This window comes from Ursus americanus, chromosome 11 (genome assembly GCF_024610735.1).
Source record: "Ursus americanus isolate L20-20 chromosome 11, mUrsAme1.1.p, whole genome shotgun sequence".
Classification (NCBI taxonomy): domain Eukaryota; kingdom Metazoa; phylum Chordata; class Mammalia; order Carnivora; family Ursidae; genus Ursus; species Ursus americanus.
In genome coordinates, this window is record NC_142137.1 from 20985296 (window position 1) to 21057384 (window position 72089).

Genomic DNA, 72089 nt, shown 5'->3' on the forward strand with positions numbered 1-72089 from the left:
TCTCTCGCTCTCTTTAAAGAAAAAAAAATACTGGGCAATTTTAGTGATCACGAAACTTCAAAACTTGTTAAAAGATTCTGATGATTTAATAGAAAACACAATAACAGGGACACCTGGGTGGCTTAGTTGTTGGGGTGCCTGGGTGGCTCAGTCATTAAGCGTCTTGCTTTGGCTCAGGACGTGGTCCTGGCGTTCTGGGATCAAGCCCCACATCAGGCTCCTCTGCTGGGAGCCTGCTTCTTCTTCTCCCACTCCTCCTGCTTGTGTTCCCTCTCTCACTGGCTGTCTCTCTCTCTGTCGAACGAATTAATAAAATTTAAAAACAAAAAAAATAAAACACAATAACAAAATAACATTTTTATGAAGTTTTAAAATTTTAATCTTGAACAGTTAGTTTCACTAATACTTTTACATTACACACACATATATACATAAATGTATCCATATTTATTTTGATATATTATGCATACATTTGTGGTGAAATTAATACATCCTCTACATTCAAGTATTCTGTTAGATACTAAGCCTACAATTTTATTCAAAAATGAACCTTAGAAGATGAATATTGAGACCCAGATGTACATGAATTTTTCTTAGGTGTTTTTTGAATTATAGTTCTCTATTTTCCCTACCTTCCTGAGCGTCAAATCATTTGCTTTTAAAGATGATGTAAGCGAAATGATTCTGTAAATATCAGAATTTTAACCTCTGCAACAGATTCTTATTACCAAATATCTCCTCATGGTATAGCAACGTGTTCATTCATTCATTCAACAAACACTTATTGAGAGCCAACCAAATGTCAAGCATTCTTCTAGATGTTTGTTATGTATAAGTAAACAAGAGAGACAAAGATGTCTGCCTTCATGGAGCTGCCATTCCAGGTACAGAACACCAAAAATATGTAATAGATACGACAAATAAGCAACATATAAGTATGTTAGAAGATTAAAAGAGTTATGCAGGGGAAATGGAGAGCAATATCAGTGGAGGTGGGGATAAGAGTAGTTGCAATTTTAAGTAGATGATCAAGTGAGCTCTTATTGATAGAGCATTTAAGCAAAAACCTGAAGGAGGTGGGGAATTAGCTACACAGATAATTAAGGAAAGAACACTGCAGGCAGAAAGACTTGATATTACAAGTAAACTGGATTGCTCTCTGTGTTATATGGATAATATGTTATAGGACAATAAGAGTGGAAACAGTGGTATAAAGCAGTGGCAGTATGCAGCTAGGAGTGGAACAGGAGAGCTGAGAAAGACCTCCATGCCTGACCTAGGTTTAGTTAAGTAGGACCTGATAATTTTTGTGTGCAATGCAAGAAAAATACATAAAATATAGGTAAGTAGAATAAAAGCCTGTGGACACATGTAGTCTGAGCCCTACTAAAATAATGTTGTTGTTGTTGTTGTTGTTGTTGTTGTTGTTGTTTATCATATTCTGCCCTTTAATGAACTCAGTCTATTAGAGGAACAAAAATCCTGGTCCCAGTTTAAAATACAGACTAGCCTGAGAGAAGAGGCATGCCTTTCACTGAAGTAATAATTACTTGTCTCTAATCTATATAGTTCTCTTTCACACAATCACTAATATTTCATTTAAAAAAACTGCAAGACATAGAAGAGGCAAGAAAATCTGACACAGTGTCAAGAGATTAAAATTTTCAAAAGATTCAGACTGAGAGAGTTCACGTATGTTAGAATAATCAGACAGGGACTTTTTTGAAGTATGAAAAATTCATCAAAGGATATAGTGGAAAAGGCAAGAAAAATGTATGAACAAATGGGAAATTTCAGGAGAAAGAAACAATAAAAAGATGTCCAATAGAAGTAGAAAAGTTGCAGTAACAGAAATGAAGATATTTTGATGGGTTTATTAGAAAACTGGCAAGAACAGAGAAAATGATCACTTAATTTGAAGACAGGTCAATGGAATTATTGACAGTGAACACTGAGACATGAACAAGACAGAAAGAAAAGAAAAAAGAAAAGAAAGAAAGAAAGAAAGAAAGAAAGAAAGAAAGAAAGAAGAAAGAAAGGGAGAAAGAAAGAAAGAAAGAAAGAAAGAAAGAAAGAAAGAAAGAAAGAAAAAGAAAGAAAGAAAGAAGGAAGGAAGGAAGGAAGGAAGGAAGGAAGGAAGGAAGGAAGGAAAGAAAGAAAGAAAGAAAGAAAGAAAGAAAGAAAGAAAGAAAGAAAGAAAGAAAGAAAGGGAGAGAAAGAAAGAAATGAAAAGAAAAGAAAAGAAAAGAAAAAGGAATGAAAGAAAGAAGGAAACAAGATGTATGAATGAAAATCAAATGTCAGACATATATGTACTTGGAGAAGAGGAGACAAAAAGAAAGAATAAGGGAGAAATAATGGGGCAGCATAAATATTTAGAGATAACATTTCCCCAATAGTTGAGTAAGTTCCTTTCATACTGACTCTCTCAAACACAACTATAACCTCTGGATGAAAATACAATGAATCAATAATTTTTTAAAAGCCACCTTATAAACAGAAATTCTTTATGTAGTCATATTTACCAACATTCCCCTTTCAGGATGCTGCTTTTGTGTATTATTTAGGACATTTTTCTTACACCTAGAGTATAAAAATATTTTCATGTGCCTCTACATACTTTTTTAATTTGGGGGGATGGCATGAAAGTGGAATCTATTTTTTTTTTCTGTATGGATGTTTATTTTTCTCAACTATATTTATCGAAATGTGCATATTTTGTCAATTGCTCTGTAGTGCCATTTTACTATAAATGATATGTTTATATTCATGAATCTCTTCAGATTTTCAATTTGGTTTGATTACTTGTCTGTTTTGTATATTTTTGTACCACTACTGCACTGTTTTAAATATTGCATATACCTTATATTTATCTTTGTATTTCTATGCACATTATTTAAGCAATTCAATGTTGTCAATTTTAACCAAGAAGAAAAAGGGGAGATTTTGATTTGGATTGCATTGCATCTAAAGTTCCATATGAAGAATTGTGATCACTACAACACTGAGTTATAACTCTGAGTGGGTTAATAAGCGGTAGAGGCAGGTGGAATTATTGGACTAAAAGGATTGTAAATTGTATAAAAAAGGAAGAGATGTTTAAATTTGAGATGACAGATTTGGAATAAGTATCAGTGATGACGCATACTGGATATGGCTGGTTGGAGTGAATGGATAATGTGGAATTTAGGTAAGAATAGTTAAAATTCAGGACTATCAAAAAGAAAGGAAGAAGGAGAGAGAATTTGAACAAATTCTGAGTGGATTATATATTAATACTTTCACCAAGGAAAACAGAAAAGAGAAGACCTGGTTTGGAAGCACATGAGCCAATTTCAAAGTCCAGAGAAAAAGAGGCTATGATTGGGAGATTTATTGTTTGTGGTCACAAAAAGTCTTAGAAAGTCAATGGAGTTAGCGTCAGAGCAAAATCATGTTTCAGAGAAGGGGAAAAAGAGTATTTGAGTATAAGGAGAACAGTGAATATCAGCTATATGTGGAGTGTGAGAAAGAAAGTAACGATTCTTTTAACACCTGATTTTTTTTGTTCAGTAAGGCAAAAAGATGAAGGGACTATTTGGGTAAACATTTGAAGAGGTAGAGAGTGTACGTACCATGGAATATGGGACACAGTGAAAAGGTCTATTAGAGGGCAGGGAAGTGCAAAAATGGCTCAGAAAACCAAAAACAGTTGTTAATGAGAGTATGAGACAAGTGTTAACTTTAAACAGAGCAAAGAGCAATTTTATTTAAGTAAAAATAAGAATGAGTTTATTTGGGAAGAGCAGAGGAATGGCGATCAGGACAAGCAAGCTATGGTGAACCACAGGCAAGTCTGAAGAGACAAAGGAAAGGTTTTATAAGGTTTAAGGAGGAAATTGGGGAGGGATGTGTTTTTTTTGTTGTTTTTGTTTTTGTTTTAAAGATTTTATTTATTTATTTGATAGAGAGAGACAGCCAGCGAGAGAGGGAATACAAGCATGGAGAGTGGGAGAGGAAGAGGCAGGCTTCCAGCGGAGGAGCCCAATGTGGGGCTCAATCCCAGAACACCAGGATCACGCCCTGAGCCGAAGGCAGACGCTTAACTACTGCACCACCCAGGCGCCCCCTTGGGGAGGGTTGTTCTAAACAAAAGTTTATTGAAGAAGAACAAGAGTTTGATGTGGAGATTTCTCATTGGTTGCAGGCTGCGGTTAGTGCGTTGTTGGGGCAGGCATGGATCTTCCTTCCTCGAAGGCAGGAGATAAATTCCATGTGAAAAGTGCCCTCCCTTGTTGAAATAATTATCTGCCTTTTCTCTGCTGGTTATGTGGGCTGCAATGAGTGGGATGTTATGTGAGAACTTTCACTTCGGGGCTTCCTGACTCCATTTTAAATGAGATTTCCTTTTTTTATTTTCACTTAAGAGTGTGAAATTCAGGTTTGTGAACAAGGCTACCAGAAAAGGGAGGCATCTTGGGTTGAGTGGGCATGAACTCTCCGGGAATGCCTCAGCTACTCTAAGGATGTTTTTGTGGCTGAGAATGTTTGTGGTTCTGAGAAAGCTCTACTTTCAGTGAGCAGATCAAACACTAGATAAGTTGCCTCCCAGGAATAATAGCGATTTAAGCCATTGTGCTTGAATTTGAAACCTGAAGCAATTGTGCTTATATTGAAGTTATAAGCCTTTCAATGTTAAATTTTTAAAGGAAGATTGTTGTGTTTATACATTTTTCTAAAGGTGAAATACTTTAAAACTTTGCTTCTATTTCTAAAAAATATACTTGAGTATTTTGAATATTAAATCAGAAACCTAGATTTCAAGATGAGGTTTCACATAAGGTAAAAGACTATATTCAAACTGTATTGCTCACCATAATTGAAGTTTTTTAGAAGTGTTGTGTCAACAAGTGCAGGGCTGTTAACAACTTTTAGTCAGAGTAACAATTCTGACTACTTACAAACTTGAAGGTGTTGAAGCTCAAACTAAAAATAAAACTAGTGTATTATTGTACAAACTGAAAAATAAAAATAAAAGACATAAGGTTGAGCTAGAGATGGAAAAGTATATTATGTGACATTTTGACTCAGGCTTTTCTTGAACAATAGAATAATTAAGAGAAGGTAATTTAGGGGGCAACAAAAGATAAAGCTGAAAGAAGAGAAGTTTAGAGGAAATTTTTTAAATGGTAGGAATAGCTGTTGAAATGGGCAGATTTCATAAAAGGAAAAAAACCAAGAAGATAAAAGAATTGCTTATTTATGTAAAAGCTTGTTTTAAATATAGGGAGTCATTAAAATGAATCTGTAAAAGAGGATTACACTGGAGAGGTGTTAATTAAAAATAGGCTGTTCATTTTTTTCCCTATTAATTCAGATACCAACATTGTCCTCATTTGCAAGTTTATGAATTTCTAGTCATTTAACCTAAGTTCTGCCTAGTTCGATCATTAGTTCTTTTGTCAAAAACTTCTGGTTCACTGAGACTTCAAAGTAAATGTGTATATACACACACACGGGTGCGCACGCACGTGTGCGGACACACACACCACATCACACATACAGCACATGCATGCTAATGAGTTCTAAAATTTTATTAATCAGTTTCAGACCACCAAATCAGAGGTATAAAGATAGAACATATGCTGAAAATAGGCATTTTTTTAAGTTTACTTTTTAATGTAAATGTATAATTCCCTAAATTAAAGAGTTCATCTACAGAGGACTCGTATTATAAGATTTATACAAGTTTAACCATGCACTTGAAAAGGAGAGAACATGAAAGATGGACAAAAAGGTTGATTTTATAGTGTGTGAAATGCCAGGTAGTATTTAATTCAATCAATTTATGTTCTAGATGGATTTTGATCTGTATTGGTCTCAATTGCTTTGTTCCTCTAATACCACCTTACTCAGAAGATTCTGGTGTCTAAATATGTCTAGTTTTAATACAAGGGATTCTTAAATGCAAGACAACTGCAACTGGTAGTCAACAGAAAAACAGGGACATAACAGGGTAATGTTGGTCACAAGCTGACCTATTACCTACTTCAGGTGTGGGCCTGTGGTCCATAACAAAAATCAATCAAGTGTTTACTTCATGTCCTTTCTTCTTTCCTTTTTGCAATGAAATGATTAAATATGTAGGAATGAAACATTAGTCAAATAATATCAGTTCACTATTATATATTACCATCATGACGACACATGGTGCTTTTTTAATGTATATTCCAACCATTCCGAGGGCCCATTGAGTAGCCTCCAGTCACCACAAAGAAAAAGAGGAAGACCGAGGAGAGATGACTCTCACTTTCCAGGCTGCCTGCTTCAACCAGAGTACGTCTTCTTTCAACTTTTTTTTTATATATTTCATTTACGATATTGTTTTTATAAAGGATATTTCTACATAACAAAATAAAAATGAGTGAAAAGGTGGAAAGAGTACCAGACATTTAGTGAGGACTACTTTTCTGAATTCAGCACCAGATTTCCTGAATGTATAGAGTCTCCAACACTATTGATATTTCAATTTAGAGGTAAATAAGTGATTTTGTTACTTTTTATATGTAACTTCAAATTTGCCTGTTTGTAAGTATTATAAGAGTAACATTTTCTATATTCCCTTTACTTATTTTTTCAGATGTTTAATTAGGTGGATGTTTTATCTGCCTGTGCATGGAAAACTTCTATACACCAGAGTCTCTGCCCCTATGTTGCTCACACCATCATAAAGTGGCTACTTGTTCTTACCTGCAAGGTCTGTCCTCAGCCTTTGTTGCCAGGATCCAGCCTGTACAGTTTCAAAAAAATCAAGGAGCTCTAGATTGATAATTTCATTGTCTCAGGATCTCTGCCTCTTTCCTGTTTTTTGCATTCTTTTACAAATTCATGGAGCCTTTGCCTTTGTCTTTGTAATACAATCTTAGTAGCTTTTCCCTCACCTCATTGCCTAATCCCCAAATCTGTCATACTGCTGTGTATTACACTCTTTCTTGAATGAGGGTATTAATGCTAAGTTTTGTTCCTTCAAATTCACCTTGAAAAGTTGGCTAGGTTTTTGCACCATACGTATACCTATAGTCAGCTGGCTAGTCAGCCTGATACTGACCACATGCCTCCCTAATCTTCTACTAGGTGCTGCTCCTGGAGCCTCCAGATTATCTTTCTACACGTGTGAATCTTTTTCTCTCTGCTTTTTTTGAAGTTTTCCTCTTTCCATACCTTTTCGTATTTGTGTAGTGCCATTGTTTTAGTCTCAGTGACCCATAGCACCCATCTGAGATCCCAGTATTAGTATTTCCCCAAATTTGATACATTCCAGAAATTCATATGCAGACCGATTACTCATTGCTAATGATGTAGGAAAGACATTAGGTTTTGAAGCTGATGACCAAGAAAGAATTCTTGAGACATCTTTTGTGCAAAAAGGTGATTTTATTAAAGCACATGGACAGTACCCATGGGCAGAAAGAGCTGCACGGGAGTCCTGAGGAGTGGCCCATTATATACTTTCAAGTTGGGAGGGGGTTATGGAGAGCTTAAGTCTCTAAAGAACTTGGAAGCAAGGTTTCCAGGACCTTGAGGGGGTTGGTATTGTTGGGAAAATGTCATTTTTTACCATCTAATAAAACCTTAGGCATGAGACATTCGAGATGTGTATCGGTAGGCCATATGTTTGGGGGGATGATTGTGAATATGTATCTTGGGGGGGTTAGAGATAAAGGAAGTTTCCAAAGGAATTTTTATATGTTAAAGTAGGCTTACAGGATGGAGGGCAGATATGGGTGGCTAGAATTGCCTTATGCCCTTAGCAAAGTGTCAGCATCTAGGCAGTTGAATTCCTGGAGGAATGTCACTGTGCCTATTTTAAGTACTTGTCAATGGGCTCTAAGTAGTAAGGAAATTTAATAAGTTTTCTTCTGCCTTTGTTTCCCACATTGGTTAAGACTAACTTTACTTTTTTTGTCACTGCCTTACCCACTGTGGATCCTAATATTTTCTGCTTTCAAGTATACAGAACAAGTGTGAGGTCAATAGTAAGAGACAATGCCATACTCAATCTGTCAGCAATCTGGATAACCTACTTTGAAAATATATAGAGAATGCTACTCTACAACTTTAACTGTTCCTACCCAGACCTAATCTGCCATTTCCGTTTTTACCTGGATTAGTGCAATAGCCTTCTAAGTGGAAAAACTCAGTTTTCCTCCTTCTGTATAAGAAAAAAATAATAATAATAACAGTTCTTCTCTTCTGTGTTCTTTTACCCTGTGAGTCTTGCTTTATGCTCACACAGAACGCTTTACTTTTGACACTTCTGGTCACCAAATGTGTGTGGATTTTCCCCCAGAACAATAAGCAAGGCTCAGGCACCAGGCGAGCATCCTACAGTGTAACTTGGTACAGACATTACCCAGACATATCTGATCCCACCAGTAAGGACTCAGCCCCTCAAGGCTCTCCCCAACTGTTACCAGACCAAAGTAGGTCTGCTCCTTAGAGAGTGACAGAGACTACACCAGGTGGAGTTGCTTCACAAAGTCTTCTTTATTTGCAGCACATAAGGAGATCATGGGGAGTAAGTTCCAAAGCTGAGACTCCCTGACAGGAGTAATCAGGCTCCTTTTACTGGGGCTTAGGAGGATTATTCACAGGGGGATTTTAACATTATAATGGAGCTGAGGTAACTGTCTAGCACTTTCTGATTCATCTGTGCTGATGTTGGGTCCTCAAATTTTTTTTTTCTTGTTCTAGCAATTTGTTAGTTTCTAAAAGATGAAATTAACAGGCAGAAGCTTCTAAATGTTTCCTGTGTTCAGGAGGTCATTTCTGAGTTCAAGGGTCAATCCTGAGTCCAGGGTGTCAAGGGGTATCATTGATGACACCCCCACCCCATTTTAGATGCCAGTTGCAAACCCAGATTGTCACCTGTGCTTCTACCAACCTATTATGGATCAGAGATTCCAAAGACCTCTTCCTCAGTTTCAATTACTTTGATGGGGTACCTCACAGACCTCAGGAAACACTTATTTACATTTACCAATTTATTAAAGAATATGAATACAGGTGAACTACCAGCTGAAGTGATACATAGGGTGAGGTCTGGGAGGGTCCGAGTGCAGGAGCTTCTGTCCCCGTCGAGTTGAGGGAATCACTCTCATGGTGTGGATGTGTTTGCCCACCTGGAACCTCTCTGAACCCCACACTATTGAAATTTTGTGGAATCTTCTCATATAAGCATGATCAATTATTAACTCCATTGCCAGCCCCTCTTCCCTCCCTGGAGAACAGGGTGATGGATTTGAAAATTCCAAGCTTCGGGGCATCTGGGTGGCTCAGCTGGTTAAGTGTCTGCTTTTGGCTCAGGTCATGATCCTGGGGTCCTGGGATTGAGTCCAGCATTGGACTCCCTGATCATCAAGAAGCCTGCTTCTCCCTCTCTCTGTGCTCCTCCCCGGCTCGTGCTCTCTCTCTCTCTCTCTCTCTCTCTCACTCTCTCTAACAAATAAATAAAATCTTAAAAAATTTTAAGAAAAAAAGAAAAGAAAATTTCAAGCTTCTAATCATGGTTTTGTCTCTTTGGTCACCAGCCAGCAACCCATTCAATATCGCCTCATTAAAACAAAAGATGCTCCTATCCCTCTTATCACTTAGGAAATTACAAGGGTTTTAGGAGCTCTGTGCCAGGACTCAGGGGGCAGATACCTATATATATTTCTTATTTCTCGCACCTCATAACTGGTCTTCCTGCTTCTGCTCTTGTGTGTGTTTCTCACAGCACAAACTCCAGAAAGAACCCATCGTAAACCAGATTGTGTCATTCCTCTGTGCAAAACTCTTCAATGTCTTCCTATTTTACTCAAAGGAAAAGTCCAAGATCGCTAATGTGATTTATGATCTGGATCCACTACAACTCTGATCTCATCTCTCCTGGTCCCCACACTGTAGCACTTCAGCCACACTGTCCTCCACTCTTCCCCAAATCTGCTAGTCGTTCTCTCCGGTAAGTCCCTTGAGTGGGAAAAGGTTAGCATATTTTCACATTGCTTTAAGAAGGTGTATTTTATGAGATAATTACATGGCTAAGTTGACTCATTTTTCTACACAATTCATCCACTTTCAGTGTTATGTGAGAAAACTAAAAATTATTCCTATTTAAAGCCACACCATATGAACTTTTGACCTTCAATTTCCTCCTATCAGCTGACAGGTATTTCAAGTATTAAAAATAATTTTAAAATATGCATTCACAAAGTATAATTAAAGTGGTAAATCTGTTACTGAAGGACAAAGTCACAAAATCTGTTTCATAGAAATTATTTTTGTATTACCTGCTGTCAGACTCATTCCCGTCACTCATTTCAATTGAAGTAAGATGAGAATGAATTACACATATAATTACTTAAATGGTCCATTTTATTCTTTCCATATGGATAAAATTAGCATTAGATAGATTGTGGTAACTATTTAGTAACTGATTTTGTTAACATTCATAGATAAGACATTAATTTTCCATTTTCTATGTTATTCAGTTAAGTAAATGAACATGCAGAGAGCACAAGCTTTGTGGGAAATCTTTTTAATTCTTTTGAGAAAATGGTGATTCTCTTCCATTATAAATGAAGAGAATTACTTTTGTCAAAATGAAAAATCCTTTGCCTGTTTTCTACAGGGGTTTTCAGTATCACTACATTTATAGAATTATCCACTTATAAAATAACAGGAAATTTATCTCATCAGAAGGTTATTAGATAGTAATAATCTTGCTTAGAAGTGTTCCTATATTATTGTGAATTGCTTTCAATAAGGTTTTAAAAATATATTTAGAAGCTCATATTAATATGTAAGATTATTGTTTTATGAAATACTTCTCCTAAAATTTCTGTCCTACTGCTCCACAGAGATAATGAATAGTTTCAGAGGGCAGAAGAAAAATTTTATAGATGCAGTGTTATCTAAATCCCCAAGAAAAAATGTAATCCAGCCACTGATGAAAACATTTTTTTCTGTGGCATTTTTGTTCCTCTTGTGACATTTTGTTCCTCTTGTGACACATCATATACTACCTTGAATTAAAGATCTGGAACTGATTGTTTTCACATAATAATCTATCCACATTATAAGTCAGTATTTGATAATGATAGAATATTCCACTAGATAAATATGTCCTTATTTATTTAAAACCATTTCTCAGTTGATGAACCATTAGGTTGCTACCTATATTTTTGTTATGTAAATAATTTTGCACTGAATATTTATTTATATATAAACTTTCACAATATTTTGTAGTTATAGTTTTAGAAATAGTATTACAAATCAGAGATGACACAGATATGACTAAATTGCCTTCCAAAAGGATGTGACTATTTATATTTTCATAAGCAGTGAATGGTATGAGTCCAGTTCTCTGGTACTTTATCCAGGTTTTATCTTTTTATGGATTATTCTTAGTGTACATATCTTCTTACATTTTTCTTTGTTAAGTTGTTCATCTTTTGTTAATTATCCTTTAAGAATTAATTATTATCAAAAATGTTATTATATATGTGAATACTTTTTTAGTATATGTGTTGTAAACATTTAAATCTGGTCAGTCACTGTTTTAAAAATGTGTTCATGGTGTCTAAAGGTGATATTACATCATTTTTGCCATATTCTATTCCTTTGAAGCAAGTCAATAAGGCCCCCTCACACTACTAGAGAGGAGATTATACAAGGGAATGAATATTGGGAGGCAGGGATATCTTTGAGAGGCATCAGGAGCTGTGTACTACAAATGTTAAATTTTTATTTATGCAAGTTTGTCTGAATTTCCCTTTATTGTTTATAGCTTGACAGAAAAATGTTTCTGGCCTATTTATAATCCCTTTACTGTGGCAAGAATAGTGTTTGGAACATGATAAAGAGTCATTAAATATTTCTTGAATAAACATACTGATAAGTAGACAGAGCACTAAAATATTGAATAAGTTCTAAGATATTTGATTTAGTGCTTTATATGATAGAATGAAAAGATAGTCATAATTCCCACTCCTTCCTCTGTCTGTGGCACTTGCAATGTGATTTCATAGATCCTTCCATCAAGAGGTGGGTATTTCACACCCAGAATCTGAGTTAGTTTCATGATTTGCTTTTGGAAACAGAATGTGGCTTCAATGACAGTGTGCTAGCTCTAAGTTAGGGTATAAAGCGGCTTTTTATGACTCTACTCTCTCTTTGAACTCTATTGCTACCATGTGACCAAGCCTGAGCTAACATGCTGGAAAATTAGAAATCGTGTGGATAAGACACAAACTGTCCAGTTTTAAGAATCTACCGCAACCAGAGCAGCAGCCACCTGATTATCAGAAAATGACTGCAAACACAAAACTGTGCAACAACATAAGGACCACCAGCTGAACCTGACCCAAATCGTTGAACCATAGAATTCCGAGCCAAATAAATGTTGTTTTGAGGTGGTTTACTAAATAGCAAAATCTAAATAATATATTCCTATGAATACTTATTTATTTATTTATTTATTTATTTATTTATTATTATTATTTGATAAAATTCACCAGGGAAGCCATCAGGTCCTAGACTTGGTTGTTGGAAGGTTTTTGATCACTGATTGAATCTCCTTGCAAGTAATCATTCTGCTCAGATTTTCTATTTCATCATGATTTAATCTTGGTAGGTTGCATATTTCTAGGAATTTATCCATATCTTCTAGGTTGTCCAATTTTCATAATAGTCTTTCATGATCCTATGTATTTCTGTTGCATCACTTATACTGTTCTCCCTTCACTTCTAATTTTGTTTATTTATATACATAACATTCTTGGTGCACACTTCCATTGAATGTTTAAAAATACCCATTTATTGTTGTTTCATTTTATGTGTCAGCTGTAAAAAGTGTGATACTAGGCTAATTGTGTTACCTGAATAAGTTATTTGATTTGATCTTTTGTCTGCAAACTTTGAGGATTTAATCTTTGTCTTTGACTTTCGATCGGTTTACTTGACTATGTCTCTGAGTTGATTATTCTCAGATGTTTTCAGTCAACTAGTGAGATCTTCAGAAACCGTAATAATGTAAGTCATATTCCTTCTTTATCTTTCATGTTCATTAATTTCTGACTTTTTACTTCTTTATGTCATTTTAAATCTCTTTGCTGTTTTCCTGCCTTTTTACAATATTCTTTATTAAATTTTTATTTGAATTTATTCTCCTTTGGGCAACTTGTAATAGAATATTCATTTATGAGAAAAGTTTGCATTTTCTTCCATTTCTTTCCCTTTTTTGTCCATTTCTACTTTTAGTTTGAATTTCTGACTAGTTTTTTATATCTCCAGTGCTTTTTGACTATATATTAATTTTTAAAGCATTAACATATTTTTCTTTATTTCATGGAAATTTTATTTTTTATAGCTTTTATAGGATTAATTTCCTTCAGTTGATACATGAACAACTTTGTTTCATGATAAGGACTTCAGGGGTTTTATTTAGATTTTATGATAGTGGGGTATTTTATCTGATTTTTTTTATCCTTGCCCAAATATATCCCTTTTCACACAATTATTTTGCAGTTTCAGCATTCTGTCTTCAAAGAATATTTATGGTGTAATTTTCCACAAAATTTCCTTAGGTGTGAGGTTATTTTTCATCATTTAAGGAGGAAATTTGGGGAGGTATTTACTACAATACCAACATTGCCTACAGCTACTCAGAATTCCTACTACAAATATTTCACTTTTTTTGACTTTTTTATCTTTCTTATTTATTCTTGCCATCAACATTCCTAAATTTTAAAAAGTTAAATTTCTTTTTGTTTATGATTTAAGAATATTCTTTAAATCCTTGATAATTTAAGGAACAATGGGACATAGATGTAAACTGCTACAGCTTCAGGAAACATCAAGTATTTCACTAGCTATAAATGTCTAAAAGTTTAAAAAAAATTTTTTTTAAAGTTTAGTAATTGTTTCTGGAGGCATTTTCTTAAGTGTTTAGAAGGTAAATGGATATTGCTGTCTTTACTGCAAATGAAAGCAAATAATTTCTCTTAAAAAATACAAAAACAATCATAAAATCAAGTTCACATATAAAAGATTGCAAAATCATCAGTCTGAGAATAACAATGTGAAATCTATCAAATCTGATTCCCAGACTAAACTATCACCAAATAATATGCATATTTAATATCCAATTCGACAACACCTATGTCAAAACCCTTAAAATACAAATGTACTTTCACATATTTTACCTAAAATCCCACTGTATAAAGGCAGTTAAGGATACACAGTAGAAGGGGGGGGGGGATTCTCTAAATCTACATGTAAATCCAAAAATATTTAGCTATACCATAATACCTTATGCCAGATGAGGGTAAAATAAATACAGCAGGTGGTATTTTACTCTCTTTAAAAACAAAACATTTAATTTGTTGATATAAGCCTTGAACCCATGAGGAGATAATTTTTAAAATATAGCAATTTAAAATGTTTAGACTGAATTGTAATCTGATATTAAACCTAGGATCTCTGACTTATCTTTTATTCTCAGGAATATGGCACATTTAGGCACATTGATATTTCTCAACACATTTGTTTATCAGATGATGGAGCCAATAATCACAATCTAAGGTCAAAGAAATGCAAGTGAGTCCAACTGGGGAGACTTAAGGAACAGGTATTATTCAAATTGGATCATGAAAAATAGGTTGGAATTAGAGAAAGAAAGAAATAGGAGAAACACACCTGGTTTGAGAAAAAATATGACAATGGTAGAGAGCACTAGGTCGCTATCAGAATTATTCTTCTCCTTCTCTATAGGACAGAACAATAGCTGGCCATACAGACACCCATATTGAAAGCATACTTCAAGTCCTTCTTTCAGGCAGATGCAGCCATATTACTAAATTCTTGACAATGAAATGTAAACAGAACTGAAATAAGTCACTATCAGCATGAACCCACCACTGGGTATGGGCTCCTCTATATTCTTTTCTCTTCTGGTAACTTAGATGTTGGAAACACTGATGTGATCATGAAGATGAAAACAAAAACCTTAGTAAATGGTAGAGAAACAAGATGGAAGGACTTGCATCACTGAATGACTATGCAGAGTGAAGATGCCCAGCCTATTCAGTCTACTTACTCTGAGACTAGACATGAGAGAACTAGATTTCTAGCTTCTTTAATCCATTGTGTTGTAGGGATCTCATTTTTACAATGCTTCAAACTCTTAACTATGTTAACTAATATTGAATAATATACTGAACACAAGTACAAAAGGGAGGAAGCACCATAAAACATTATCTGCTAGGATTGGATTAGTTGATTATAATCTTGAAAAAAGAATGTGACTAAGGAAAATGTATATAAATGAGCTCTATCATCTCTTCCAAGAAGTGTCTTCACAAAAGAGGGATGTGCAAGTTGACTTTTCTAATTGCAGAAAGGCTATTTAGGAGCAGTGGATTAAGATGACATACAGATTCCAAAATGTGGAGTCTTTTAAGACAAGGCTGAGGAGTCTGGAATTTCCCCCTTCAGACTTTGGTTCATAAACCTGCAGGCATAACTGAAGGAGGTAGGGTGTAGTTAGCAAATTAGAAACATGGAAGTCCCTTTCATTTCCATAAGTTAACAAATTCGACTCATATGTTTGAACAATAACATTATCAGTCTATTTTTCTTTGTTTTCTCTCTTTGAATAGAGAAGTAATTACAGGAAACATTTCTCTTTATTCCTAACTTTTCTTCAGGAAAATAATGTAAATGTTACTATGAGTAACAATTGACAGGCGATCTTCCTGTTGAGGAGACAATAACAGAGTACATGCTCCATCTGGTGTGGGTAGTTATCTGTTAATGCTAGCTAACTCTTGCCATATAGGAACTCAGGCTCAAATTTCTCTATCTGCTCTCATTGTGTTTTTTTTTTTTTTTCCAAGATAAGCCAGGAATCTGAGCTTTAAACCATAAAATGTCCTTGTCTTAAATGTTGGTAGAAAATTGTAGCTTATAATGCTGGGCTAACCTTTACTGTGACAACTAAACTAACCATGTCTATAGGCCACATTTGGTCAATAGTCTACCACCCTATGCTTTTTTGAGAACATTCCAGAAGGAGAGAAACAGTGAAAATACAATCTTAAAAAGAGCAACCCCACTAATGTGCAGATTATTTGAAATAAGCAAATATTATTTATGGTGAGAGAAAAGAAAGGAAATAATATTTCTTATGCTCAAAATAGTTATTATATAAAATGCTTCACATAATTTATTTCATTATCTCACAAAAATCCTGTAGTTCTGTATTTTCTTTTCTTTTCTATGGTAAGTAAATTGAACCTTAAAGAAGTCAAATAACATACTGTTTTGGGTTGAGTAACCCAAGAAGCAGAGGCCGAATAAATATATTTGAGTACAAATAGTTTCTTTGGAAAGTAATCTCATGAAGAACTGGTAGGGAAGGGAGATAGAGAAGAACAGGAAAAGAAGTCAATATAGACTGGGTTAATGAACGTATTACTTGGGTAGACTATAATATGCCTCAGAATTGGTATACCCTGCCCCTATCCTCCCAAGGGACAAGGAAGCTGGGTTATGTATCCACTATACCTGCCTATCATTTGTTGAGGACTGCTTCCAAGAACATTAATTGTCTGCTACCTCTGACATGCCTCATGCTGCTGCTGGAGAACATCCTTGTGGCCAGAGATAGTCCTCAGGTACAGTGTTGCAGGTACTGCAGAATAAAGCCGCTGGCATGTATGGATACCCTGAATGCTGAGGGGATATGGAGTCCCAACCATATCTTTCACACTTGACCAAATTAGCTTACGTGTTTAATCTAGGGATGGGAGCAGAAACTGAAGGATGAGCAAGTGAAGGGGATAAAGAAGAAATATTCAGATAGTAAGTAAAAGTTAGAACAATATGGCATTATAGAATTCGAGGGTGATTGGAATGAGAGATTTATAAAAATTAATAGAATCAAATAAATTATCTATTAGTGCATAAAATACATTATATTCTATTTGGGAAATTCTCAAAAGTTTCAATATACCAGACCCACATTGAAATTTGAAATATGGACCAAATGATAATTTTGGTCTTCAGAGAACTTGAAGTTACGTGAAAGCATGGTCAATAGAAGACAATATAGTCTTACTCTTACAGTATAGATTGTCTTACTCTTAACAATCTAGCTATGGATTTTAAACATTCCAAGGTAATTTTATTTTCCTCAATAGGGTATCAGACCTATTTTCATTTGAAGCTTTCAGATACTTATGTAAGCTCATGTTCAACCCAAATTGACCTGGCCTATCTATTACTTTGTTGTGGTGTACACATCTACAAGTTTTATTTCACATCCCTTTCAAATATTCAAATTTCCTTAGGTAATACTCCTTCTTTATGTTCTGGCTGACTCCTCCTTGATTTTTTCTGCAAAATGTTTCTGAAACTTTTGTTCAGTTTATTTTATTTTATTTTATTTTATTTTATTTTATTTTATTTTATTTTATTTTATTTTAATTAGTTAAGGATTCCAGTTGAGAGAAGGAGTAGAGATCATATACCTAGATCAGTATTAATTCTATGATAATCACAATAACAATCAAATATAAATAAAACTACTTTTTCCAGGTCAACTTCAGAAACACCAGAACAAATACAGGTTTTGAAAGCAGAGTTGGGTTGTACATTGCTAACTTTCACAAGAGGGAATCTTGCCAAGCAACAAAACAACTTGCTATTTGTACCCTCCCAGGAGGGAAAAGGTGATATTGACACAGAACACAGGCAAGGTCACAATATGGAAAATAGGTTTAGTAAATCCACACCAAACTTAGAATGATGACTGAGATTTGCATTGTCTCCCTGTTACTTTGCCCACACTTCTCTACTTAAAAGTTAGGTAGTGTAGTACTTTTTGTCAACTAGATGATTTTTCTAGTTTCTGGAGTTTAAAATTCTGTGTCCTTAAAAGCATCTTTCAATCAAAAAGCATTAAAGTTTGTCCCAAGTCTTGGTTACATGACCCGTGAAAAAAGTAAAGAACACTAGATCTGTCAGAGAGAGAGCTGTTGCTTAGTAGCATATACTGGAGTGTCACTTTAGAAAAGAAAGATGTATTTATATGTGGAGCTAGATTTCCCAGAGAAGCAGTTTACACCATGCTCTGCAAAGTATTTATCTGGCAGTCAATAAATGACAGTGATGATGGTGATCTGTTAGACTTACAAGAGCACCTGGAGGAACTATCACGCCTGACTGATAAGCTGAGAAAAAACAGTGGGAAATAGAATTGGGACCAGGAGAGCTCCACTTGATAAATTGTCCGCAGCTCATGGTCCATGAGAAAAGACTGAAGTTACTTTGGGGGATTAATTAATTGGAGATGGCAAATAATCCTGGAATTCCTAAATTCTTACCACCCTGGTAAAAGACACTGCTTAATGAACACTTCACATTTTGCTTCTCAAATTATTTTCTATCAAGAAATGGTAGGGGGAAAAAAAAATCTACCAAAGGCCAACTCATCTTAACATAAAATGTTACCAACATAAAATGACCCAAACCACTATATGTTAAGATATTATGTAATAAGATGTTTTAGTAATGATAATGGTGAATGGAAAATAAAAACACAGAACTAAAAACTAAGATTTCTGGAAGAGTGGAAAGTGATATTAAATTAAGATTAATGGTTGACAATCTTTACATATCAGGATGGAAAGTGTGACCTATTGTTTTATCTTATGGTTTGCTCTTAAGGGATACCCACAGATATACTACCCTCCCTGATGTGAGGCCTCATCAGTCTGCAACTCTGTGCTGCATTAAATTCAGCAGGCTCAATGCAAAGAAAGAGGAAAATTCTCACAAGCCAAATCATACAGAACTTCACCAAGGGAAAAGAAATGTGAAACAAGTTCAGGATAAAGCAAAGAGCTCAGGGAACAGAGTTGAGAAAAGTTTCATCTATAAATAAAAGCAGCAGTACAATGTTGCCCCAATTTATATTTGAAGACACTGTTCTTTGATGATTGCCCATACAGCAGTGCCAAGGTTTGACTCCTAATAGATTTACAGAGCATTCGTTTGCACTTGTTCTATTTTCTGTGTAATTCTGAATTTCAAGCTGCTGGATAACCTAGAGGAGTATTGCCATGGCTACAGTGAGGCGGGATTGTTAAAATAGATCAGAATGTTTATTTTTCTAAGTATCCATTTTAAACACTTATTTACAGCTTCTTTTTGTTTTCAATTTGTACATATAGTACCATTTTGGCTGCCCATTTCCCTTTGTTTTTACCACTTACACCAAAGCAGAGATTTAGCTATTATAACTAAAATTGCCACACTCAACATGGTTGCTGTAAGTACTACCCTTGACATCAGCCACCTTTATTGTTGTAAGACTCTCATCTCAGGTTAGATTAGTATTGACCATAGATTTAACAAGGTAATAAAAATTATTATCCCAACAACTATATCAAGTCAAGGAGAGACATGCATCATGAAACACATTAACTATTTTTAACTTTTTATTTACATTGCACTGCATTGATTATACAAATGCAGATCTCAGTAGCAAGACAATAGCAGTAGGAAAACACTGCCTCAAGGTAGACTCACCTTAATTCTTCATGTTTTCTGGGCCTTAGAAATCTGAGCATAAGAAGTGTAAGTGTTCTACCTAAGTTATTTATAACTTGAGAAATGTATTTTATTAATAACCATTACTGATAAAGCTAACAATGTATTTAGGATGCCATATTTTCTATATCTATTCATAAGTAGTTTTTAGATTGCATAGTACTATAATGAGTCTGTGATATAGATAGAAAATGTGCAGCTACATCTGTATTTCGGATAAAACTGACTAGTCCTTGATTTTATGTTACTATATGGCAAATTCAGGATTGGAATCTTGCCGATTGCTTTGCTTTCTACAACAGAGTCAAGCAACACACTTGGTTTAAGCTAATCAATAAAAATGATTTTACACTCCATTCAGAACCTGGCACACAGGCACTGAAATATGAGAAGAATGGATGTTTAATAATGAAGGACTATTATCTCTTCAACTATATCTTCTCACCAAATATTTTCAAAATGGTTAAGATTGGTTCCTTGTTTTTTGGGGCGTTTTGGGGGGTTGTTTTGTTTTTTGGTTTTTTTATCATATTAGAGTAATCACAGAGGCTAGAGCCCTATCTCCAGCTTCCAGTGTAACATCTGTCACATAGTAAAAAGTCAATGTAGATTTTTTGAATGAATGGATGGTTGGATGGCTCTCTGATTGCCTGCTCGGCTGGATGACTGCATTTTTTAATTTATATCTTGGGATCTTGTTATTTGAAATTATTATTGGATTGTCTAAAATGAACAGTGAAAACTAAGGAATTCTTCATTTCATCTACAGCAGTGATAATTGTTATGGTTAAATTATTCATTTCTCAACTTCACTTCTCATATAATGATTCAATGTGTCTAGGTTGGGATCCAAAAATCTGCATTTTAACACACTCAAATTTATACTAATGCAGGCTGTGGATTGTTTTGAGGATACTCTTACATTATATATAGGTCTGATTAGAACAGACCCTGTTAAAAATTCTTGAGCGAATCTAGGATAAAATTGTCAGACTTTAGATTCCATACATCTCAAAGTACTAAACTAATCTCTGAACTCTGGCAGAAGTCTCACAAAGCAGTAAGTATTGCTATGAACATTAACAACAAAAATAAGAAATCTGCATTGAGCATTTGACATGTGCAGGGCTTTAGAGTATAAGGTATAGTTCTTGATTCGGATGGATTGAAATCTTGGCTCTCTTTTAGTAGTTTATCTCCTTGGTCCCCTTGTCTAACTTTTTTCTTCTTTACTTGTTTTATTTGTACAATGTAGAAAAAAGAACATTTCCTTTTTTTAAAGATTTTTGTAACAATAAAATGGATGCATTGATGTAAGGCACTTAAAACAATAGGTGACATTTTATAAGGTCTTAGCAATATTTTCTCCCCAAAATCTATATTTTTCTCTTCCATTTCCCTAATATCCTTGGTATGCTAAATTAGAGATTCATAAAGACAACAACAATCATACAAACATAAAGCTTAATAGGACTTTAGGACTGATTAGCAAATCCTCTTCATCTTATAAATAAAACATAATCAATTAGGTTGAAAGATCACACATCTAGCTTGAGAAAGATGTGACTAAACCTCCAGATTTTCTATGCCTCTTGTCTTATATTTATCTTTCAAAATACATTTGTCAACCACTTACTGCCTGGGCTCGACCCCAGAGATATAGGATGAGCATTTTTTTCTTGGGGCATGGGGTGTTGTAGAATTCAGATTCATAGACTGAGATTTTCAGTACATGAAAGCAAAAAAATGCACCATAAGCCAGCATTTCTGTTTTCTTTAATAAGCTGATATTATTTGTTGTATACTTATTTACTGGGTAAACAATAAGTCATGGGATACACCTCACCCACCTTACTTAGGATGAACCTATTCTTGCCCATATCCTTGATTAAACAGATGGTAGACTACAGAAGAAAATTGATTATTAACATTCAAAAAAAAAAAAGAAAAAGCCTTATGAGTAAAAATAAACTGAAAATTCCCTGTAATATAGAATAATAATATTCATGTATATATATGTACACACACAATTATAGGTACACACACACACAATTATACAGCAATACTCAAACAAGGCTGTTAATATTCTTTGATTGAAACAAAGACAAAAGCTATCTTAACCTATCATTAACAGAATAATACTAACTCAAAAATTAAGTCTCTTGACCACTTTTCAACATTAGTTGTTTTTTTCCCAAATTTTCTGAAGACTAATCTAAAGTTTAAAAGGAAAAGCAAAAGAACCATAATAGCTAACACAATATTAATGGAGAAAAAAACAAAATGAGAAGACTGACACAATAAAGCTTCAAGGCTTACTATAAAGTGATAGTGATAAAGAAAGGGCAGTACTAGCAAACGAATAGACAAATAATCAAAGAAACAAAATAGAGTCCAGAAATAGACCCAGATAAATATAGACCACTGATCTTCGACAAAGGAGAAAAGAGAGTCTTTTCAAAAAATGGTGCCAGCACAACTGGATATCCACATGCAAAAAACAAAACAAAACAAAACAAAAACTTACCCATTTCACAAAATTAACTCTCAAAATATGCTATAGGTATAAATGTAAAATGCACAAAGATGAGTCTCCTAGAGGATACCATAAAATCTAGGTGATTTTGGGTTTAGTGGTAACTTTAGATTTAGTACCAAAGCACTATTGAAGAAAGAAAAATTGATTCATTAATATTAATTCATTAATATTCATTAATATTAAAAACTACTGCTGGGCAAAAGACATTGTTTAGAAAATGAAAAGATAAGCCACAGATTTGGAGAAAATATTTGCAAATACATATCTGTTACAGGACTGGAATCTAAAATATGCAAACAGTACTCAACTCAAAAACAAGGAAACAAACAACCTGATTAAAAAGTGGGCAAAAGTGGGGTGCCTGGGTGGCTCAGTCATTAAGCGTCTGCCTTCGGCTCAGGGTGTGATCCCAGGGTCCTGGAATGGAGCCCCTCATCAGGCTCCCTGCGCCACTGGGAGCCTGCTTCCTCCTCTCCCACTCCTCCTGCTTGTGTTCCCTCTCTCTCAGGCTGTTTCTTTCTCTCTGTCAAATAAATAAATAAATTCTTTAAAAAAAAAAGTGGGTAAAAGTGAAGAGATAAATCACCAAATAGGTTATACAGGTGGAAAATAATGCTAATCATCACATCGTTAGGGTACAAAATAACAATGAGATACCACTACAAACTTACTTAGAATGTCTAAAATCTAATACCAAATACTGGTGAGGATGTGGGTGGGAATACAAGATGTTACAGCCACTTTGGTAGATAGTTTGGCAGTTTCTTACAAAGTTAAACATATATTTACCATATGATCCAGCAATCATACTCTGGTATTTACCCAAGGGACTTTAAAAGATGTCCACAAGAATCCTGCACATGAATGTTTATAGAAGCTTTATTCATAATTGCAAAACTTGTAAGCAACCAAGATGTCCATCAGTAGGTGAATCAGTAAATAAATGGGGTATACTCATATAATGAAAAATTATTCAGCACTAAAAAGAAATGAATTATTAAGACATTAAAGGACATGGGGAAATCTTAAATGCATATTGTTAAGTGAACGAATCCCATCTGAAAAGGCTACACATTGCGATTTGAACTATTTGACATTCTGGTAAAGGCAAAACTGTGGAGACTGTAAAAAAGTGGTGATTGCTAAATAGTCAAGGGAAGGAAGAAGCAAAGGGGATTTTTTGGACAGAAATTATTCTGCATGATACTCAAATTGGTGGACATATTACACTATATATTTGTCCAAACTCTTAGGATGCACAATACACAGTGAACTCTAATGAAAACTATCGACACTAGTTACTAATAATGTATCAATATTGGCTTCTCTATTGTAAAAAATTGCCACACAAAAGCAAGATATTAGTAATAGGGGAGACTGGGGATGGAGTGATGTGGGGGGTGTTTACGAGCTCTCTGTACTTTTAACTCAATTGTTCTGTAAACTTAAAGTGCTCTAGAAATAGTTTATTAGCTAAAGAAACAAAAAATTAGTAATATGACACATTTTAATCATTTTATTTTTTTTTCATTTTAATCATTTTAAAGAAAAAACAGCTTTAATCATAAATTAATCAGTTACTGAACTTTATTATCATTAAAATTTAAACACAAAATACATACTATGAAATCCTTTTGAGGTCACAAAAATTGTTTCCAGAACCTCCTAAAAACTATAGTTAAAGAATTTTGGAAGAATTTGGGAACACGCACATGGACTAAGTATGACAACATTAAAGAATTACACAATTGGGAAATTTTTTAAACTTTATTTAAATAGAAATTATTAAATACATTCTGAAAATCAGAATAGTTTGAAAGGATTAGTACATTTTTAAAAAAATTTTTTGAGTATAATTGACACACAATGGTACATTAGTTCCAGGTGTGCAACACAATGATTCAGCATCTCTATATGTTATGCTGTGCTCAGCACAAGTGTAGCTACCATCTGTCCCCGTACAATGCTATTACAGTATCACTGACTATATTCCCTATGCTGTGCCCTTTATTCCCATGATTTTTTCATTCCATAACTGGAAGCTTGTATCTCCCACTCCCCTTTACCATTTTGTCTATCTTCCTACCCACCTCCCCGCTGTCAAACATCAATTTGTTCTCTATTTATAGATCTGATTTTGCTTTTTGTTTGTTTTTCAGATTCCACATATGAGTGAAATTATATAGTATTTGTCTTTTTTAGTCTGATGTATTTTACTCAGCATAATACTCTCTAGGTCCATCCATATTATTAGAAATGGCAAAATCTCATTATTTTTATGGCAGCATAATATCCCATTTTGTGTGTGTGTGTGTGTGTGTGTGTGTGTGTGTGTGTGTGTGTGTAACATCTCCATTACCTATTCATGGACAATTAGGTTACTTAGGTTGCTTCTATATCTTGGTTATTGTAAAGAAAAAATGCTGCAAAAAATATAAGGGTGCATGTATCTTTCTGAATTAGTGTTTTTGTGTGTTTTGAATTAATACTTAGTAGTGGAATTATTAGGTCATATGGATTTCTATTTTTAATTTTTTTGAGGAATCTCCATACTGTTTCACAATGGCTGTAACAGTTTACATTTCCACCAATAGTGCACAATGGTTTCTTCTTCTCCACATCCTCCCCAGCACTTGTTATTTATTGTCTTTTTTATTTTAGCCATTCTCATAGGTATAAGGTGATATATCATTGTGGTTTCGATTTGCATTTCCTTGATGATGAATGATGTTGTTCATCTTTTCATGTGTCTACTGGCTATCTGTATGTCTTTTTTGGAAAAAATATCTATTCAGGGATTAGTATAATTCATCATGCTTAATCAGTGTTAGAAACTGAAAACTTACCATGCCTCCAAAGACCTAACTAAAATGAGATATTTTGTTGTGTTCTTTTCCTCAACTGAAAAATATTTTAATAAACAGCACATACTTAGAGAAATGACAAGTTTTCATTAAGTTTAATTCATCAAGATTTCATTATTTTTGTTCTGGGCAAACCAAATATTGCCTTCCTCTAGGATAGGCTTTGCCTTAGATATAATCCACATAGACAATGCCTTTAAAAGTGACTTCTGAAATGTTCTTTTCTACTTTTTAAAATTAAAAACAAATTCTTTAGACTTTAGATTTATCATTTTCATTAGAGTTCTTTTGAAATTCAAGATGTTAATTTTCCCTAGTTTCCTTCTTTGAATTCTGGGTGCAGCCAGGCTCCACCTTCAATATTGTGGTGGTTTGAATGTTTGTTGACCTGAGGATTGCTGCAACATGGTTTTATTTCTTTATAGACCAATATGTAGTACAATTATATTGCCTTTAGAGTAGAAAATAAGCAATGTATGCCTAGTTCACTGCTTTTACTATTTGAAAATAACAGCTCAATTGCCTTCAAACTCATTAATCTTCTCTGCCTCTTCAAATGAAATGGTGTCTCATATAACACCTGAACAAGAGTGAATTATTTTACTTCAGAAGATGAGGAGAAATAGTTATGCCCTATTGAACTTTTAATATAAACCAACTGCTCCTTGAAATGCTTAATGATTACAGAAAAGACCTGTAGGGAGATTCCAGACTCGATCTCTCTTAGAAGAATAAATAAAACAGACAGGTAATTAAAAGCAAATTCAGTTCTTGGTTTCACTGCTCAGTGTATATATGCTCACTAAGGGTTAGAGGAGATCAGGAATGCAGAATACCAAGCTGGAGAGAGCCTCTGTCTGGTAGAAGACATCTTCGCTGTTTTTCACTGTGAAAATCTCAGCCATCAAAAATCTTCAACCTTTACCAACAGTCCAATACAAAGCACATCTATTCAACAAATAAATTTTATGATAGATGTGAATTTAAATTATATGAAATTTGAGAGACAGTAAGTGTGTGTGTGCATGTTAAATTGCTTCTTATTTAGAAGTAAGCTTCATATATACGTATATGAACATGTCAAATTTCCTAAGGGCAAATATTTGAAGATTAGCTCTCTTTTTTCTTATTATTTCCCCAAATATTTAATAATTCTCAGTGCCTAGCCGTGTTTCAGATTCCCACTTTGCAATTCCTTTACATGAGAAAAATATCAACCTTTTGTCTTTCAATGTTTTTTAAATAATTTATTCTAGAAGACAAATATAATCCCTAATGCATACAACTGTTTTGTGCTCCTCTTAGCCTATTGATAGTAATGCTACCAGCTAGAAATGCCTGAAAGCATTCACCTGGCTTGCAGTGAGCTTCCCACACACATCTCCTCTTTCCAAACCAGTGTTACAACTGGACTGACCCTTGTGGTTCTCATTATGCATGCAAGATGCCCTTCAGCGACAACCAGACAACCATAGGGAAACTTTGAAAAAATGAATGTTTATTACTTACAAGACCTGGAAATGACACAATACCCCTGGGGCCCTTTGGTGGTGGCAGGGGGGGGGGGGGAGCTCATGCACTAGAGATTCCGCTTTTATTAGGGTCAAGGGTGGGAGCCTCAGGTTTCACAGGCTCACTCTTTAACGGTGAATTTAAAATATAACAGCAGGAATTTAAAGTGAGGGAAACAGAAAAGACATGGATGTGAGTAACTGAAATCAACCAAATTTGTTGATTTGTTGGTCATTTGTTGAATCATTGTATCATATACCTGAAACTAACATGACACTGGTATTGCTTGTAGGTATTATAGATACACTACAAACTAATATAACACTGTATGTTAGTTATATTTCAATTAAAAATGTATACATACAGGGGCACCTGGGTTGGCTCAGTTGTTAAGCATCTGCCTTCGGCTCAGGACGTGGTCCCGGTGTTCTGGGATCGAGCCCCACATCAGGCTCCTCCGCTATGAGCCTGCTTCTTCTTCTCCCACTCCCCCTGCTTGTCTTTCTCTCACTGGATGTCTCTCTCACTGGCTGTCTCTGTGTCAAATAAATAAATAAATAAATCTTAAAAAAAAAAAAAGGCTTAAGTCAGGCACTTGCGTTACCAAAAAGAAGAAAAAAAATCTGTCAGGGCTCACACTACAACAGCATTACTTCAGTTCAAAAAATCCAAATCAGATCATTAAATAAGTTCTTAAGTAGCCAGTACATACTGGGCAGTGTACAGTTAATCAGTAAAAGTGAAGGCTGATACAATTAGAAATGAGAATTATTTTCAGGTCATTCTCAGTATTTGAACCTCCACAATCTCAGCAGAATCGAGTCATAAAGCTTTCTCAACACTGCAGTACGGATTAGAAAACAAGCAAAAAATTCACAAGCAATAGATGTAACTCAGATCCTGCAGATAGCATATATTCAAGGAATATGTATTAGGAGAACTTGTATTTAAATTTTCAACCCTTAAAAATTATAAACAAAAAAAAATTGAGAATTGCTTCAGTTTGCCGTCAAACCACTGCAGTTTGTAAATCTCAAAAAAAAAAATTCTGTACCTATATCAAAACTTATATAAAATGTTGAAGTTCAAACATAGATCTGGAAGTCCCTGATGCCCAGGCTCTCTTTGTCTTATTTATCTTTGGTACAGCTTAAAGACCAGCAGAATTAATAATGGTAAAATATATTTGATGACACTTGATGAAAGTTAATTTTCTTAGGGAAAATAACAGATGACTTCCATATATATTATAGGGAGAAAAAATGGTGGTGGTGGTGGTGGTAAAGAATCCACAAAATCAGGGGACCAAGGTGGCTCAATGGGTTAGGCCTATGACTTCTGCTCAGTTCATGATCTTGGGTCCTGAGAATGAGCCCCGCATCAGGTTCTATGCTCAGTGGGGAGTCTGCTGGTCCATCTCCTTCTCCCTCTGGCCCTCCCCCAACTTGTGCTCTCTCTCTATAGATCTCGTAAATAAATAGATAGATAGATAGATAGATAGATAGATAGATAGATAGATACATAAATAAATAAATAAAAATTTTAAAGAAGAATCCACAAAAATCATAGATAGAAATATTCCAATTTGTCCAGCAAACTACAGTTATACAATTCACTAATTCATAAAAACAAAATCATAAAGACTTTACTGTTTTCTTGGGTTTTGCTTTTGGTAAAAAGTGTGACTAATTACTTAACAAGAGTGAACATCACTCTGTAATTTTAAAGTGTGAAATGAAGTTTGGAAATAAATAGCTTGAGACATAGTATAATTAATGCAGGCAGGCCAGTTGAGGACCCAGCAGGGGTCCTGCAGGACTAGCCAAGAGGGTTCTTAGCTTCAAGCAGGATGGAAATCAAATGTGAGCCAGCAGGAAGTGAAAGCAGAGTTTACTGAAGATGTATATATATATATATAGAGAGAGAGAGAGACAGAGACAGAGACAGAGACAGAGACAGAGACAGAGGAAATGGATGGAGCATCTAGGAGATTTAGAAAGGAAAAGAGCATGAGTCTCCTCTTTGCTTGGTGTCTGGGGTTTTTATTGGTGACTGTGGTCAGGTGCATGTGTCCTCCTAGGCATCCAGGAACTGTTCAGAATAAGGACAGGGTCCAGGAGTTCTTCATAAGCCACTCATTCCCTGAAGCCAGTGGTCTTGGTGTCAAGGTGTTTGGAGTCAGTGGTCTTGGAGAACATTCATGAGGACCCCTCCCAGTCATACCTTAGATATTATTTATAGCACTGGAAGACTCCAAAGATATCATTATCTCTGTCCCTTACAAGGAGGACATATGCTATTTGTATTACAAGGCATGTGTAGAGTGGGGTGGGGGTGCAGGTCCTAGCAAGAATAAAAATTCGATAAGAAGCAAAAGATTTAAAAAAAGAAAGAAAAGAAAAGAAAACAACAGCTTTTTCTTTCATGGGGTCCCTTCAGTTTCCCTGTCTCATAATTATGTCTGCTATGATTGAATGATTGTCCTAATTCTCTATTCATTACTATATTCATCCCTTTTAAAATATATATTTCCAGGGGTGCCTGGGTAGCTCAGTCAGTTAGTCATCTGACTCTTGGTTTCAACTCAGGTCATGATATCAGGGTGTGGGATCAAGCCCCACATCAGGCTCTGGGCTCAGCTCTCTCTCTCTTTGAAATAAATAAGTAAATATCTTTCCAGAACCGGCTATGAAAGGGCGAGTCTATATCTTCACTCCCTGAATCTGAAATAGCCAGAAGATTTACTTTATCAGAGAATTTTCTGAACCTAAGCCTTGACAGGGTTTTACACATTTTCTCCTAGACCTTTGTCTTATTCATGAAAGCAAGCCAGTACTATCTTGCTGGAGGATAAATACTACATGGAAGAGAGCTGAGATACCCCAGCCAAGATCCATATACTTCCCAGATGCAAAGCCACCTAGCTTCAGTAGCAGCCATTTAAGGGAGACCAGCAGATACAAAAACCCCTCCACCTTGGCCAATTTTTAACCTATCAGGAACAGTGAATTATTGTTTAAAATACTCAGTTTTGGGGTGCTCTTTCACAGAGAAATAATACAGCAATAAATTACTCGTACAATAGCCTAAAATGGTTACATCGTTCTGAGACACTAAGAAAATGTTGTAATTGTACTATAGCATGTTGAATTATAATACTTCATTATATAAAGTAGAGAGAAAGTGAGTTTGGCAAACATGTGGGTTTAGTTACAAATTTCATCATTACTATCTATGTAAAATAAGGGCGCCTGGGTGGCTTAGTTGTTTAAGCACCCGACTCTGGGTTTTGGCTCAGGTCATGATCTCAGGTCATGAGGTTGAGGCCCCTGTCAGGCTCCAAGCTCAGCTAAGGGGGTCTGCTTGAGATTCTCTCCCTCTCCTCTCCGTAGGCCCCTCCCCCGACTCATGTGTACATGTGTATGCCTGCACATGCTCTCTCTCTCTCTGAAAAATCAATCAATCAATCAGTAAAATCTTTACTATCTATGTAAAAATAGAAAATTAATTAGATTTTTGGGGCATTACTTTCCTCATCTATAAACTGGCCTAGTAGTATCCACTCCTTTGGTATTAGCAAATAGGTTTGCCTGTTAAAAGCAACATGATAAAAACAAAATATTATAAATCATTTTTAATGTTTTAGTCATTGACCCACATGAAGATTCTATGAACTAACACATATGCTAGGCATCTAGCACTCTTACTAAACTTGTTACCAAAAAATCATTTTAATACTATTTAAATATCATCAACATCAGTAGTTAATAAATGCTACCAAAAGTTCTCAAGCTCAGAAAAAGGAAGTTATTTTAACAATCCATTAGAGAAGGAAGAGTTTAAATACTGGATTCACATTTTTTTTATTTAAATTTAATACAAAAAGATGTATTGATGGATCACATAGAATATTTTTAAACATAGATAAAATGGATTCAAACTTTTAAAAGACATGTTAATACATAGAATATCTATTAACTTTTTGAAAAACATCAAATTCTATTCATACAAATAATATAGCAAGCAAAACTTCATCGACTAAAACCAATTACCTTAAAGATTCCTAAATAAAAAATAATATTAAGAAAATTTTTATATTAAAGGATATTTTTTCAAAAGCAATTATTACTTTGGAACATATAAAAGAAAATAAATATATTATGTGTAATAATTATACTCCACTATCAGGTGTGATTTATTCCACAAATGCAAGATTATTTAATTATTGAAAATCAATCAAAATGATCAACCACATTGATAAGCTAATAAAGCTAATAAAGAAAACTTATATGTTCATATCATTTGATATCATATCATTTGATATAGAAAAATAAGAAAATCATGAGGGACTTAAAATCTAGAAATAATAATCTAATTCAGCAAAGTCACAGAACATAATAAAAAATCCAAAAATTAATTGTTTCTATGTACTAGGAATGAACATTCAGAAAACACAATTTAAAATACAGTACCATTTAAAATTGTTTCAAAGGAAATGAAATACTTAAATTTAAATCTAACGAAACATGTATGGAATCTATACACAGAAAAATTACCAAAAAACCTGATAAATAAAGGAAGAGACATATTATGCTCATGATTTGGGAGATTTGACATAGTTAATATGTCAATTATCCCCAGACTGATCTTTAGGATAGGCACAATGCCTACTAAAATCCCAGCAAGTTGTTGTTTTTTGGTTTTTGGTTTTTTATATCAACATTCTTTTTTTTTTAAGATTTTATTTATTTATTTGAGAGACAGCGCATGAGCAGGGGTGAGGAGCAAAGGGAGAGGGAAAAGCAGATTCCCCCCTAAGCAGGAAGCCCTATGTGGGCCCTTCCCACCACATCTAAGGACCTGAGATCATGACCCTTGCAGAAGGCAGCCACTTGACCAACTGAACCACCCAGGCACCCCTATCAACAAACATAATAAAATTTATGGAAATTAAAATGTACTGGAATACCTAGAGTGAATGTTTAAAAAAATAAAATGAGAGGAAACACTCTACCTAATTTTAGGAATACTAATTATCTACAGCAATCAAGATAGTGTGGTATTGAGAAGGTATAGACACATAGATCAAAGGAAAAATAGAAAAGCCAGAAATAGACCCACACAAGTGTGCACAATTGCATTTTGGCAAATTTACAAAGACAATTAAATGAAGTATGAGTGACTTTTCAACAAATATTAAGCATGGCATTTCACGATCTGTAAAAGAAAATATTGATAAATTGCACTTCATCAAAATTTAAAGTTCATGCTCCTTGAAATACCCTGTTGAGAGGATGGGAAAACAAGCTACCACTGGGAAAAAATATTTGCGAACCACATCCTGGACAGAGGATAAGCATCTTAAATATTTAAAGAACTCTTGAAACTTAGAAAAAATAGGGAATTCAATTAGAAAATGGACAAATATCATGAGCAGATATTTCACCAAAGCTGACATACTGATGGCAAGTAAGCATATGAGTATGTTCAATATGATTAAGCAGTAAGGAAATGAAAATTTAAAGCATGGTATATTAGAAAGATTAAGTTAATAAGATAACGATAATACTGAATGTTGGTCAGGTAAAGGATATAGTGAATTTCTCATAAATTGCTGATAAGACTGTACAATGGTATAATACTCAGGTAAATAGTTTGGCAGTAGGCAGTATCCAATAAAACTAAAATACACTTACTATATGACCTAACGGTTCCATTCCTGGGATTTATCTCAGGGAGATGAAACCTTATGTTCACACACAAAAATTGTACATGGATGTTTATGGAACGTTTATTTGTAATAGCCAAAAATTGCAAGTAGCCCTGTTGTTCTTCAACTAGTAAATGCAAAGCATGGTGTACCTATACCATGAAATATTACAAAGGAATGAACTATTGATACATGCAACTACCTCCATGGATCTCAAAGTGCTGAGTGGAAATGCCAGTCTCAAAAGGCTACATACCATACATTCCATTTATGTAAGATTTTTGAGCCAACATAGGGATGGAGAACAGATTGGCTGTTAATGTAAACAGAGTTTAGTAATAGTGGAATTGGTATAGCTACAAAAGGATAGTATAAGGAGTTTCTTTGAGATGATGAAAGAGTTCTGTTTCTTGGCTGTGGTGGTGGTAAAAAAAAATCTATATGTCATAAAATTACATTGAAGTACGCACACAGAGACAAATGAGTGCATGTAAACATTGTTGAGATATGAATAAAATTTGTAGTCTAATTATTATATTGCTATCAATTTCCTGATTTTCTCTTTGTGCTATCGTTATGTGAGATGTGACTATTGGAAGATGTAGGGAGATAGGTAAATGGGACTCTGTACCATCTTTGCAAATTCCTGTGTATTTATGATCATTTCAAAATTTAAAATACTCTCTGGTTTCTTAGATTTTTGTTTTTTAATAAACCAGAATTTGATACTTCATATTAGTTCATCGCAAGTCATTGGAGTTTCCTCAGATGTTACCCTCCAATTCTAATGTTCCAGACATACATATTTGTAACTAACCAAGGATATCTTATCAACTGACTTTTGTGTTCCTGTAGCATTGCATATTCTATATTCTTCTCTTTCCATATCCACAGGTGGTTAACTTTTATTTTTTATTTTTTTTTTTTTTTTTTTTTTTAAGATTTTATTTATTTGACAGGACAGAGACAGCCAGCGAGAGAGGGAACACAAGCAAGGGGAGTGGGAGAGGAAGAAGCAGGCTCATAGTGGAGGAGCCTGATGTGGGGCTCGATCCCACAACGCCGGGATCACGCCCTGAGCCGAAGGCAGGCGCTTAACCGCTGTGCCACCCAGGCGCCCCAACTTTTAAAGTACAGACAAATATAATCTATTCTGGAAAGTTCTTTTAGTCTTACTGTAAATGCTTTGTATTCTAAATTTACTATAAATACTTCTCCCCACATCCATACAAATGCCTGTGTATGAATCTCTACTATGATACTTCTTCTGTTATTACAGAGCATATGTTCCTGCAAGGACTAAGGTACAACATAGGAGTAAGAACTGCTCTCGATATTTCCATCTTATCATATGATACATAGAATATAGTGGTCCATATATGTAGGTTGATAATGACAGATTAAATGAATGAGCAAACAAAATATTTTAGAGGGACCCTATGATCCAGAAGCTGAATATTTAATCATCTGGTTTAAAAGATAGGTTTAATTTTTCAAATGGATCTGGAATGTTTTTAATATAACATTGACTTTTAGATCTTTATTGTTGTTATTACCTATTGTGAAATCCTGCAGACACTGATTTATTTGGTGAATCAAATTATTAAATATTGAACTCTAAGGAAATATTTCTGTGAATATTTTAAACATAATTCTTATACCACATATATCATTTGATTTCTATAGTTCCTTAAATTATGCATATAAATTAATGTTCTATGAAATTGTTTTGGTGAACTTCTAAATCTGAGAACACTTATTTTACTTCCTAGTGAAAATATATCTCGAGTTTAATTCCGAAGATCATGCTTGTTGTGATATATCATCTATTACTATGTACATATTTATTTTGTTTCTGTGCATTTCTAATGTTTACTTTTGCAATAGTGCATCTTCATCTTAACTTGCAACTCAAAAACATAACTTGCTTCTATTTACTGTGAATTTTATCTATCTACTGGGAATTTTAAATTTAAATTTGTGCACTATAAATGAAAAATTTAGTTAGAAGCTTTCTTATTCTTCACTCCAATATCTTCACCTGAAGTTAAAAGAAGTAAATACTTTGTTTTCTGGAAATGTTTATATAGCAAGATGTTCTTTGTATCACTTGTTGAAATTTCACGTTCCAGTAGTGTAATAGAACAGCAAATTTGTTTCTAATTATGCAAATTGCCTTTTACGTACTGTAGTTTTGATATACAGGTACGGCAAATTGTAACACATGAGGGTGTTGTTTTGTTTTGTTTTGTTTTGTAATTGAACAGATGCTAAGATTACAAAACTTTCTAATATTAAATATTTGGGGAAAACATGGACTATGCAAATAGAGTCTACAACAAAGACTGTTGAAAGCTGGAAAGCCTATGCATACCAAAATGTCTAAACATATTAGAAGATAAAGGTTGGTCTATTCCCAGACATCCTTGTATATATGATATGTATGGGAATATCTTTATATACTCATAATTTTAAGTGAATAGTAAGTAAACAAATATAGCAACTATTCTATAAGGATTTGGGAATGGCACAAGCTGTTAAGGGGAGAATTGAGTTTTAAGAAAGAGAAAGTAAACTTTATGACATTTATGTATCTACTTGCTGATAGGAACAGCTTTTATTTATTTTTTAAATGTTTTCCCACGTTCAGATGGCAATGCCATTTGTATATTGTGAATACTTGGTGGATAATAAAAAAGTAACAGTAGTTTAATACAGGACCGTATTGCAACTAAATAAAGAAATGATCTCTGCTCTCAGTATTCACTGCTCTCATATGTGCAGGCGTTGGGCATGGGGTCTGCCTTCCTTCATTACATTTTGGAGACCATGGTATCAAACCAGACTTCACCACCAGCTGGAAATCCTTTTAAGTCCCCTACTGAGGTTTATTTTCTATTCCCCACACTAACTCTTTTGCTCTTTTCCCAATCCTGTTAAATACAGTTTAATCCTCTCACTCTTGGATGACCTTTCTTCTCATTGCAGAGAGAAAATAAAATGCATTAGATAGGAACTGGATCAACTTCTTCAAAAAGGCCAAAAAAATAAAAAGAAAAAAGAAAAAAAAAGAAAGAAAAGAAAAAACAACAAAAGAAAGAAAGGGAAAAAATACATATACATGGATAAGAGTTTCTTCTGCAACTAAAATCCGATTTCTTCATCTCTGCCCTGATTCAATGCTTTTCTGTCTTCCCAGGGAATTCTTTAATAGCGTACTCTTATCTTTATTCACTTCCTCTCTTCCGGATCTTTTTTTAAGTATTTGAAAATATTCAGGTTGTTTCATCAATGAAAAAAGTAGGTAACTGTCCTTCCCTAGATAACTAGCTATCGCCCAGGCCCATCTGGCAAGCTGTCAAACCCCCTCCTACATTTTAGAGGCACTTTGCTGCATGGTACAGTTTACCACACTGGTCATCTGCACCACTTTTCCTTTGCTTTAGGTGAGAACATTCACACACACACACACACACACACACACTCACACACACTCCACATACATATACACACCACCTACTTTTCTTCTTACATCTTTGACCATTCTTTTAGAAACATTTTTTTTAAAACCCCTTTTCCTGCGTGGTGCAGTCGGTTAAGCTTGGGACTCTTAGTTTTGGATCAGGTCATGATCTCAGGGTGGTGAGATCGAGCCCTTTCCGGGGCTACATGCTCAGCGCAGAGTCTGCCTAAGACTCGCCCTCTTCCTCTGCCCCTCTCCATCCCCCCCAAAATAAATAAATTAATCTTAAAACAACAACAACAACAACAACAACAACTTTTTCCTTCCCAAAATTTGATTTGTTTTTCTGAAATGTCTCTTCTAAGTCCTCATCTTAATACTGCATATTTTTCCTGGGCTGTCTCATTGATTTCCACAGTTTCAGTTTTCATTGATTTTTTTAACTTCTCCAAAATGTACCTTTGCATAGCAGTTTCTCCTAGATTTGGGAATGGAATTTTCAACAACATATTAGACCCAACTCTTTGGATATTAGGAAGGAACTTCAAACTCATCAACTTCACAGCTGAAATCTGGAGTATCTCTCCCCAGAGCCATTCTCCTATGCCTCTGGCTTATTGCAGGATACCTGTCAAAACTGAAGTGCCTAATAGAGACAGGGGCAGTATCGAGGATCTTGTAAAAATCTGCCTTGATATTATCCCTGATAGGGTATTTTACAATTATTTAAAGCAACTTATTTAGAAAAAAACAGTATTTGATCAACTTAATGTTCAGTCTTTTCTAGTATTTGTCTATGAATTTGAATTAATTCTTTCAATTATTATTTTTTCAATTATCTCATTTTGGTTAAAACGAAAGAAATTTTCATTAAATCTGTTGTGAAAAAATATCATAATTTTTTCCTGATTTAGTAGAGCTCATCTTTGATCACCCTGGCTCTCTTTTTTAAATCTTATACCAAGAAATGAATACTTCAAATAGTTTCCTTAAGAAACTTAAAAAATAATATAAATCATACTATTTATATTTATAATACTATTCATTATGGGTGTGCCAGCAAATATATTTTTTAATTCTGATCATGTATTATTGATACACATGAAACCTGCATGTAAATATGAACTAAACTAATAAAACTTCATATCCCTGACTCCACCCTTATAGGATTATGGCAATCCTGTTTTTAATCTGTGAAATGCCGGTTTTTTTTGGTCTGATATCCTGTTTGGCTACTATATTATTTTACATGTTGATTTTTTACAGTTGTTCTGAATACTAGATTTTTACGTGCTAAAAGTTTTCCACACTATCCGAAAGCGGAGGGTTCTTATGAAACCTTTTGTAAGCTGAAATTGTGTAAGGTGAAGAAGCAATTACCATTAATTTATACAGAGAAAGTTTGAGCATTCCCAGAGCCAAAACTAACCTCTCTTAGGCTTTTCTGATTCTTTAAGACACATCTTGCTAACAGATGCATTAAATAAATCAAGATAAAGCACAGATGCTCACAGCCACCATTCAAAGCTCCGGTGGCTTCACGCTGAGTGTAGTTCCAGGGAAGGAGCTTGGTGGCGCCACTCTGACTACTTGGGGTACGTGCTGCCTCTGCCTTAAAGTGAAAATCCTCTTTGGATTTCTTTCAGATAGCAGGGATAACAGGTACTAAAGTTGGGTTTTGTTTGTTTGTTTGTTTGTTTTGTTTTGTTTTAAGTAGGTTCCACACCCAGGGTGGAGTCCGAGGCCGGGGCTTGACCTCACCACTCTGAGATCAAGACCTGAGCGGAAATCAAGAGTTGGGTGCTTAACTGACTGAGCCACCCGGGTGTCCCTCAAGTAGGTCTTTTGTCAAGGCCAAGTAATATAATGTGGCCTTTTAAAATTGGGACACACGTATTTTCATATTTCTCCCAATTTTTGACTTGTCTTTTAACTTTTATAAAGATATTTATCATACACATTTGCAAGCGAAGTATAACTCCATATTTAAAGATAACTCTACCATACCTTTGCTCATTTTTCAGGAGAATTTGGAGCCCTCAGAGCACTAGCCAATGGTATTTCTCATTTTACCTCTCTCTCTTCCTTCAGTTTTACATTCTGATCAATAGAAAAGTATCCGTTATAGTTCTTTTATACTTGTAGGGAACCACTGCTTCTCAAATAAATAAATATATCTGCCTCTTTAAATATATTGTTCTTTAATGATACATATTTATTTTAATATTAAGAACTGACATTTCAATAAATGTATACAGTGCAGACACAAGAAATTGCCATCATAATGTCTCTGACCCATATGGAAACATAAGTCTTATCCACAATAACTTTCCACAATAACTTCCACAATGCTTTGTTTTACATGTGTATTATTCTATATAATTGCTTTTGCTACCCCAGTAAGAGCCATATCCACCAAGACAGTTTTCAGTATAGTATTATATACAGAAATTTAGGAAATAGTGTTTTTATTGAAATTTTCTTTGTATAATCAAAATTATTATTTTATCTTCAAATGCATATTACCTCTCACTTATACTTGAGTCATGCTTGTTATATGAAAGCATCATCTAAAACACTTTGATATTCATAGAATGAGTGGATATTGTAAATCAAAACCCTGTTGCTGGCACCACCTCAAATATCTGTTTATACATACAAACAATTACAGGATTTTAGTACAAAGAAAAATTAAAACAAAATATACCATATATCTGTTCTGATGTGTCAAATATAGCCTTTTTTTTCAAAACTCAAAATATTATACAAGGTATACATTTTTTAAATGTTCTGATATTAAAATGTGATATTCATATCTTCTTGAAGAAATTTATAAATAAAAAATAGAGGGTTAGCTTAAATGTCTATACTACAGAACATCTGGTGCACTCCTGTTGAAGTCATTATCAAGGCAATAATGCCCCTTGACTACTATTACTATTCATTATTGTTTTACTCTTCATTTATTGCTAACGCAATAAAATAAGATAAATAAATGAGATTAATAAAATAAGATAAATGAGGATTATAAATGAGGAATGAAAATAGTTACTATTATTTACATATTATGTGAGATATGATCATCTAATAAATCCCAACAGAATCAACTAACTACTGATCTTAAATAATTTTAAAAAGCTATAAAATGGCAAGTTAAAAAGTCAATGCAAATCATATACAAAAAGTCAGAAAAACATGTATGAATAAAAATGAAAAATTTTATTCACTGTCATAAAAGAAAATCTTAATAAATATAAAGCCTTACATTGTACAGTTGTCAAATATTTCCACATTATACTAAGTTATCCATAAATCAGATTCAACCCAAACATAATTATATAATTTGTGGAACTCAACACATTAATTCTAAAATTAATATTGCAGATTAAGGGGCTAAGAATAGCCAAGAAAATCTTAAAGAAGAGGCAATTTTTTGGTATGAAATTAATCATAATTTATCTCTAGAAAATACATTTACTTTTTTCTTTAGCACTGCTTTTTAATACTTTTCATCATTTATTTCTATTTCTGTTATTTATCATATTTTTAACCGATCTATAGAAGTTCCTCATATATTATTGATAAGACGTTTTATTTATTGTACATAGAAAATGCATGTATCCTCCCACTCTTGCTTGTCACTTAACTTAGTTTATAATGTCTTTTCTCAGGCAGATGGTTTTAGTTTTCCTTCAAGTCTTCTGACGAGATTTTGCATTGCTTGGGAAAGACCTCTGTATTCCATGATTATGTTATATGGTATTTATTAAAAGTTTCATTCCACTTTCTGTATTTATTATAATAGTTATTTTTATGATAAGAACTTTTAACACAAGAGCTACCTTTTTAGCATGTTTATCATAATTGCCATTAAATCCCCTGAGTTTAGTACCATCTTGGTGCTTATTCAGTGCTCAACAAATACTTGTGTAATGAATAAAATTATTGCCATGTATAATATCATTCTGCCTAGTTGTGAACTAAATTCCACTTCCCTTTAAATAGTATTCATTGTCCTGTGCCCATACTTCAACTCTTTAAAGCCTGTTATAATGAATATCAGGGGGAGAATCACATAATGTCTCCCATAGTGAAAATAATCTTACAGTTTACCATCAATAGCCATGATTACACTGATTAATGTCTTCTTTTCATATATATTTTTGTTTCAAATATTAAATATAACTACTATTTTTGGCCTCAGTTATATATATCTACATGGAAATACTCATAAAACATATTGTTTGGACTTCATTTCACTAAATATATTTTTGTTGTGTCTGAGTAAACTTGAGAAAGGTATCCACAAAATTAATTATTAGCATGACAAAATTAATTCCTAAAATTAAAATTAAGATGATGTCCAGTATATTTATACTATTACATTTATGAGACTGTTTGAATTTTGCATATTCTTTATTGGATGAGGCCATTGGCATTTGGTTATTTTTTAAATTTATTTAAACATTGTTTTCTCTATTTTAACATTATTACTTTATTTTCCTCTTATGTAAAAATTACTAAATTGTACAAGTAATTAAATCTAGCAATATATTTAATCTTTATTTGTAATTCGATCTACGTAGCCAAGGTGTTTTAGATAAATTTTAGGCTCTCTAAACGAAGTGTTTTCCTTACACATATTGAAAATATACCAAAATGTTCCTGCATTTTTGTTACTAAAAGAAAAAGAAAAATCTCTTGGTACTTGCTCTGTGTCAGGAACTATTCTAAAATCTTGACCTACGTTAATCCATTTAATCCTCTCAGGAAATGTATGAGATAGGTGTTTTTATTTTCACATTTTATAGATTTGAAATAGCAACAGGGAGGCTAAGTGACTTGCCTAAGGTGACATAACTGGTGTAGTTTGGCCTGTAGGAGTGGGCTTCCCTGTCTAAGCCATAGTCACTACATTATACTAAAGGTTTTTACGTTGATTCCTATAAAAACAAACAAGCCTGCCATGACCATTGTATGATCTTTTCCCTCCCTTCCTTGTAACTGTTTTGAATTTGAAGGTGACATTTAATTAACAAATTAGTTTGGTATTTTGTAATAAACTGGCAGATCTAAATTAATGATTCTGAAAAATAGAAAGCCCCTTTAGATAAACATAGCCTATATATCATGAACTGTTTATTTACTATTTTTTTCTCCAACAGAGTTTGTTGCATATAATTGCAAAATAAATACCCTTCATCATCATAGCTCTGCCTGACAGTTTTGGTGAGGATAATAAATTTCTGACAATGGAAACTCACAGAAGTAAAAGCACATTTTACTCTGAGTACCAAGTATGAAAGTTAAACACTTAGAAACTACAGTGGATCTGTAGTGTATACATCGAAATCAAGAAGAGTGTTTGAACAATTAGGTACTCAAGTGTGATTGAAGATGATAAGAAATAGAGATAAAATCATTGACACTATTAATAATCTTATTAATATTTTTTGTCCAAATTCTGCTTGGTTACTAATGGAATATACCTAGTTTTTTAGAATAAATATAACCTTTTGAACTGAAGATTTAATATAGTTAAATGTTATATTATTATTACTCTTATCCTCTATTATAGGGAAGAATCAATGTTTATAGAACCTGATATTAACTAGTTATGTAAATTGACTATTAGAACTATTTCAGTGGTTTTCATAGTAGACAAAACATTTTTTTAACACTCTTCATGTTGTCAGGGCACCTGGGTGGCTCAGTAGGTTAAGCATCCAATTCTTTATTTCGACTCAGGTCATGATCTCATGAGTCACAAGATAGAGCCCCGTGCTGAGCCCTATGTCTGGCTCAGAGGCGAGTCTGCTTGAAGATTCTCTCTCTCTGCCCCTTCCCCTACTCTGTCTCTCTAAATAAATAAATAAATAAATATAAATAAACAAACAAACAAATAAATCTTTAAAAAATATTCTTCATGTTGTCTTTTGATGGCAAGTTTTTAATTTTTTGAAGTTTCATTTATCATTTTATTTTCTTTCATTATTTCTGTGTCTTGAGAAATTTTTCCCTATGCACATGGTTGAGCAGATAGTCCTCATATATTTTCTTCTAGAAGATTTGTATTTCTAGTTGTTATGTTTGATCTATGATATTTAAAACTAACTTTTTGCATCATGTGAGGTAAGGGTTGAGATTCATTTATTTAAATATGGTTATCTAGTTCTAGCAGCAATCATTGATAAAATCGTCTTCCTCCATTGGATTATTTAATGCACATGTGGGATAGTCAATTAATTATAAAAGCATAGTTCTATTTTTACACACTCTATTTTGTTCTATTGTCTCATTGAAATATTTTGATATATAAATACCATACTGTTTTGATAATTGTTACCTTATTTTTTTCTTTTTTCTTTTTTTAAAGATTTTATTTTATTTATTTGACAGAGAGAGAGAGCACAAGCAGGGGGAGTGGGAGAGGGAGAAGCAGTTTCCCTGCTGAGCAGGGAACCCAATGCTGGGCTCCATCGCAGGACCCTGGGATCATGACGTGAGTCAAAAGCAGATGCTTTAATCAACTGAGCCACCCAGGGACCCGGATAATTGTTATGCTAGGTATTGAAGTCAGGTAGAGTTGGCCATTGTTCTTCCATTTCAAGACTCTTTCATGACTTTTGGTTTTTCACATTTTCATATAAACTTTAAAAGCACCCAAACATTTCCTTTAAAAATGGCCTCAGAAATTTAGTTTGAAATTGCTAATATTAAACCTACACAACAATTTACAAAGAATTGAGTTTTTAACAGTATTCCATGAGCTAATCCATGGACATTGTATAGCTCAGCAACATTTTGTAATTTTCAATGCAGAGATATTTCACATATTTTGTTAAATTAATCTCCATTTTATTTTTGTCACTATTGTAAATAAATTGCTGTTGGTATACATAAACACAATTACTGTTAATATACTGAGATGCATGTAGTTTTGTATATTGATCTGTGACCTTGATAAATTTGCTTATTAGTTCTAGTAGTCTGTTTGCAGATTCTTTAGCATGAGCAATCTTGTTTTTTTGTGAACAAAATCTGTTCTCTTTCTTTGTTTGCAATCTTTGTGTCTTTTTTTTTTTTTTTAAAGATTTTATTTATTTATTCGACAGAGATAGAGACAGCCAGTGAGAGAGGGAACACAAGCAAGGGGAGTGGGAGAGGAAGAAGCAGGCTCATAGTGGAGGAGCCTGATGTGGGGCTCAATCCCATAACGCCGGGATCACGCCCTGAGCCGAAGGCAGACGCTTAACCGCTGTGCCACCCAGGAGCCCCATGTGTCTTTTATTCCTTCTTCATGACTTATGGCATGGACAGGTGCTGCAGGTATAACAGTGAATAGAAGTGGTGAGAGTGGACAGTCTTATCTGGTTCTTGACCTTAGAGGGAAAGGGTCTAATACTTCATTTATGTTTGATTTATGTTTGGTGTTAAATGTAGGTGTTTTGTATGTGCCCCTTATTAGATTTCAGAATCTTTTTTACATTTCTAGCTTGTTGGTAGTTTTATCAAGTATGGGTATTAAAAAGTTGTCAAATGCTTTTTTCTGCATTTATTGAGTTTTTCTCTTTGACATATGTATTAACTTTCATTGTTTTAAATTCAAATACTATATGTTGATGTCAACATAAATTAAGTTTGGGTAATGTTAAAACAATTTTATACTCACAGGATATATTGTATTATCCTTTTTATATATTGTCAGATTTGTTGTGCTAAAGTTTGTTCAGAATTTTATCTGTATTCACAGGATGAACCCCCACCCAGTTAGTCATGAAGTATTATTATTTTTATTTCTTGATGGATCTGATTTGATAATGTTTAGTAAAGGATTTATTCATGATGTTATGGGGATTCTGTCATATATAATTTTTCTTACCATATCTTTACTGAGTTTTGGAATCACAGTTGTTTTGGTTTCAATAAACAGTAGAAAACTTTACTGTCTGTTTTTTCTTTCTAAGAATGTGTATAAACTTGTTTGTCTGTTTGTTTTAATGCTTGTTAGAATTAATAATTAAAACCATCTAGTCCTGGAGTTTTCCTTGAGACATTTTGTTGTAGCTGTTTTTAAAACACATCCTTTTTTTTTTTTTTTTTTTGGACATAAGACTATTCTGATTTGAGGGGAGAGTAATTTTTATAAATTGCTTTCAGCAACTGGGTCGATATATTCTAAGTTGTCAAATTTATTGATTTAAAGTTATTTATAAAATTTCCTTTGCCTGTTTTTAAAATCTGCAGGATCTATATTTCGATTTCATTCATGTTATTAGTAATTTATTTCTTTTCTTTTTTATACTAACTTGCTAGACTTGTATAATTCATTAATTGTTTAAAAGAACCAACCTCTTGAAAAATACCTTTACGTCTACATTTTAATTTCTTGATTTCCAATGTTAGTGTAAATGTATTTCTGTGTACTTGCTCTGTACATTTATATATTATCTTTATCATTCAGTACAGTTTGCAATTATTCCTGCAATTCTTTGAAAGATGGGTGTGGTTTTTTTTGAACAATGGATTAGTTATAAATTTGTTATTTAGCTAATAACATTTGTGGCTTTTTTAGATATTTTACAGAGAATTGTTTTCATTTTAATTCTGTTTGTTGAAAATTACCAAGAATTTCTTTATTGGCCAGCATATAGTCCATTTTTGGGAATAGTCCACGTGAACTTGAAAATATTTATTCTGCAATTTTTGAGGGAAATGTCTATAAGATTCAATGAAACAAGAATGTTGATAGTGGTATATAACTTTACTTAATTTTTCTCCACTTTTTTCAATCAAATAATGAAAGAAGCATGTTAGAATCTTCCACAATAATTGTGGATTTTTTATTTCTCATTCTACTTAAGTGTTTATTTTTCTATTTATTATTACTCGCCAAACACACATGTATTTGTGATTATCATCTACCTGATAAATTGACCTTTTGTTATTATGAAATTTGCCTTTCTATGGTAATATTCCATTATTGCAAGTCTATTTTATCTGATACTGATATAACCTCTTCATTTTTATATACTCACTACTTGGTACCTTACTATAATTTTTCTCCTTTGACTGTCAATCTTTCTAGGTCTCTATTTTTAATTCGTGTCTATATTTAATGTGGATCTTGCTTTTTTATTCAATCTGACAATTTTATCTTTTAATTGGAGTCTTCATTTTCTATTTTGTGTAAAAGTTGACATAACTGGATTTAGACCTACAATTTTGCTCTTTTTTATTCTTCTTCATAGGTTTTTTTTCTTTTTTTGCGTTTGGGTTTGTTCCAGATTTTAATTCATCATACAAACTATGCTAGCATTGAACTTCAACTATTTTCTCCTCATCTCAGTAATCTGTCTGCTTGTGTCACCCACTCCTCCTTCCCCGTTTACCCAGACCAGGCAATTATTCCCAGACTTAAAAGTGATTGCAAACTTTGATCCCCTACCAATGGCTCATCTCTGGGACTTAATTTATTAGCCTAGTCCAGCAGGAAGAAGGAAGATTTACTCTTGGGGCAACAGCAAGCTGTAGGTACCCTGCAATAGCCAGCTGCCCTGGCCTGCAGCCAATGACAGGCCACCACTTCAAACACTCATTTTCCTCCAATGAACTTTTCTTTGAAACAACGCCTCCCAACTTCCTTCTTTTCCTCTATAAAAGGAAGCTCTCTTCTGTTCTCTGGACTTGCCCATGGTTCACCGTAGTTTGCTTATCGTGAATTGCAATTCCTCTGTTATTCCCTAATAAACTTGATTTTGCTGGCTGAATTGCTTACCTATTTCTTTTAAAAGGTTGACAGCCGCTTATAGCATATACTACTTTTCAATAACTTTAAACAAATCATTATTTCCCAGTGTATCTTGTACTTTCTTATTGCTACCAGAGTTATGGTCTTTTGTGACTTTGTACATTGTATTTAGATATGGGTACCTGATATGAGATATCTCCTCCAGCAATTTTTAAAGGAAAGTTATTGACTTATATAGACAAGCAAATAAAATAAAATAGGATTAATAGCCATACAGTCCTGGGCTTGTCTCTTAGTTTCTTCACTTTCTACCTGTGACATGGAGAAGTTACTTAATTTTCAGAGCCCCAATATATAAGTCCTATTTCTTACAACCAACCATATATTATTGTGAAGATTAAATAAGGTCTTATATGTAAATGACTCAGATAGTTCCTAGACTGTGATGGAAACTCAACAAATATTGAATGTCTATACATATATAAATTTGGATAATTTCTGCATAAGATTATATCATAAAATAAACACAAAAATATTACCTTTCCTAAAATTTCAAATTTTTTAAGGTCCCATGCCACTCTGTGCCCCATGCCCACAACTATGGTAGGGGCATGAGCAGTGGCAGGACCCTGCTCAGCCTTCCTGCCCAGCTCCTCCACAACCTCTTTAAAGCACCTGTACCCACACCCACGCCCATAGCTGTCCACACTCCTGTGTCTTCCAGCACCTTGTCAGTAGGCAGTGGCAGAGCTAAAGAAGCAATTCCACAGAGCCACTCAGAAAGTGGGTGAGAAGTTTGGAGAGGCTAGAGGAGCCAAGTGAGATGATGACTACAAAGAGGTGGAGAGGAAAGTAGGAGTCACCACCATGCTTGTGATGAAAATAATTACCAAAACAATTGAATATCTTCAAGTCAACCCAGCTTCCAGAGCTAAACTCTGTATGATCTGCACCATGTCAAAAATCTGCAGCCAGGGGCGCCTGGGTGGCACAGCGGTTGGGCGTCTGCCTTCGGCTGGGGGCATGATCCCAGCGTTATGGGATCGAGCCCCACATCAGGCTCCTCTGCTATGAGCCTGCTTCTTCCTATCCCACTCCCCCTGCTGTGTTCCCTCTCTCACTGGCTGTCTCTATCCTGCCAAATAAATAAATAAAATCTTAAAAAAAAAAAAAATCTGCAGCCAGGAGAAGGAGCCAGGATATCCCCAGAGAGAAGCGCTGCTCGCCTTGGACAAGCTCAAGTTTAGAAGAGAGTTTAGAGATCATTGTAACTTTGGCCCAGCACTTGGTAAGGTTGGAGAGGCCATTCAAGAACTCTTGGAGGTTTACGACTCTTTGGAGATGGACGTGAAGTGGAACTTCATTGACCTCCTTCAGAACCTTCATGACAGAGAGCTGAAGGAAATTCAGCATCAACTACAGAGGTTGGAGGGTTGAAGCCTGGACTTTGATTATAAGAAGAAACAACAAGGCAAGATTCCAAATGAAGAGCTCCATAAGGATCTGGAGAAATTTGATGAGTCTCAAGAAGTTGCTGAGTCAAGCATGTTCAACATGTAAACCAGCTCTCTGCACGCTTCCAAGACCAGCTGGAGTACCATAAGTTGACAATCCAGATCCTGCAGCAAGTTACCCTCACTGGAAGAAAGAATAAGACAAGCTTCATCTCAGCCTACAGGGAAATATCAGCCTAAACCACAAATGAGCCAGGAGTTTCCAACGGGAGACAGCACTCAGCCCAATGGAAGCTTCTCCCACACGGACATTCCCAGGTGTCCCAGTGGATCGGCCCTGCTGCTGAGTTCTGTACAACTTTGAACCTTCAAATGAAGGGGAATTGGGTTTTAACGAGGGTGATATCATCACACTCACTAACTAAATTGATGAGCACTGGTATAGGGGAATGCTTCATGGCCAGTCAGGCTTCTTCCCCTTCAACTATGTGGAGATTCTGGTCACCTTGCCCCATTAAGATGTAAGCTGGTAGGCTCACCTCCTCTATATCTTGATATAGATATTTAAATTTAACTGCTGCTTTGATAACGCTGCTTACAGCACATCCCAGGTGCAGGCTGCAGTGGTCCACGTCATCAAGCCCCACCTAGTTTCTTTGGTTAACTTGTGCGATCCTACAAGAGTCATGGTGGTGGGTGATGTCTTCTTAGCCTGGTGAGCATGGGATGCGCTTCTTAAAATACCATCTGAGATCAGCCAGTAGTCAGAGAACTGCTATTAACATGGTTCTTAGGAGGCTGTGGCTTCCTAAAATATGACCATGAGCCACACCACAGAATAAACATCCTAGTGAAGATACTATTTGTCACCCAGGGGCCATCTCCAGTTCTCAGCTTCTCCATTTAAGTAGGAGAATGTTCTTCCTTCCCCATTGTCTTCTCCCAAATAGGTACATCACAGAATTGTGGAAGAAAGCCTCCCTCACCAGCAAATTTTCTTTGGGTCTAAATGAGTTGGTCCTATGATGCTGTTTTTAGAAAAGCATTGAATGTGTGTTCAAAGCCTTCTCTGAAAACAGTCACCTTGGTTTCTCCCACTTATGCCTATTCTGGAAGGACAGTCAGTTTTCTTCCCTCCTTGCTAATAAAGCTAGAGGGGACTCCTGCTTATTTCGTTTTTGCCCTAGAAATCTAAGTATTCATGTTAATTCTTTTTAAATTAATTCAAAAAGAAAATCCCCTGAAATTATTTTTATATTTTTGATACTGTCATTGAAATAAAGTATCATCCTTACTGTTAGATATGTCTTTACTTCATCTGACTCTGCTTTTCCCATAGCCTCTATTGGAAATAACGTATTCTCATTTTCTTATCATAAACTATTTCACTCCCTAACTCAAACATATGACACATCAAAAATATTTTTTTAATAATTGAAGTAGAATATTATATTCATTTGTATACAGGAAAATTAATGAAGAGTTACCTTTTAAGACAACAAAACAACAATTAACATTTGTAATAGGGAAGTCAGTTAACACATACATAATTATGGCTTAGGATATATTTCCTTAGGAAGGTGGACCTATGTATACTTAAAATCTGAATTTGCCTTATTAAAGATATTAGTGGAACAAGTAACTGAACATTTGAATTTTACACATCTTCATTTTTGAATAGATATATGGTTATAATGAAAACTTCTGTTATAGTAAAATAACAATACTAGGCTTCAAACAAGTATAAAAACAACTGAAATTAAGAACTACATTTTTTTCTGTGCTGTCATTTCAACATACATGCATGTATGTGTCTTCATGCAGACATACACAGACAAAACCACACAGTCACACACAAAGCATACATTTAAGGGCTTTCTGGCACCAAAGTTATAGCAAAACTAGGAACACTTGCTTTGAAATACATAGTTCAGATATGTCTCTTTAACAATTTTAGAAGGTCATTTTAATTCAGAATCATCTAAGAACACATAATATTAAGTAATAGTAAACAAACATTGCATAATGAAAAATATTTACTAATGCTTAATTATGCATATGTATTTGCGTATGAATCTGTATATTTAGTAAATTACTGTAAGTATGTATTTATAAATAGCATGTGTGACTGTGTTAAGAAGCCTTTCTTCCAGCTAAGGTGCTCAGGACACGTTTTGCCAAACTCTGGCAACTCCACACTCTGCATGTAGGGGCAGCAATGTACTTGTAAGGAAGGAACAATAATTGATTTTTCCTAAAACTGTGATTATAGAGCACACATACACTTTTTAATAACTTATGTTTATTTGTAGTGACTTTAGCATGTGAGGCATGATACTCTTCCACTGCTCTTTCTCAACCACCTAGAAGCAACCTGTTTTGCAGCCTTTACAGACAAGTAGAGCCAAAGAGTTCCTTCATTCTTATTTTTTTTTAAAGATTTTATTTATTTATTTGTCAGAGGGTGACAGAACACAAGCAGGGGAGGTGGCAGGCAGAGGGAGAAGCAGACTCCCCGCTGAGTAAGGAGCCCAATGCGGGCGGGATCCTAGGACCCGGGGATCATGACCTGAGCTGAAGGCAGACACTTAACCAACTGAGACACCCAGGCGTCCGATTTCCTCTATTCTGATAAAAATTCTCTTTCTCTTAGTTCTCATGCTTCCACTGTTTTCTTCCAGATCCATTTTATTTTGCTTGTTCCTTATCTTAGTGATAACGTTTTGATTATTCTCTATTTACATCTATAACCTTCAGAGGTTAGTCCTTACAGTGCAGATGTTACATCTTAGTTACAAACTTCAGTAATCATGTTTCTAATGATACAGCTTTTTTAATTTTTCAGTTTTTAAGCTTATGTATTTTACAAATCTTTGAAAGGACAGCTTCAAGAGATTTATTTCAAACTCAACAAGCACTTGTCAACCTGCTTTTGGTGGAGGGCAGTCTTTTTATGTGTAATATTTCATTTAGTCTTCATAAACTCTATGACAAAGGTATTGATAATCATGTTTCTCATATTAGATGTGAACCTATTGCCCTAAAATTTTAATTCCATCTGAAAATCTGTGAGTACTCACTACTGTGCTGTTGTGTATTTATGTGGCTTTATGATTACAAAAGGGATTTCCTAAGTTAACCATTGCACAAAAATAGCTACTGCATTACTAAAATGCTTCTTTCTAGATATTTTGCTAAATTGTTCTTGCAACAAATTATTCTACTGCAAATGAATCGTCTAGCCTGGGGTTATTTTAATTCCTAATACCAGCACTGTCCTGACACACTAAGTACTATGAGTTCCTACTATCTCCTTCTCTTATGCTTTGCTAGGTTTTCTTGTTTAATTACGATATACCCACCACATGTGGAAATGGTTTCCTCTTGCAGGTATGCACATACATTCACACACACAAAAGGACATGTGCGCATGTGCACAACCTCACGCGCGCACACACACACACACACACACACTACTTGTTTTTTGATCAAAAGATAGATATAATGAACTGGGTTAGGAAAAATCCAGTCTACTTTGGATAAAACCTGGCAGGTATTTGAAAGTATATATAATCGAGTTCAAATTGGTTTTGGTTTATAAAAGTAAACCTGGTGTGGAGACAGGTTGATAAATACTACAATAAAACTGAAGTCGACACTTAGTTTAAAATGGTCCATACTCTATATAGTTGGAGCTTATGAACAGCAGAGAAATTATAGACAACATTCCAGATTTCTGGCCAACTAAAATTTCACTGACATCTTGTAGGTGGAAAAAAAGTAAATAATCTCTACAAATCTTACTAACTACAAACCAGAGAAACAGCATCATTTATTAAAATGCTGGGAAGTTGATAATGATGATGATGATAAGCAAAGTGGATAATAGTGTCTGGGATTTTGGAGGCCTTCCACCTACACTTTCTGCATGTATAAAGAGAAAAGCAAGCATCTGGCATACCAGATGGTTTATATTTGTGATGCCCGAGGAAAAAAAAAAACTATGGAAGACAGAAAGACATGTTCCTACTGATACTAATAGTTTAGTATTCAAATTATGCTACAAGCATTTTTTTCTCTATAGGAGATTAATGTTACTATGCATCAAAAAGGAATTTAAAAAATGAACTCTTAAGGCAAGAAGCAGACTGAATTTAAATGTATTTTTCTTTGAGAAAACTGAATTCCCTAATTACCTGAGGAGTTTTACTAGTTCTAACAGTATTATTTTCCCTAACTTCTGGCCAACGATAGCTCAGCAAGGAAAGGCCCCTCATAGACTTCACTCTGCTTGTGTTTCCTCCTGACTGAGAACATGACAGGTTGACCACCCCTTATTTCCTGACGTATTTTAATGTTTGTCTAAGGAAGGATTGTCTCACAAAATATATAGGGTACTATGTTCTCCAGCAGGTATTTGCCTCAGGGCATCTCTTAATGCAAGTCCTGTATTTTAGCGCTCCTTTCAGAGCACAGGGCTTCCCTAAGGATTTTCTCACAGAATGGGATGCTGGAACACGAACCACTTATGCCGTTCAAGAACACAAGTGATTGAGCACAAAAGGGATTTGAGATTCTTTTAAACATTTGATGGAAGAAACTGAAGAGAAAATTGACTGAATTTGGTGAATCCAACGCTAGACTTAGTGTGGTATTTAAGCCCAAATAACTCAAATTTTGGAGTAAACATAAATATTAGATTATTGTGTGATTATTTGGTTGAGGTAATATGGCTAAATCCTGTGAGTGATGGTAAGTTTTCCTTCAGAAAAGAAATCCAGTATCAACACTCAACCATCTAGGGAAGTAAGTGGTCCAAGACTAAGGCAAAAATTGGGGACTGACAGGTAGGTTTAGTGTCGGTAGTTTGGGCTAACTCTCCAGCATAGAAAAGTCTAGGGTAATTTCAGATTAGGGGACTAAACTTTCCTTAGTTATATGGAGTCAAGTCATGATTGAGGTAATGAGCTGGTATTTAAAGAACCCCTAAGGAAATAGTAATTCTCTGTTACTACATTATTCTTTCCGTCTATTCCTTAAAGTCTTGAAAATACTTTTAACCCAGTGTGTGCTGTGTTGTGGAGAACTAAGAAGTGCCTGTACTCCACTTGGGACTAAGTGAAATCTTACTCATTCTTCTTCATCATTTTTTACCTTAATGCATTTGCTGTGCTTTATTTATAAGGGTCTTTTTCTCAAATATTTTCTTCAGATGAGTTGCTTGGATCAGATAGTCTCTGTCTCTGTGGTAATCTCATTTATCTTCTATTGACCCTGATAGAAGAATGATAGCTTGGCTAGATATAGGATTCTAAGACTGCAGTCATTTTTTCTCAGTAGTGTGTAGATTCTCCTATATTTTCATCTAGTTTTCAGAATTGAAGATGAGAAATACAATGATATCTTTTTTTCTCATTGTACAAAAAGTTTTCTTCTGCCATAAGGCTTATAAGTTTTTTTCCCCCTTAGGAATAAAGAATTTTTGACCAGAACTATGACTAAATAATACTCATTCTTAAAAATGCGGCTTATGATTATATAAACTCCTTAATTCTTCAGGCACAGATCTGTCCCCTACTCAGAGATAATTCTTTCTAGTATTTCCTGATTTTCTTCCTCACCTTTTAACTGCTCTCCCCCCCCCCCCTTTTGAAAAACTTAGTTTTCACAAATGAGAGCCCTTGGATTTATTGGCCACATCACTACCCTTTTTCTTATAATTCCCTTTATCTTCCTTTTCTCTTCTTTTTTGAGATCATTTTAAAATTTCCTATTTCATATAATTAATTCTAGCTTCAACAGTATATATATTTCTTTTAGGTTAAATGACTGATTGATTGGTTTTAGTTTTGAACGTATGTTCTTAACTTTCAGGACAAACTTCTTCCTTCATTTACATCTTCATAAATGATAAATATATGTTCTTATCTTTTTCATCTAAAAATTCTGTTTCACTGGTTTTGCATTTCAAAATTCATTTGATCTCTGTAGCTATTATTTATCTCTTTTAACTTAATGGACTCAACACATATTGGACATTCTTAAGATTGAGTTTATTATAGGTGGTGAGAGGAAAAAAATGATTTCTGCTCCTTTGATGGGTCTGTGGTGTGGGCGAAAAAAAAAAAGGCTTTTGGGCTCCTGTAAAGGCTTTAGTGCAGCAGGAGAAAAGTCAACCAAAACTATTAATTCAAGCTTTATTTAAAATGTTGTAATATGGAAAAGGTCAAGATGAGTGTTCTACAGGAAACCACTTGCCTGGAGTATTAATGGGATAGATTGGAGAAAGTCAAAGTTGAGTGTTGTTCTGAGAATTTTTCAGTGTTCATTTTATTGAAGGTATGAGAAATTAAGATTGTGTTAATTGTGGTAAGGATGCATAAACAGTAAGACTTGCTAACAGTCAATTTGGATTTAGTAAGGGGAGGGAAGACAGAGTTGAGGCTAAGGTCTTCTGTGCATCAGTAAAAATGTTTCATTTCCTGAGCATATTTCATGCTTGTTTCCCTGCACAGTTGTAGATTAAGACAGGGAGGATTCAGGCAAAACATTCAGCACTATTGTGCCTTTTGGACTTAGAGATTAGAGGTCCACTATTACCAGCTATTCCAAAGACCCCTGTTTTTGCTGCTGGATTTGATGGCTTTCTTCAGTGAATATCTTAGGAATATTCTTAAGCATGGAAGGGAGCCCCTAACAGTTCTCTCCACAGAGATCTCAGTGGAATCTTTATTCATATTGATTTTTCCCAGATTAAAATTGGCAAGTGTTTTAAAGATAGGCATATGAAGAAGGAAGGCTCACATTCCACTCACCTGTTTCTAGATTTCACAGTTCTTTTGTTTTTTGTTACTTACCTGATAAGAAGTTTGACAATTTCTTGTAAATGTTTCTTTTTTGTTACTACTTATAATTTAAAAGACCTGGAAATGCATTAGCAAGTTGATATCTCATATGCCAAAATGTTTGACTACATAAGTAATTTAGAAATTAATAGTGATAACACATTAGCTATTTGGAACTGAGAGGGAAATGTGGTCATGTCATAAATCATATATTTCATTAAACAATTCTGTGAGTTTCTTTGCCTTGTGAAAAATATGTGTATTCATTTTAATGAAGTGCATTACTTAAGAATTAAAGATGGCAATTTTCACCATGGGGTCAAATGTCCCAAAGATAAAAGTTAAAATTAAGCCATGGAGTGAGGAAAAGTGAAAACAAAATAAAATAAAACAAAATAAAAATAAAATCCATTTACTTATTTGTACTAAATATGGTTAGTATTTAGTTTTTGACTTTTTATTTTGTCACATTAATGTAAAGTTTTTAGTGAAATGCAGAGCTTCTAACATGATGGATTTATTCTTTCTAAAAAAGGAGGTCCAAAAGCTTTTAAAATTTAAATGAATTTTTTTATGAGAACACATACACTATTTTACCTATTCAAAAGAAAGAGATATTTACAGACTATAAATGGCTACAATGAATCACTTTAAAGAGTCACAGAATATTACAAGGTTTTGTCCTTGACTTGACAATTAATTGCTAATTTCATATTGTCAATAAATACATTGTTATTATGGAGTAATGCAATATTAGAATGAAGTTTTAAGATTTATAGTAATTATAAAAATAACTGAGTGGAGGCGTTCCAAGATGGCGGAGAAGCAGGAGACTTAAAGTTTGTCTGGTCCCAGGAATTCAGCGAGGGAGCTACCAAACCATTCTGAATACCTATGAACGCAACTGGAGAACGAAGAAAAGAGTAGCAGAAGCTCTATGAACAGAAAAGCGACCACACTCTGCAAGGAGGAGAAAAGATGGTGGAGGAGTAGGAGACCCTTTCTCAGCTGGTCCCAAGTCGAGCTGGATATCTACCAGACCATCCTGAAAACCCACAGAATCAGCCTGAGATGCAGGAAGATACATCTGGATCTCTACAAACCACCATCTCCAGTGCTGAATATCGAGGTATGAAATGGGGAGCTGTGAATCCATGCACAGATATCGGAAGATAAATGGAAGGGGGAGGGAGTTGATGCACTCAGGCACCGGGAATCGGTAGCCACTTGCTTTGGGGAGCGGGCCGGACTCGAGGACGGGCCCCCACGAGAGAGCAGACTGAGAGCGTGAACCCGGGAACGTGAGTGTGACCAGACTGAAAACCGGAGCTCTGGAGAGCTCACTGGAACCGGACTGATACTGGGAGCTCGGGAGCCTGCGCGACCTGACTGAAAACTGGCACTCCGGGGTGCACGCGAACCACACTGAAACAGGGAGCTCGAGAGCTCGTGCGGGAACTGAGGGTGGCTTGTGGTGTTAGAAGCACAAAGGACAGAGACGTGCTGGCCCTGGAAGTGAGGCCTGGGACACAGGTTGTGGGGCGCACATCCCAGGATGCTGCAGGGTTTTTAGCAGCACTGACAGAAACAGAGTTAAAGTGGCCAAGAGAGCTCAGTGGAGGGCGGACTGCGATCCTTCTGTTCTGAGACAGAGGCTAAGATACGGCTACTGCTGCTCTGACTCTCAGAAGAGCCACAGAAAACCTCCAGGGAAAGCCACCAGAGAATAAAAGCCTGGAAATACCGGCTCACATTGTGCCCATCCCCATCCCCCCTTGCAGGCGACACGGCAACTCTACCCAAACAGGGTTGCCTGAATATCAGCACAGCAAGCCCCTCCCCCAGAAGGCAGGCTAAAAAATCAAGAAGCCGACATCCCTAAGGTCCTTATAAAACAAGTGCACACTGCCTGTGTCCTGGTCAATAATTTGGGCTCTGGGCATCCCTGCAACCTCTCCTCATCAGAATGACGAGGAGGAGAAATCCCCCCCAGCAAAGAAAAGATAATGAGTCTGTGGTCTCTGCCACAGAACTGATGGATATGGATATAACCAAATTGTCAGAAATGGAGTTCAGAGTAACAATGGTCAAGGTGATGTGTAGGCCGGAAAAAACTATTAATGAAAATATTAACGAGAATATAGAATCTCTAAGGGCAGAAATGAGAGCGAGTCTGGCAGAAATTAAAAGTGCTATGAATCAAATGCAGTCTAAACTAGATGCGCTGACAGCTAGGGTAAATGAGGCAGAAGAACGAATTAGTGAATTGGAGGATGGGATGTAGAAGAAAAAGTTAAAAGAGAAACTTGCCTCAAAAAAATCCAATCTCAAGAATGTAGATTACGGGAGATTACTGACTCAATGAAACGTTCCAATGTCAGAATCATTGGCATCCCCAAGATGGTGGAGAAAGAGAGAAGTCTAGAAGAGATATTTGAACAAATTGTAGCTGAGAACTTCCCTAATCTGGCAAAGGAAATAAGCATTCATGTCCAAGAAGCAGAGAGGACCCCTCCCACGGTCAATGAGAACAGACCTACACCACATCATGTCATAGTGCAGTTCGCAAATATTAGATCCAAGGATACACTATTGAAAGCAGCCAGGGGGAAGGAAATCCTTATGTACAGAGGGAAAAATATCAGAATAATGTCAGACCTGTCTACAAAGACCTGGCAGGCTAGGAAGGTTTGGCGGGGTATTTTCAAAGCTCTATCTGAGAAGAACATGCAGCCAAGGATCCTTTATCCAGCAAGGTTGTCATTCAGAATTGATGGAGAGATAAGGACCTTCCAGGATCAGCAGAAACTGAAGGAATTCATAACCACCAAACCAGCCCTACATGAGATATTAAGGGGGGTTCTATAAAAGTAGAAAGGCCCCAAGAGTGATACAGAACAGAAATTTACAATCTGTAGAAACAAAGACTTCACAGGAGACATGACATCATTAAAATCATATCTCTCAATAATCACTCTCAATGTGAATGGCCTAAATGCTCCCATAATGCCACAGGGTTGCAGATTGGATAAAAAGACATGACCCATCCATTTGCTGTCTACAAGAGACTCATTTTGAACCTAAAGATACATCCAGACTGAAAGTGAAGGGATGGAAAACCATTTTTCATGCCAATGGACCTCAAAAGAAAGCTGGGGTAGCAATTCTCATATCAGACAGATTGATTTTAAACTAAGGACTGTTGTTAGAGATACAGAAGGGCACTATATTATTCATAAAGGATGTATCCAACAAGTGGATATGACAATTAGAAATATCTATGCCCCCAACAGGGGAGCAACTAGATACATAAGCCAACTCTTAACCAGGATGAAGAGACATATAGATAATAATACTTTAATATTAGGAGACCTCAACACTCCGCTCTCAGCAATAGACAGATCACCTAAGCAGAAAATCAACAAAGAAACAAGAGCTTTGAATGACATACTGGACCAGATGGACCTCATAGATATATATAGAACACTACACCCCAGAACAACAGAATACTCATTCTTTTCGAATGCACATGGAACTTTCTCCAGAATAGACCATATACTGGATCACAAAACAGGTCTCAAACGATACCAAACAACGGAGATTATTCCCTGCATATTCTCAGACCACAATGCTTTGAAACTGGAACTCAATCACAAGGAAAAAAATGGAAGAAACTCAAACACTTGGAAACTAAGAATGATCTTGCTCAAAAATGGTGGGATAAATCAGGAAATTAAAAATCATTTAAACAATTTCTGGAGACCAATGAGAATGAAAACACATCGGTCCAAAACCTGTGGGACACTGCAAAGGCAGTCCTAAGGGGAAAATACATAGCCATCCAAGCCTCACTCAAAAGAATAGAAAAATCTAAAATGCAGTTTTTATATTCTCACCTCAAGAATCTGGAGCTGGAACAGAAGAACAGGCCTAACCCACGCACGAGTAGGCAGGTGATCAAGATAAGAGCAGAGATCAATGAATTAGAAACCAGGAGCACAGTAGAGCAGATCAACAGAACTGGAAGCTGGTTCTTTGGAAGAAAAATCAATAAATAAGATCGATAAGCCACAGGCCAGACTTATTCAAAAGAATAGAGAAAAGACCCAAATTAATAAAATTATGAATGAAAGGGAAGAGATCACAACCAACACCAATGAAATAGGAAGGATCATTAGAGACTATGATCAACAACAGTATGCCAATAAATTAAAAAACCTGGAAGAAATGGATGCCTTCCTGGAAACCTATAAACTACCAAGATTGAAACAGGAAGAAATTGATTATTTAAACAGACCAATTCATTATGAAGAGATTGAAGCAGTGATCAAAAACCTCCACCAAAACAAGAGTCCAGAGCCTGACGGGTTCCCTGGGGAATTCTACCAAACATTCAAAGAAGAAATAATACCTATTCTCCCGAAGCTGTTTCAAAAAATAGAAACAGAAGGAAAACTAGCAACTCATTCTATGAGGCCAGTATTACCTTGATCCCCAAACCAGGCAAAGAGCACATCAAAGAAGAGAATTACAGACCAATTTCCCTGGTGAATATGGACGCCAAAATTCTCAACAAGATCCTAGCTAATACAATCCAAAAGTACATTAAAAGGATTATCCATCAAGACCAAGTGGGATTCATCCCTGGGATGAAAGGGTGGTTCAACATTCGCAAATGTATCAGTGTGATAGATCATATCAACAAGAAAAGAGTCAAGAACCATATGATCCTCTCAATTGATGCGGAAAAAGCATTTGACAAAACACACCATCCTTTCCTGATTAAAACCCTTCATAGTGTAGGGATAGAGGGTACATTCCTCAATCTCATAAAAACCATCTATGAAAAGCCTACAGCGAATATCATTCTCAACTGGGAAAAGCTGAAAGCCTTTCCCTTAAGATCAGGCACATGACAAGGATGCCCACTCTTGCCATTATTAGTCAACATAGTACTAGAAGTCCTTGCAACAGCAATCAGACAACAAAAAGGGATAAATGTATCCAAATAGGCAAAGAAGAAGTCAAACTGTCTCTCTTCGTAGATGACATGATATATATAGAAAACTCAAAAGACTCCACCCCCAAACTACTAGAACTTATAGAGCAATTCAGCAATGTGGTGGGATACAAAATCAATGCTCAGAAATCAGTTGCGTTTCTATACACAAATGAGACTGAAGAAATAGAAATTAGGGAATCCATTCCGTTTCCAATAGCACCAAAAATCATACATTATCTTGGAATTAACTTAACCAGAGACGTAAAGGACCTATATTCTAGAAACTACAGATCACTCTTGAAAGACATTGAAGAAGACACAAAAAGATGGAAACTATTCCATGCTCATGGATCAGAAGAATAAACGTAATTAAAATGTCTATGCTACCCAGAGCAATCTACACTTTCAATGCCATCCCAATCAAAATACCAATGACATTTTTCAAAGAACTGGAACAAACTGCCCTTAAATTTGTGTGGAACCAGAAAAGACCCCGAATCACCAAGGAATTGTTGAAAAGGAAAAACAAAGCTGGGGGCATCACTTTGCCAGATTTCAAGCTATGCTACAAAGCTGTGATCACAAAGACAGCATGGTACTGGCACAAAAACTGACACATAGACCAATGGAACAGAATAGAGAACCCAGAAATGGACCCTCAGCTCTTTGGGCAACTAATCGTTGACAAAGCAGGAAAAAACATCCGGTGGAAAAAAGACAGTCTCTTCAATAAACAGTGCTGGGAAAATTGGACAGCTATATGTAAAAGAATGAAACTAGATCACTCTCTCACACCATACAAAGATAAACTCCAAATGGTTGAAAGACCTCTATGTGAGACAGGAATCCATCGAAATCCTAGAGGAGAACATAGGCTGCAACCTCTTTGACATCGGCCACAGCAACTTTTTTCATGACACATCTCCAAAGGCAAGAGAAACAAAAGAAAAAATGAACTTGTGGGACTTCATCAGGATAAAAAGCTTCTGAACAGCCAAGGAAACAGTCAAAAAAACTAAGAGGCAGCCCACGGAATGGGAGAAGATATTTGCAAATGACACTGCAGATATGACTAGTATCCAAGATCTACAAAGAACTTCTCAAACTCAATAGATGGGAAACAAATAATCAAATCAAAAAATGGGCAGAAGATATGAACCGACACTTTTCCAATGATGACATACAAATGGCTAACAGACACATGAAAAAATGTTCAAAATCATTAGCGATCAGGGAAATTCAAATAAAAACCACCTTGAGATACCACCTTACACAAGTTAGAATGGCAACAATTGACAAGGCAGGAAAAGACAAATATTGGAGAGGATGTGGAGAAAGGGGATCCCTCTTACACTCTTGGTGGGAATGCGGGTTGGTACAGCCACTTTGGAAAACAGTGTGAAGGTCCCTTAAAAAGTTAAAAATGGAGCTACCCTATGACCCAGCCATTGCCCTACTGGGTATTTACCCCAAAGATACAGACGTAGTGAAGAGAAGGGCCATATGCACCCCAATGTTCATAGCAGCATTGTCCACAATAGCTAAATCGTGGAAGGAGCTGAGATGCCCTTCAACAGATGACTGGATTAAGAAGATGTGGTCCATATATACAATGGGATATTACTCAGCCATCAGAAGGACGATTACCCAGCATTTGCAGCAACATAGACGGGACTGGAGGAGATTATGCTAAGTGAAATAAGTCAAGCAGAGAAAGACAATTATCATATGGTTTCACTCATTTATGGAACATAAGAAATAGGAAGATTGGTAGGAGAAGGAAGGGAAGAATGAAGGGGGGTAAACAGAAGGGGGATTGAACCATGAGAGACTGTGGACTCTGGGAAACAAACTGAGGGCTTCAGAGGGGAGGGGTGGGGGATTGGGATAGACCGGTGATGGGTATTAAGGAGGGCACATATTGCATGGTGCACTGCGTGTTATATGCAAATAAAGGATCATGGAACATTGTGTCAAAAACTGGGGATGTACTGTATGGTGACTAATATAAAAAAATAAAAATTATTTTTAAAAAATAAAGAAAAAAGGTTATAAGAAGATGTAAGGACAACATGGATATAAAGAGGAGAGAGAACAAAATACAAAATTCTCAACTAAAGATGAAAATAAATATATTAAATAGAAAACCCACTGGATGGGATTAACAGAGGTTTAGATGCTTCAGAAGGAAAGAAGAGTAAATTTGAATTTGATATAATTGTAGAAATTATTCAAAATTAAACAGAGGAAACCAAACACTGCAAAACAATAAACAAGGCATTAGAGATCTGTAAAAAATAAAAATAAAAATAAATTGAGTGTCAGCCTATTATTTTAGGTATTTAAATTTGCAGATTTTAATAGAATTAAGACCATACAATTAGTATTGTTTTGCTAGTTCAGTAATAAATTATTTTATCATGCTATACTAAGCCTGACATATTTCTGAGGAATACAATTTACCCTTGATCAATACAGGTTGAAGTGTATGGATATGCTTATATGTGGATTTCTTTGGTAATATAGTACATACTATAAAAGTATTTTCTCTTCTCTATGATTATTTCACATTTTCTTTTCTCTAGCTTACTTTATTATAAGAATACAGTATATAACACATATAACATAAAATATGTGTTAATCAAGTATGTTGTCTGTAAGGGTTGTAGTCAATAGTAGTCTATTAGTTAAGTTTTGGGGAGTCAAATTTTACATTTATTTTCAACTACATGGAAGCCCCATATTTATATCTTTATGTAACCTTAATTTTTTTGTTTTAGGGTCAGAATCTTCATGCAGTCATATGAGAGTTAGGGCTTTAACATATATATTTTGAGGGATATAATTCAATCCATGTCACACCTTTAAATATATCCCAAAGATATTAAAGGCAAGCTGACCATAGGATTTGCAACATGAGAATAATTTATACATGTCTTAGGGTTGGGGTTTTTGTTTTTTGGTTTTTTTTCAAAGTAAGTTCTAAATAGTTTCATGTGTACCTTTGGGCACAAATATTGAATAAAGTTAAAAATCAGACATTACAATACGTTAAGATGTGCTGTGTGTAATAAAGATTGCTATATAGATTTAAGAGAATCAACATGCATTTTGTTACATTTTAAGATAATTGACTTTAATTAAAATATAAAAATATGATTTGGAGATTTTGCTATTTAATACATGTACGTTATCTCACTAATTCAGAATTGCCAGAGGGGCACCTGGGTGGCTCAGTTGGTTAAGCATCCAACTCTTGATTTCTGGCTTAGGTCCTGATCTCAGGGTCGTGAGATCAAGCTCTGTGTTGGGCTCCACACTGGGCATGGAGCCTGCTTAAGATTCTTTCTCTCTCCGATTCCTTCTGCCCCTCCTGCTCCCCACGTGTGTGCCCTCTCTCTCTTAAAAAAAAAAAATTCAAAATTGCCAGAGATATTTTTTTAAAGATTTTCTTTTATTTATTTGACAGAGACAGCCAGCGAGAGAGGGAACACAAGCAGGGGGAGTGGGAGAGGAAGAAGCAGGCTCCTAGCAGAGGAGCCTGATGTGGGGGCTCAATCCCAGAACGCTGGGATCACACCCTGAGCCAAAGGCAGACGCTTAATGACTGTGCCACCCAGGCGCCCCCAGAGATATTTTCATACAAAACCAAATAACTTCTGGTGGTGAGTAGGGGAATGGGTGAAACAGGTGAAGGGAATTAAGAGTACTTAAACATATCATGATAAGCATTGAGTAATGGTTTAGGCACACACTTGTGATGAGCACCAGGTGTTGTATGGAAGTGTTGAATCACTGTATTGTACACCTGAAACTAATATAACACTGTAGGTTAATATACTGGAATTAAAATTAAAAACTTAATTTAAAAAGTTAAAAAAAACAATAATTTCTCTCTTAGTCTCAGATTTTACTTCAGTTTTCCTTACCAGTGCCCATTTTTCAACACTCTCGCTTCCCAAATTTTAGATTTTGCTTATTTACTGCTATTTATTTATTCATTCAATAAGCATATTTAATAGATATGATTTAAAGTTTTTAACAGCCTCTGCTATTAAAGAGTGAGAGCTCAAATTCTTAGAGAAAAATGAGAATAATGGGGTACCTGGGTGGCTCAGTTGTTAAGCATCTGCCTTCGGCTCAGGTCATGATCCCAGGATCCTGGGATCGAGCCCCACATTGGGCTCCCTGCTCAATGAGAAGCCTGCCTCTCTGTCTCCCTCTGCTTGTGTTCCCCCTCTCACTGTGTCTTTCTCTGTCAAATAAATAAAATCTTTAATAAAAAAAAGAAAAATGAGAATGATGGAATCTATGAATCACTGCCATTTGATAAATGGTATGAAAGAGGATAAAGAATACATAGTAGAAGTCCTTTAATATATTCAAGGATGACATTAATGAGACAGTAAGCTTGGGCTGAATCTTCAAGACCTGTGGTTTAATACGCGGATGAGTATCTGCACACTGGCATGAAGTCTTGAGAAGGATAACATGATTTGGGAGTATTGGTAGCATTATGAAGGAACAGCTAAAGGTGAAATAAAAGGAGGCAGAATGAAATAGGAGATAGCTTCAGTGTTCTGGATAGCAAATCCTGCTTGATTTTTCTGTGCTACTCAACATGACATTTTCCTACCTCAAATTTTCTGGCCAGAATTATGACGTTAATTAGTCTCTACTTGGCTGGAAAAATACTTGGATCCTAGATCCTCAAGGCTATTTGTTCTTTAGCATAACTTGTCTTTAATGTTGAAGCATCGTGCCCTGCTGCTCACCATGATAGTAAGGGCAGATATAGTCAGAAGTTCAATTACAGGGGCGCCTGGGTGGCTTAGTCGTTAAGCGTCTGCCTTCAGCTCAGGGCATGATCCCAGTGTTCTGGGATCGAGCCCCACATCGGGCTCCTCCGCTGGGAGCCTGCCTCTTCCTCTCCCACTCTCCATGCTTGTATTCCCTCTCTCGCTGGCTCTCTCTATCAAATAAATAAATAAAATCTTAAAAAAAAAAAAGAAGTTCAATTACAGTGAAGGAGAGTAGTGTGTCTGAGAAGAGGGTTGGATCATCAGTATCCTAGAGTCAAAATCTCGGGAAATTCATTAGTCAAGATGTAAATTCCAAGAAAATTTGATTTAAATGAATTGAAAGAAAGAAAGCTCTTATCTCCAGAAATGTGATCAACAAGAATTGAACTTATAAAGATATAGATAATAGAATATTATTGAGCCATAAAAAAGAAAAAAATCTTGCCGTCTGTGATAACATAGATGAAACTGGAGGACATTATGCTAAGTTAAATAAGCTAGGTAGAGAAAAATAAATGTTGTATGATCTCACTTATTTGTGGAATCTAAAAACAAAAACAAAACAAAACAAAAAAGAAAGAAAAAGTTTGATAGAAACAAAGTGGTTGCTAGGGAATGAGGCAGAGTGGAGGAAATGGGCAGATGTTGGTCAGAGGTACAAACTTTGACTTAAAAATAAATCAATTTTTATCTAACATACAGCATGGTGACTCTAGCCAACAGTACTGTATAGTATACTTGAAATTTGCTAGGAGAGTAGATCTTAAGCATTTCACCACATATGCACACAAAAATGTAACAGAAAAAAATGCATGCACGGTGACGGATGTGTTAATTAACTTGATTGTGGGAACCACTTCACCATGTATCCATGTATCAAATCATGGTGTACAATTTAAATATACATAATTTTATCTATTTAATCAATTATACTTCAATAAAACTGGGGGGGTGGAAAGGACATAAATACAACCTATTCATTCAACTAAAGACTGACACACTTGACTATAATATATGTACATACATATTTATATTCATATTTATGTATCTAATACATAATTACTTTAAAATACACATATATAACTTTACAAGAATAGAATTATCACTAATAACAATTTTTATCTCAGCGACTGACTAAAATTTTTGCCACATATGTGACAAAGTATTTATTACTCTAATATATTTTCAAAACTTACAACATTAATTAAGAAAAAAAGAAAACAAAAAGTAAAAGACACAAAGACACTTTTGGAGATATTTGTTAACTTAATAATGGTGATGGTAGCACAGGTGCATGCTTATGTCCAACTTCATCTAATTGCATGCATTAAATATGTACAGTTTTTGTATATTAATAATATCTCAATAAATCTGTAAAAAAATACATTACATGAAGGTAGTTTCTTAGTTTGTTTTCCCTTGAAAGCAAAGACCAAGAACTTTGGTACAGGCACTGTATTGGGAGACAGTCTCACTAAACAGGAGTGGGGGAACATGGAAAGGGATACAGGAAAGGAAGAGAGGCCAATGGAGGGTCTGTAATGAAGCTTGATGCTATGGGGAAAGACTCACTACTGCTGGGACCTCTGAGAAGCAAACAAAATGTCTACCAAATTTTTCTATCAAAAGGACAGGAAGCTGGAGGATCCTAGTCCTAGCAGTGGTGCCTAAATTCCACTGTGTGAATATTGGCCCCAAGGATTAACTCTAGTATTTCAGAGCAGTGCTTGAGAACAGTCAGAGCAAACTCTGTCTGGCCTTTAGAAAGCCCTGAGGTAGAATACATAAAGTCCATTATTGCACTCTTGAGACTAGCTGCTGGGTGTGTGAGTTTGCACAGAACTGTCCACTAAACTTGCCAGTGCTGAGATCAGAGATGAGTCAAGGGGATGTGACCTATACAAGCGGCATCTTCTATAAATATGAATGAACAATTCTCAGAAGTGTAATCTCAAATAGCTAATAAGAATTTCAAAATAACACTCAATATTTTTATAATTGGTAAAATAAAAATTTTAAATAAAAAGAAATAGTATTCCACTTCTTTAGATATTAGCTAAAAATAAGATTTGAAACTATCAGTTAGTGGGAATTGTGTAGAAATAGTAACTCTCATGCACAGATGGGAAAGGTATAAATTGGTATAAGCACTTCTACAAGAATCGAAATGGGAAGCTAAATAGAATAACTTCTGATCAAGCAATTATCCTTTGGATATACCTGAAAATTAAGCCAAACTACCATCTCCGGAAAAAATGTATATTCATATGATAGAAATAAAAAGTAGCAACTAAAATGAAACAACTTGATTTATATTTAAAATCATAGATTTCATTTTAAAATTACAATATGTATAAAAGAGAGTTTTGTAGCACAGAAAATATATTAATGATATGGATTGAAATCCATGTTAAACTGTGATGTATAATGCAGAATAACATTACAGAAATATGGCCTGGAAGGGCTCTGAAAGGGCCACAAATTCATGATAGCAGAAAGAAGACTAATAGTGGAGAGGTTAGAAAAAATAGTGGATCTCAATGTAGTATGTAAAATTTTACATCTTTAATAAAATATCAACTGAATTTTAAAGTAAAGTATTCTTGGGGTTAATGTAGAGCATGAAATCAGCCATAACACCTGGCTCGCTAAAATGTTAACACAGAGGCCGCGGGGGTGAGGGAAGGTTTCAGAGAAGGTCATAGGCCTTTGGAATGCTGAGGCCTGAGTGACCACTGTGCAGTTGGAACGCTGCGGGGAGTTGCCGTTCCGAAACTTTCCTAGCCCAGACAGCCGCCCTGTGATCTAAGAGATGTAGGCATTGTCCCTTAGGCTATGTTCAGCAGAACTCGTAGAACACGCAAATTAGCATATCGTATCTTTCCCCTTAAACAGATCCTCCCAGTTTCAGTAGGACCCCTTGTCACACATCACGTGCTTGAGAAACAGTGATAAGGATTTGTGATTATGCTGAAGGACCAATAAAAGCGGGAGCAAAGAAGAGTGAAGTGTCTTTGCCTCTGAGCGTTGAACCCCTTGCTTTCTCCTCTCTTTCACAGCAAAGTTTGGAGTAATCTTTCATCGGTCAGTACAGGGATTGCTGGCCATCCCTGGCAAAGTATCATTAAAGAAAAAACCATAAAACAGAGGTTCTAATAAATTTTAAAAATACTTTTATTTTTAGCTTATTACCTTGTCATTATTGTTCTTATTTAATATCACTGACTTCAAAATGAAAAGGATGTTATATTAATTATGGTTCTTCAGAGAAATAGAACGAAATGGGTATCCATAGGCCTTTCTTTCTTTCTTTCTTTCTTTCTTTCTTTCTTTCTTTCTTTCTTTCTTTCTTTCTTTCTTTCTTTCATGGAATGGCCTAAGCAATTATGGAGGCTGGGAAATCCCAAGATTTGCAGTCGGTAAGCTGCAGGCAGATAGCTGATGGCAGGGTTCCGTTCTGGATCTGGAGGACTGAGAACCAGTAGAATCAATAGTGTAATTCCAGTCCTAAAGTGAGCAGGCTCAAGACCCCAGAAGAGTTGATGTTACTCAGCTGGAATCTGAAGGCAAGAAAAGAGCTGTTTTGGGCTCCAACAATAGGAGTCCTCTTAGCCTTTTTTTTAATTCAATCTTTAATTGCTTGAATAAATCCCACCCACATTAGAACAATCTGATTTACTCAGCCTACAGATTCAAATACTAATCTCATCCAGAAATGCCCTCACAGACTTACCCAAGAATAATATTTGACCAGATATCTGGGCATCTTGTGGCCCAATCAAATTGACATACGAAATCAACCGAAGCAGTCCTATTCTCAGGTCTTTAAGATTTTATTTATTTATTTATCTATTTATCTATTTATGTGAGAGAGAGAGAGACTGACCATCAACAGACACTTGTTTTTAATTAGTGTCATTCGTGTGCATCTGTTTAAAGAACGGCATGATGTATCAGTCTGGATTTTAACTGCAAATAATAAGCACGGTAATATGGTAAATAGTTTAATGAGAGCGATAGATCCAGCACATCAAGCAGAGCAGAAAAGTCAGGATAGGAGGCTACGCAGCCAGCAGCAATGCAAAGTGGTCGATGCAACTACTGAGGGAGGGACCTCAGGGCTGTGACCAGGGGCACAAACCCAGCAGCTCAGCCTGCCAACGCTGATGCTAACTCTGCTAACCCTGAAAGCCGGGTGTCTTTGCCGAGAGAGTTTGACAGAAAATTGCTTCTACATGGCGCAGCTTTTTCCATTTTTGTTAAAGTCCACGTCTACCATGGGGTAATCGGTCTAGCAATGCTTAGTTCACGTAACTGCCGCAGTGGTACGTGAGGATGAGAAAGCAGCTTTGTTCCTTCTGTCTTGGCCAGACAGGATTCAGTGCAAAGCATTTCCTCCTAAACAGAAATGACGTTAAAGAGTTGCTCATGTCCACACACATCACAAAAAAGCATATGATCCAACATCCTCACTGACCCATATCAACCCCCACATTCTTTAATATTTAACTTCCAAACAACACAAAATGCCCCTGGCTCACATGATGTCACTGTTCCAGAGATCTTCAACTCAACTCTCCACTTCTCTCCATCCTGCCCTCTGATCCAAGGGGCTGACCTGCAGAGACCACACTTGTCCCTTGTCTGATTTCAGCTTTGGTTTAACTGGGAGTCCTGGCAGGATGCCAGAGGGAAGGAGAGGGAGGTAGTGGGTGTGTTTTCTCGCTCTCCTGAGGGTGGCCCCAGGCTGGCTCCAGCTCTCATTTGAAAGGTGACTCTGCATTTGAAACTCTAATTGAAGTCAGTCTTTTCCTTCTGGGTTCCAGTAATTGCTGTCTTTTTTTCTTCCCTTTGGGTCTAGTGGCGGCATAGTCCCAAAGTACTCACTGTACTATCCCTTGTGGTTTCCCTACATTTTGTCACTTCTTTGACAAATAATCCCTTTTTTAAAGCACTGCTGGAACAGAGTGTGCATGCTGTTTCCTGCTAGCAGACCAATACAGGAATTGTATGTTATTCCAAAAAGATGCTTCCCTCTGACCAAAGGAAAATAATGTGAAGTCTAATACATTATTGTATCTAGCTTTAATACAGGATTTTTATTATACTGTCTCTTCCTATTTTATTAAAGTCTCATGTCATTATATGATAATGTATCAAATAAATTGTTAATTTACCAATATTAATAAACTCTCTCGAACATAAAGGATTAAGATTTTTTTTAAGCTAGTTAAAACATCTAATTGAATGTGACCCAGCAATCTAGACGTATAGGTAGATATCATAGCCCTAGTTTCTGCAACCATTCCTAAAGCCATAATTGACAGATAACGCTGCATCTTTCGCCAACCATTCCACTTCCCCTTGGTTCTCAGCCAGCTCTGCCAGTTAGAGTTTCTCACCTGCTGGATGTACTGAACTGTCTTTCCTGGGATAGCTGACATCTGTGTAGTTTGCCAAACGTGAATTTTACGCAGTTAATTTGTTCGCTTGATAGAGCATTTTAAGACGACCTATTCAGTTGAGAATTCAATAGGTTGTGGACTGGAGAGGACAGGCAAGAATGAAACAGGGGTCTCAATTCGAACACTTATTACAATAGTCCTGTGGAAAGAAAGAAAGATGAATTTGTAAGGAGGCAGGATGGCAGTAAAGGTAGAGAGAAGTGCACAGTATTAGAAAATATTTTGGAAGGGGCAAAACGGGAATTATTAATGAATTGGTTATAGGAAGAAGAGAAAATCAAAGATGACTCTTAGATATTTAGCTTGCGCATTTGGGTGAATGTTTGTAACATTTAATGAGAGAGGAAAACTAATGAAAAAGAATATTTGAGTGAATGCTATCAAGAAGTCACCCTGCGACAAAATACGTTTGAGATGACTAGTAGGGACATCAGGTAGGACACAGATGTATCAATCTGGAGTTTAGAGAAAGGTTCAAGACCGAAGATAAAAGTTCAGCTGTCATCCTCATGTGAATTTTGTTTATGCATGTGACTGGCCTGGATCGTTAAGGGAGAAAATATAAGAGAGAAGGAAGCATGGTACCAAATAAATCCCCGGGAACCCATACTTGGAGTTCAGAAAGAGAAGAAATCCTCCAAAGTGGACGACAAAGACTAATCATTGAGGTTGGAATAAAAAATCACCCTGAAAGTGTGAGACCTCAAAGTGATGTTAAAACAGTATTTAAATCAGGGAGCAGTGAACTCTATTGCGGGAGTTTGAAGGGTAGAGCAGAGGCCAAAGATATTAACAATGGTTTTGGTAGAAGTCGATGGCTAGTCAGCTGGATGAAAGCTGTTCACTTCCATGGACTGATATAGAGAATTTGGGTGAGGCGTGAAGACAGCTAATGGCAGATTTATGACTAATAAAGCCTAAATTTTAGGGCCCCTCTCATGTACGAGCCACACATATACTAGCTGTCTTTAGGTGTCTCTGAAGAAAAAATCCATTTATTTTTTCTTTCACATGACTTTTAATCCTAATCAAATCACTAACGCTACAGAAACAGGTAAAATGCTAAAAGTTATGTTTTGTTCCTTAAGACTTTTCCCAGTGAAGCTTTAAACGTAAGGTTTTATGGAGATTGACGTTTGTTTAAATACATCTACTCAAGTAATGTAGCATTACCCTCATTTCTAACACCGTGAGATGCACTACCACTGTGTATTTTATGCCTTTTTTTCAGTGATAATAACTGTTGGCCCTGAAAGCCTGTTTAATGACCTATAACTCCTTCAGAGAAAAATTGCAAATGTTGCACTCAAAACTGCTAAGCTGTTTTTCATATCACATTTGACATTTTAAAATGCTACTGTGTTTTAGAAATAAACCTATTTAAGTAAATTAACCTCCAAATCCTATGTAAAATGTACCTGATGTGTAAAATATATTTAATTATAGTGCAGAAAACAAATTTAGCGCAAGTTTGTCAGCTCATACATCCTTTTAAAAAAATGTAATTGTGCCGTATAGTCAGTGTGTCACCTCTTTCCAGAACAACCTCAAACTATTGCGGTTGTGTCAGCAACAGCTCCAAATACTGGAAAACTAGTGATAGGTTGTAGTGTACATTGTTGTCATGTATAAAATTTAATAAAATCGATTGAGGTTTTGAGCAAGTTCTCTGAGTTCTTGCAGAAATGAATATGTAGGGAAAAGTAGGAGAAAACAAGAATACAGGTATGAAAAATTCATGTTTTTTTCCGTATAATCCAGTCAGTATTTAACCACAATGACTGGATGCATAGTGTTGCACCAGATGCTTTAGTTTAGTGTACTAAACTCTCTGCCTTCAGAAAAGCAATAGTGGGGACACCTGGGGGGCTCAGTCAGTTAAGCAGCTGCTTTAGGTTCAGGTCATGATCCCAGGGTCCTGGGATCAAGTCTCACATTGGGCTCTTTGCTTGGCAGGGAGCCTGCTTCTCCCTCTGCCTGCTGCTCCCCTGGGTGGTGCTCACACACACTCTCTCTCCCTAACAAGTAAATAAAATCTTTAAAAGAAAAAAAAAGAAGAAGAAGAGCAATAGTAGCAAGAGCTTATCTTTTCCCAATACCCTATAAAACTAAGTAGAACACAATTGTTTTCGGTACCTCTATCTATGGACCTGTTCCCATTTTCAGGCCAATGGTATAACTAAATGCAAAGAAAAATCTAAGGTTATGGAGTTATTTGGATAAATCACATTCATATGAATAAATATATACATACATATATACATGCATAGATTCTTAGTTTAATATTTTCTTGTTCTTTTAAAAAGGGTATGTAAGGAAAAGACCGAATTTCAAGGAAGAAAACATGTTATTTCTAAAACTAAGACAAGTTTATTGTACATATGAGAACCATTGCACATGGCGTTGGGAAATGCTTTTTAACTAAATGTACATTATCTTGATAGTTCTTTTATCATAAAATAAGTTTCTCAGATGAAAAGTAACATAATAGTAAAATTTCTGGATACTTGCAATATCCTCGTTGCTTAAAACAATTCTAAGAATCTTATTAAGACCTAGCTTTAAAATTCTAAAACAATTTCAAAATAGAAAGCTTAAGAGAATTGAAACAAAATAATGTACATTTTATATTTGGACAGTGTACATTAATGCCCGCATGATATCATCTACGCATATCCATATGATGTTAAAGTAATATGCACAGTCTAATCCATGATTAGATGAATAAGCTTGATTCTAATCCATGGCTTCTGACCATGTTTGTGGTTCAAGGAAGAGCCAATATCTTTAATGTTATATTGTAGAGATAATATGATTTTCACAGAAGGAAAAACCATATATACAATTGGAAGTCTGACAGTGTCTGTTTGAAGTAACTGATTGCTAACTTACTTCCTTGAACTCAAGAGTGATACTCTCTTTCGGAGGAGTTTTGCAGATGCCTGGACCTTTCACCCACCCTACGTTTTCCGACAACCTCTATGCCTTCAGTATTAGAGAATTCACACTTTTTTTTTCCTAGTAACAGTTTTTACCTGTGGACCAAA

General features: G+C 35.4%; 1 pseudogene; it reads left to right on the top strand.

Annotated features, from left to right (window-relative positions):
* The first annotated feature begins 16652 nt into the window (after nucleotides 1–16652).
* On the top strand, nucleotides 16653–47446 carry LOC123798580 (endophilin-A1 pseudogene; annotated as a pseudogene).
* Nucleotides 47447–72089: the final 24643 nt, after the last annotated feature.